Consider the following 72,089-nt stretch of genomic DNA (forward strand, 5'->3'; position numbering starts at 1 on the left):
CTTCTGTCCAGGTCTTTATATGGTCACTTGATTTTAGACAAAGAAGCCAAATCTACTCAATGAGAAAAGGATAGCATTTTCAACAAATGATGCTGGTATAACTGGATGCCGACATGTAGAAAAAGCAATAGGACCCATTTTTGTCACCATGCACAAAACTCAAGTCCAGGTGGATTAAAGACCTCAACATAAAACCAGAGACACTAAATCAATTAGAAGAAAAATTGAGGAAGAGCCTGGAACACATTGGCACAGGAGACAACTTCCTGAACAGAACACAAACAGCCCAGGCCTTAAGGTCAACAACTAATAAATGGGACCTCATGAGGCTGAGAAGCTTCTGTAAGGCAGGAGACACTGCCAACAGATCAAAGTGATGGCGTACAGACCGGGAAAAGTTCTTCACCAACCCTACATCTGACAAAGGTCTAATATCCAAAATATATAAAGAACTCAAGAAATTAAACACCACCAAACCAAATAACCCTGTTGAGAAATGGGGCTCAGAACTAAACAGAATTCTCAACAGAAGAATATCAAATGGCTAAGAAACACTTAAAGAAATGCTCAACACCTTTAGTCATCAGAGAAATGCAAATCAAAACGACTCTGAGATTCCATCTTACACCCATCAGAATGGCTAAAATCAAAAACTCAAGTGACATCACATGCTGGTGAGGATGTGGAGAAAGAGAAACACTCTTTCATTGCTGGTGGGAATGCAAACTAGTACAACCACTTTGGAAATCTATCTGGTGCTATCTCAGAAAACTGGAAATAAGGCTTTCTCAAGACCCACTTATTCCACTCCTTGGCGTATACCCAGAAGATGCTCCAGCACACAACAAGGACATATGCTCAACCATGTTCATAGCAGCCTTATTCATAATAGCCAGAACATGGAAACAGACTAAATGTCCTTCAGTAGAAGAATGGATAAAGAAACTATGGTACATTTACACTCTGGAATACTACTCAGCTATTATAAAGAAGGAATTCCTGAAATTTGTGACAAATAGATTGAACTAGAAATGATGATAATGAGTGAGTTAACCCAGAAGCAGAAAGACTCAAATGGTATATACTCACTTGTAACTGGACACTAGCCCAAGGGGCAGGTCCCATGAAAGTATTCACCTACCATGAAAGTGGGATAGATGTGAGGACGTCCTATTGGGACTCTGGGTGAGAGAAGTGGGAAAATGGGGAAATAGAAGGATCCAGAGGGTCCTAGAAACTACAAGAAGAACATTATGATATGCAGACTGGGCCCAGGGGTTCTTCTCAAACTATAGCACCAACCAAGCACAATCTGTGCAGTAAACATGGAACCCCTACCCAGACCTAGCCAATGGGCAAGACATTCTCCACAGTTGAGTGAAGAGTGGGAACTGACTTTCACACGAACTTTGATGCCCCCTATTTGACCACGTCCCCTTGATGGGGAGGCCTGATGGCACTCAGAGGAAAAATAGCAGGCTACCCAGAAGAGACTTGATACCCTATGATCATATACAGGAGGAGGAGGTCCCCCTCAGTCACAGTCATAAGTGAGGAGAATAGGGTGGAAGCAGGAGGGAGCGAGGAATGGGAAGATACAAGGTATGGGATAACAACTTAGATGTAATATGAATGAATTAATAAAAAAGAAAAACACACACAAAAAAAGAGAAGTGCTCATTGCTGGAAACCAGTATTAGGATGGTGTGAGCCTGCTGACCTCCCAGAAAATATGATGTTGCAGAGGCTTGCCTGAGTGGTAAACTAAGCCAGAGGGAATCTGGCAAAGGAAAACAAGAGAGATAAAGGATAGAAAAACAGAGAAAGGTGGTAATTCCGTGATAGCATTGAGATCAACTCTTACCCTAAACCTTTAAGGCTTGTTGATTAGCTTGTTGGAGTTTGTTTAAGCCGATTGGAGCCAAAAGAATAAAGTAAGCATGGTAAAGGAAAATTGGTATCAAGAGTGAAGCACACTTAAGGAACTGATCATCTTAGACTCATTGAAAAATGGCACAAAATATGTATACTTAATACTTATGACTCATATATTTAAAATGTTTAGTATAGAAAAATTTGTCTTATATGCAACTGATCACACTTTTTTAATTTTTAATTTTTAGAAGAGGGAAGAGAATGTTGATATTGGCCAACCATGAGGAAACTTTGGTGAACATTCTTCTCACTTTTAAGTTCAAAAGTATTTTTTTCCAGTTCTTCTGTTTGGAGCATTTCCCATAATCTGAGATCATGCAAGAGACTCATTTTTCCAGCATCTCTCACAGTCAGAGTACAAGCATGTATATGACTTTACTCTGACACATAAATGAACTCTGAAAATCTTGAGTCCAAGTCAAGAAGCCAGTATCTCCTAGGATTTGTTTTATTAAGGGAAAGGACCCAAACACAGAATATCATCCTTAAACTTTATTCTACCTAGATGGGGAGTCACCTTGGGATAACTAAAAGAGCAGTGAGGTATTATGATATGCCAGCTGACCCTTTTTGCTCAGTACCCATATCTGCATCTCTGATGCTTCAAGACTTTAATATATAACATTTCATAGATTAGGAAAAAGATATTAAGAAGCATGCTTAATATCACATTATTAAGGCATCATAGAGAGCGAGGAGTAGCTGTTCAGTACTTGAATCTCAGTACTGAAGACACAGAGGTAGGTGGATCTTTTTAAGTCTGAGACCAGCCTAGTCTACATAGGAAGGGTATGTCTCATAAAAAGCTTCTGGAGACATGCCAATAAATATGTTTGATGCCAAATCTTATCTTCCCATTATTCTTACCTTATCTGCCAAATCAGTCTTCCCATTATTCTAGGGATTTCAATTCACTAAGTTCCTACTTCCAAACTCTTGACTTCAAGAGTCAGCACTGTATAAGTCAGGTGTGATGGCATGTGCCTGGAATATGAGCATTTTGTAGATACAGGCAGAGTCTGTATCAACATTCAAAGTCATCCTTGGCTACATTGGAAGCTCCCTATGTTATCAGTAAAAGTGTTTCATATTTCACCATGTCCCCTGGAGGGGGAGACCTGGTGGCACTCAGAGGAAGGACAGCAGGCTACCAAGAAGAGACTTGATACCCTATGAGCATATACAGGGGGAGGAGGTCCCCTTCATTCAGAGTCATAGGGGAGGGGAATAAGGGGAAAATGGGAGAGAGGGAGGAATGGGAGGATACAAGGAATGGGATAACCATTGAGATGTAACAAGTAAGTTTATGGCAATTCTTGCTGTTTTGCCAAGTATTTTAATGACCTCGTTTTTTTCCTCCTTTGAATTTTAAATACTTATTTACTCTCTTCATTCAGCCAATTCTACTAAGAGAAAAACAAAGAAATGGGTCCTAATTTTCACCAGAGTGTATCATTATAGATTTGTTCATTAGAAGTTTCATCTTGTTTTATGATGAATAAACATTGTGATTTCAATAAAAGTGTATAATTGAAACTACTATCAAAAATTGATTGCCTTTTTATGAAGCAGAGTTTTTACTAGAGCAATATTTTTTAAGTTTCATTTCTATTATTGTGTGTGTGTGTGTGTGTGTGTGTGTGTGTGTGTGTGTGTGTGTGTGTGCATGCGCTCGTGCACATATGCGTGCCACACAGCACATGTTTGTGAGTACCTGTGAAAGCGAGAAGACAACTTCAAAGTCACTGGAGCTAGAGTTACAAGTGGTTGTGAGATGGCCAACATGGGTGCTTAGAACTGAACTCTCCCTCTCTGGAAGAACAGCAAGCACTCCTAAACACAGAGGAAATATCCTCTTTGTCCAGATAAATTTTAAGATACAATTTAAGCATGAATTTTAAGAGAATGATGGACACTCTGGAAGCAATAAAATATACTGGTAACCTGCATGTGGATTCCCTTCCCCCACCCCCAAGCAATGCAAGATTAAACATGATTTGCTTTTTTCTTTGTTTGTTTGTTTGTTTTCCACAAAAAGTATTACACATATCTATAGCTGTGCCTTTCAGTCAGTCCAAAGAACGAATGCCACTTGCCCTAGAGGGAGAACTCTTGCAGCAGCAGTCCCTAACACAGGATGTCTCAGAGAATAACATGTATCTTGCCTTTATATTTAATTTCTTAACCACAAAAACATTTGTCCATGCTATGTATTCACAAGCCTGTTATCCCAGACTTGTTAACAAACAGTCCCAATGACAACCAGAGGAAAGGAAAGCAATTTATGGTTAAGCCTTCCCTGGGAATGTTCCACAACCTTGAAGTGTTCCCCATTTGCGTATTAAGAAGTGACTTTTTCTTTGAAGACTTCTTAGGTTTTCTTTCTTCTTTTTAACTTTCGTTTACTCTTAAGTCAAAGGCAAACTACTCTTTGGGGTTGAATAGTCACTTGGCTTCTCCACGAAACTAATCTGTGTTCTCCCACCCAGTGTTTCATCTCTTCTTTCTTGGTGTATGAATGGTAAATGGCTTCATCAGGGGACACAGGAAGGAAATCCACAGTAGGCTATTTCAAAATAGGAAAGATGTCTTTTTCAAGGCTGTCAAATACAAATAGCCAAAACACGAAGAAAGTAACATGTGTAGAATTCCTGAATATGTCACTGTTCTTCTTACCATAGGTAATCTATTGTATATATGTGTAATAATATAAATGTGTATGTACAAAAATAAAATAACTTTTAAAAAAGAAAAAATAAATAAAAATTTATTGGGGTCTGCTTATTGGGGTCTGAGTCTCTTGTCTGTGTGAGCACATCCCATTTCATAATATCACACCCCACATATACTCCATTAATTTTCTTTAAGCGTCTGGGCTCAAAACTCAGAAACCATGAGAAGTAAAGGCAACCGATAATTACAATGTAATCCATACTTCACTTGGACCAATTATAGAGTCATCTATTTTTGTGCTTATATTTGTAATAATAGTTTACAAAATCCCGAAATCTCTTGAATAAATATTCTTATATAATATTGCTTCTAGTTGTCAAGTGAATAACACCATTTATTACTATGTGCCTTTAGGCAGACAGCTCTATCTGAAATATCTTTTTTCAGTTGGCAAATTCTTGTGGGACCTTAACCTCAAAACAATTCAAATCTGGTGTTTGCTCTTTTTCTTTCTCCCTTCCTTCCTTCCTTCCTTGTTTCCTTCCTCTTTCTCTCTTTCTTTCCCTCTTTCTTTGTCTTTCTTTCTTTCTTTCTTTCTTTCTGTCTCTCTCTCTTTCTTTCTTTCTTTCTCAAGTCAGGGTTTCTCTGCGTTCCCTGGCTACCATGGAACTCACATTGTAGATCAAGCTAGCCTCAAACTCAGACACCATTTGCCTCTGCCTCCTCAGTGCTGGGATTAAAGACTGGGGACAGCACCTCCCAACTCCGGTGCTCTTTTTCAAGAAAACATTACTTATTGACTCCTCACACTCATTCCTAACTCTGAATTTTCTCCAAATTCCTCCTCTAGTAACACCTATTAGAACATCTAACATGACATTTTAATTGCTGGTTCCTATCACAAAAGCATGAGCTCATTGAAACAGTAACTAACGTCTAATACACTGTGAGTTGATAAACAGTTGAGACATGAGTGCATTAGCACAGAAAATATTAATGTGGGAGTACACTAATGGAGGAAGTTGTTACTTCTGGCACGGTCCATATTGCAATACTCACTCATGGCCTGCTTCCCTAGTGTGAATGAAAATGCCTAGGGGAATATAAGGGCATATCAATATTAAAGATTCTACAAAGCTCACTAATTTTCTAGAACTTCATATCTGTTGATCCTTGGAATGTTGCTGATCCAGAGACAATATTTCTTGAAACATCTGTAGCTCATTAAGAGCTATTCACTGCCCATCTCCATGTTTAATTGACATCCTTGTCACTATCCAGAGGAAACTTTTGGGGTATAATAACTTAGCAGGCAATTAGCTTTCACCAACCCCAAAATGTAAAAATGTCATCCGATGACATCTAAAATCTATAGCAGAGACTCCTCAACTTTGCTTTAATCCATTTTCTTCCTCACGTCCACAACCATCTATTCGAACCTCTACCCAGATCTAAGCAATGAACAGGACATTCTCCACTGTTGAGTGGAGAGTGGGGTCTCACTTTCACACAAACTCTTTTGCCCCATATTTGACTATATTACCTGGATTGGGGGTCTGGCGGAACTAAGGAAGGATATCAGGCTACCAAGAAGAGACTTGATACCCTATGAGCATATACAGGGGGAGGAGGTCCTCCTCAATCACAGTCATAGGGGAGGTGAGTAAAGGGAAAATGGGAGAGAGGGAGGAATGGGAGGATACAAGTATGGGATAACAATTGAGATGTAATATGAATAAATTAATAAAATTATATTTTTAAAAAAATGACGTGTGTGTGTGAATCTTTTGTTCTGTAACTATAAAATCTTTTTCAAACTGCTTCCATATTGGAACATGTTATTTCGACCACCTAGTTAAATTGTTGTTTCTGTGCCACTCATTTAGCTACGGAATAAAATTTCTCTCATTCTAATCAAGGTAAGAACATTTTATTAATTATTTAAACAAAATCACTTTCTTCCAGTTAGCTCACAAATATGAACGTCACACAAATTATTTAAATAATCCACTCAAACATCAATCGAGTGCCAAACCCTATACCCGTCAGTGAACTTGGTACAGTTAGAATGCCCACAGGACCTGCAGAGGGAGAAACTCCCTTTCTTCCTGTAGGTTTGCAGAAGATGTTATTCTTGTTCCTTCAAGGAAAGTTATAACTAACCCAGGGGTTTTCAACCATCTTTTTTGCATTAATTTATTTATTTATTCAGTTAATATCCCATGCATAGCCCCCTCTCTCTTCTGCTCCCAGTCCCATTCTCCCTCCCTCTTCCACATATTCCCCTCCTCTATCCCTCAGAAAAGGGAAGCCCCCATCACCTACCCATCCTAGAGGACTGAGTCACATCAGGACTGAAAGCATCCTCTAACACTGTGGCCTGGCAAGGGAGCCCCACCAGGGGAAAATGATCAAAAAGCGTGCAAGAAATTCCATGTCAGAGACAGCCCCAATCCTCTTACCAGAGGATCCACACATGAAGACCAAGTTGCCCAGAGGATGGATATGTTTAGTGGGCCTAGATCAGGTCCGTGCTTGGTCCTTGGTTGGTATTTCAGTCTCTGCACATACCCCTGGGCCCAGGTTAGTTGTCTTTGTTGGTCTTCTTGGGGAGCTACTGTTCCCTCTGGGTTTTTCTATCCTTCCTCCCACTCTTCCACAAGGCTGTGTTCTGCCCAATGTTTGGCTGTGAGACTCAGCATCTGTTACAATCCACTGATGGCTGGGGCCTATCAGAAGAGAGCTATGCTAGGCCCACATCTGCCAGCATAGCAGAGTATCGTTAATAGTGTCAAGGGTTGGCTCTCTTGAATGGTGTGATCCAGCATTCATTGAATATTCCTTCAATCTCTGCACTTTCTTTATCCCTGCACATCTTTTAGGCAGAGTAACCATCTTAATGCTATGGCCCTTTAGCACAATTCCTCCTGTTGTGGTGATCTCAACCATAAAATTATTTCATTGCTAAATCATAACTGCAATTTTGCTGCTGTTATGAATCTTAATGTAACTATCTGGTATGCAGGATTTCTGATATGACCCCAAAAAGGGTCATATGCACAGGTTGACAATCCTTTTTATAGCCCATCCTTCCGCCTTGTTCTTAGCTTAAGCAGCTGCTTCAAAAATATGCACACAATCAAAGCATAGCTAGTGTGAAAGAGACAGCTCATGAAGAAGGGGTTTTCCTGTGTGGTCTGTAAAAAGGACAGTCTCTGTTCGGATTCACATAAAGCATGGCTTCCAAGCCTGCTGGAGGCCATCTTGTTGGAAGAGAAGAAAGGATACAAGGAGAAAATGGAGCCAAGGAGTGGTAAGAGCTTCTGCCTTGCTCACATGACCTAAATCCAGGGAAGGAGTCCTTGGAATTGTGCTCTGGGTTATTCAATTAGAAAATCTAAATTTATTTGTGTGTAATTTGAATTATTTCTGCCTCTGGATCATTGTTATTTTTAAATGGCTTACCTTTCTGTAGAAATATGAATTATTGTTTCTATATTAAAAATGCAATAAATTACTACAACAATACTTTTGTTTGGTTGGTTATTGGTTTGGTTTGTTTCTAACCAGCTAATTCCCCAAAGACTGACACAAAGAGACTATGATTTCTTTTTAAGATGTAGGCACTATGCTGGGCATATTCTGAGATACTCTAATCCTAGTACCTTTAAGACCCACATAAAAACCAATCACTAGTCAATCTGATGACTCCCGGGGCAGTTTCTGCTCCATCAGTCTGTTCATAGGCTACATGCTATGCCTTATCATGACTCCTTTTTTGTTCTTCTTTCCTCCTCTTCCTCTTCTGTTTTTTTTTTCCTCCCTCAAACCCAAGCCCAGGAACCTAAAAGTCCATCTCCCTGTCTTTAATCCAGTCATAAGCTTCAGCATCTTTATTTAGCCAATCAGGTATAACTGAGGATCATTCCTTATCATCACATGGTTACAGGAGATAATCCAACATTCATAACAATGCTCATGGTAAGGCAATAACCAGATCTCAAGACACTGAAATTAGCATTTGAAAACACAGTTGGACCTCCCTCCGGTATCTCTCTCTTCCTGTCTAATTAAAAGGGTCAAATTTAGACTATATACAGTAAGAATAATTATGAAACAATCATAAAAACAAATAGATAAGACTTACATACATAATGTCTACTTGAAAGGTATTTGGCAACCTTAAAAGAAAATATTATTTATCCTATATCGGTGAGTGTAAGTTTTGCACCTAAATTATTCTTTATCATATCTTATACCTATCAATCCAAAGACAGCTATCCATACCTTAAAACATCCTCTTAACTCCTAAGCAACTAAGCATAGTAAAACTATAACTGTCTAGTCTTCAACTCCGTCAGAGAAGTGAGAAGAAATAAAATTAATTACCTGAGTAAACAAGAAGTACAGGTTAGCACCTTCCAAAACTCAAAAGAAAAGAAAAGAAAGAAAGAAAGAAAGAAAGAAAGAAAGAAAGAAAGGACAGAGACAGTTCACTGCCTAGACAGCCACCCAAAACTCTCTGTAATGTTGTATACCTTCAGCCTTCTGGCCCAGTATATCTGACATACATATTTGTGAAGCAGGAACTATTAAGGAATCTCATACCCTGTATTTCCAGAGTACGGCAGTCAACTCAGCACCCATCCAAGCTTGCCCATTTCAGGCATAATTCTGTCTGTGGTACCAACAAGGATATTTCTTTGACCAGGTAGCTTGCTTACCATATTTGAAACCCCTTCATATGAAAGTTCCTCAATGCTCATCATCTTCTTTGAAGTAGACAGGGGTGCTGCCAGGAGCTGCCAGTAGTTATTGTATAAGAATCCTTAAATTAATAAATTATCTTTAAATGTCATTTTCTGTAGGTCTCTGAGGTTTTGAAGTTCACCTATTTATTCAATTTATATAATCTATTTGTCTATAGAATCATATCTATCTGTTAAGCCTAGGATGTATATTTCTGTGCTAAATTAGACTAGTATCTGATAGATATGACCATGAGTTGATCAACTAACAATTATCTTGCATTATTTAATTATTATTAAAAACTAAACAGTTTATAATAGCAGCTTTAAAGGTACTGGAAGAAAACTTTGTATAATTGAATTGTATGGGTATAACATCTCATACCAGTGTGTATGTGTTTGTGTGAGTGTGTGTGTGTGAGTGTGTGTGTGTATGTGTGTATGTGTGTGAGTGTGTGTGTGTGTGTGTGTGTGTGTGTGTGTGTGTGTGTGTGTAACAGAATATCTCTATTAAGCCAAATGCCATTTAACACCAGTTTCTCCTATGGGAGCACCACTTTGTACAGATACTGGCTGACCTTTGAGGGCAGTGTGACATCATCTTTGTCTTACATAAATCCAAGATTGATGTGCATCATTCCCCTAGCTCAGGAAAGACACTATTTTCGAATATTAACAGAAAACTTACATAGTAACTATAAGAAAAATATCATTTTAAGTAAAAGACTGTCATTGTAAGTAATATCTTACTATCATGGGGACCAGCCCTGACTTATTGTGTAAACCAGAGTGGACTAGAATTTACAGAGATCTGCCTGTCTCTGCTTCCTTTGTGTTGGGAGTGAGGGCGTGCACCACCACCACCACTCTTCTCAAATCCTTCAGATCAATTAGATACCACTGTAACTCAAAGCTTTCAAACAAAAATCAAACAAAGAAACAAGAAATTTCTAAGTTGTCAGTCAGTTGTGCCATCTCATACTGCAACGTTGAAGTCATGTCCATATTATTATGGAATTTAGTTGTTGCTAGAATGTGTCAGTGGGCCCTTTCCAGAAATAACCGACAGGCATCTTTTAAATAGAGAGCCCTGAGCTCCAGCTGCTATCAAACTATTATTTCTATCAGTAAGAGTTCTTTTTTTCTCCTCCATTTTCATTGTTTGCAATTTAGTATTACAACCTTCAATTTCATCCTGACATAAATTCATTTCATCTTGAACTTTTGTTGAAAGGGTACAGAAAACCATGATCAGCACTGAACATATTGTAACCAGGCCCACGACAACAACAACCAAAACAAGGTCAAAAAAGACTCAAGCTCTATCTGCCATGGCACTTTCCAGTTTAGCTCTTGTTCTAGGCCCAGCTCTTTCTAGCACACATTCAAGCCTGTAGCTATGCCTTCAGGCTTTGGTTCAAGAGAGACAATAGCAGCCTCCATTGCCTACCCTCTGCGGCTTCACTGGAAGGCAGCAGCTTCTCTTAAGAGAATAGAGCCTTAGAAAGGCATTCCGCTTTGGTTTCCTGCTCTTTGACTAAGAAACCATCTTTCACCCAAGATTTCTCAGACTGTAAACTTAGATTCAAGCCCGACATTGGTTACCATTTGAAGAAAAATGAATTATTCTTTCTTTATTAATCAATGCAGTAAATTGTTACAGAAGTATTTTTTAACCAACTACTTCTGCAATGACGTAAGCTGTTTAGCTAAAGTTCTTAGGCTGTAAGAACAATATTTGGAAAAGTCTGAGATTCTCTAATAGTTGTACTTTTAAAACCCACATAAAAGCCAATCACTTGGCAATCTGATGACTTCTGAGGAGGCTTCTGCTCCGTCAGTCTGTTCCTACAGCCATGTGCTCAACACCATCTTGCCTTATGGTGGCGCCTTTCTTTCTCCTTCTCTCCAAATGGCAGTCATTGTGTACTAATACTTCTTACAGAGTTCTTACATCCATAAACAGAGATTGGTTCAAAATTAGATGAATTCAAAAGACAGAAATTATGAAAGAGAGAAAGAGATAGAGAGAGAGAGAGAGAGAGAGAGAGAGAGAGAGAGAGAGAGAGAGAGAGAGAATAGGAAAACCCTAGGTTAACCCTGGAATGGAAACCTATAAAAGGATACAGCTGAGTTATAGAGTTATAATAATTAAATAAGATATGATATATACTGTTCAAAGACAGTACTAATGAAATGGTAGGAACTGACAAAGTACGAATACATTTTCTAATGTAAACTAGGAGGTTGTGCTAGTAAATTCAATAAAGAATATAAAAAAGCAAAGCAGACTCACAGACAGCTACATGCACTGGAATAAAGCAGCTAAAAAGTTAAAAAAAAGTCCTAGGACTTGGATCTGGCTTCCACCCTATGAAGCCTGTGGACACAGGTACATGTGTGGAGATTAACTAGAGTAACATCTATAAAATATATATTATTAATAATAGAAATATCTATTTACATTATTTCCATAATTTAACAGTGAAAGCTACTTCTTTATATAATAAATGATTCCATACCCTCCTTTAACATTTCAGGTCACACTGATCTAACCCAAAAGATATGTAAGGACAGCTGTAGAAATCTTAGACTTTACCTTGAACTTTATTGAAATACATAAATATAATCAGAAAAAAAGTCCTTGGGATCAAATGAGTTTACCAGGAAAGTAAACACAAATTGCAACAGTAACCCCTGGAGACTAGCCATGAGAAGAAGCCAAGCTGATAAAATACCAGCAAAAGGGCAATAGACCAATAGGATGATGGAACATGGCAAAGTGAGGTGTGTCCTTATCGTTGTCCTTAATACCGTATTGTCATCATGATCAAATGATGCTAATCACCATGAGGAATTACTTATTATAATCTACATAGCAGTTGAGTAAAATAGGTAATAGAAAAGTCAAGATGTGAAGATGTTCTTGAATAATGGAGCTTCTTCACTCCTCTAAGAAGAAATCAAAACTTAGGGGAGGGGTCAATATGAAACTGGACTAATATTAGAAACACGATCTTCATACAGTTTTAGTCATTTGCATTACAACATACCCAAAACACCATAATTAATCACTACAAGACCTTTCAGGGGTGTTTAGCTATGTGTGCTCTCTCCTGGCAGTACTCCATGCTATGTATACAAGCTGAGAAGAGAAAACGCCCTTGGTCTTACTCCAAACAACTGAATCTGGGTGCCATGTGTGATACACATGGCTGTATTGAAAGCATATGGACATACAAAAAGAACAAAACAAACAAACAAAAAAACCAAAAAAACAAAAAAATGATCAGAATCTCAGCAGGGAGACCCAGCAATGACACCTTGGCCAAGTTATTGGCCTATGGCAACCTCCTTTTCTGAATCTGTAAGAGAAAATCACACTGTGATGTTACCTCTAAAATGCTGTCTGTATTTGTATATACCTAAACAGTTATGTATTTGAATACAAAAAATCATATCTTATATTAAAAATTATTTTATTAAGTCCAATTATAAAATGTATCTTAAGTAATAATTTCTTCACAGCTATATACAAGAACATGAAGGCAATGCATATAGTTACATAGAATATGATTTTTAGAGCTGCCATGAATAAAAGTACAATATTGTCTTTCTAAGACATTATTAAAATACGTAATTATGAATATAATGTTAAGGGAAGTATTGACACTTCACATTTTTAACAAGATCTTCTGTTTTTGCTTAATTAGTCAAACAATGTCTATTAATGCCATAATCATCTTATCATTCAAACTTTCATAATATAGTAAATGATTTGTAACTAGGACTTCAGATCACTAAGATATTGTCATAATATTAACAGTACTTTGTGAGGTTGCTTCTATTCATATAATTGTGTTTGTGAAAATTTAGTAAATACAACAGAAAGAATGCACATCATTGTCATATAGTTATTTATTTCATTATTATTAAAGCATGTGTTTAAATGTAGCTTATTAAAAACATATCTCTGCTTGTCATGGATAATATAAATCTTTGTAATTTAGCCAGAAATAAAATTATTGAGACAAGCTTCCAAGTGACAGCAATTGTTATGGGATCTCTAAGGATTGATTCAGTAGCTAGAACTCAATATTTTTTCATTAACTTCATACTATTAGAATAATTGTATAATTTCTTTTAAAATAATATTTATTCACAAAAGAATTAAAGAAATTCCTCCAGTTAGCCAATCCCTTATCAAAAATAACGATGAAGTAATGCCTTAAAAGATGCGGTAGGATGATCTCAGGTCTTCTGAGTTATTATGGGCTGGTCCACGAATGTTCATCAATAAACTTTCTCTTCCATTCTGCAGTCAAAGTGGCAAGCATCCGGCTCCACACCAGACTTCCTCTACTCACAAAGACGAAGAACGTTTTTTTTTTAATGCATTCTCTTTGCCAACCCATTGTCTATTTTTAAGAGTCTCTAAGTACATCTTTTAAGCATTCTTTCACAACTTCATCACACTTTACCAAATGACTCATGTGCACAATGGGCAGTTCCCACAGGGAAGGATCATAAAGCAGTAAGAGAGAGGTAAGGAGACTAGATGCTGACAGCATCTCCGGGAGCTGTGCCAAAGTGGTCCTGCTGGAACCAACACAGTGTCCCTGGTCATACGCTGGCATGAACTTGACATGACTGGATTAGACTCTGAGGAAGCACAGAAAGAAACCATGTGGGTAGAAGAGAAAAATGTTTAGAACCAAGGACCAAACGCACTCTATCAGGCCATAGAAAATGCATGTTGTCAGATGAGCCACGTTACTTTTCATTCTGTTATCAAAACTATCAGGAAGCCTCTCTCTAACAGCCACAAAAAATGATTAACAGGTAATGAGAGGCATGGAAGAACTTACCCCCTTCTTTCTCATAAGTAAGGAACACTGACACTCAGGGGGAAGGGGAGTATATCAGAAGAAACAAAAAGAAAGTAGCAGCACTACCTGGAACACCTGGCACAGTTTTAGAATAAAGTAGATGAATATCATATTTATGGTGCATGGGAAAGTGATCCTTTGGCTTTATTGAAATTAAAATCTTCTGCGGAAGAAGGGAATGAGTGAAAATGCTCCACACGTATGTTGTAAAGGGTTTGTATTAACTGAGGTGATACAGACCTATAAGATAAAGACAAAACAGTTATGTTCCCTCTCATAGGCAGATCTTAACTTTTAATGTGTCTAATAGAGTGCAAACGGGAGTGTAGTTTATGAAATAATAAGGAGACAGTGACAACGAGGAGGTGATGTGAAGGAAGAATAAGTGCTCAAAAGTGACTATGACTAGCAGGGCACAAAGTGCAAGGCCACAGGGAGAACAGAGGGCAAATAACTAACAAACACAAGGGCTACTTGAAAATAATTATAGTGAAACTTATTGCTTTTTGTAGTTATACAAAATAAAAATTGATGATAATAAATTTATGCCAAGTGTGCAAATAAATCATAAAACTAGACTCCAAGAAAACTTCCAACTAAAAATAAATGAGGCTCTTTACCAAGAAACACTATCAATAACCTATCTCAAGATGTCTAGGTTGCATTGCAAGGATGCAAATAGAAATAACGAGGACAATAGATCTATGTCAAAAATAGTAACTCTGTGATAATATTTCCTGATAAAAACAGACTTAAATATACAAAACAATAGTTTCAAAATACCAATAGTAAACATCATCAAGAGGCCCAAAGGGGACATGAATCAATGTCAGAATGACGAGCACAACAACATGGGCAGTTGAATGAAATAGTAAAAACAATTCAAGGTATTAAAATAGAACTTATTATAGTGAAAGAATCTTGGAAGAAAAGCCAAAATAAAACTCAAAATAAAAATTTCATAAACTTAGTCTTTTAAAAACTCATAAGAAAGACACATGAACAGATTCGATTACACAACAGAGAGAATATTAGGTCTCAAAGACAAGGTGTAGGACTTGACTCAAAGAAAATGTAAACCCTAAAGCCAAGGATGAGACATGCAGGAACTCTGTGACATTATAAAAAGACTAAACCTATGAGGTATATATATATATAAAGATGCCAAGGTCACAAGCAACAGGTCACAGGTCAACAAATCATAGAAGAAAATGTCCACAAACTAAGAAAATCACACTTATCAAGGTCCACGTGGTATACAGAATATGAAACAGATAGGACCATAAAAGAAACTCTCCATCATACGGACTAGTCAAAACATTAATTTCAGACCATCTTACCTTAGTCTCCCTAGTGCTGGCATTATGGGTACCCTATCTTATCCACTTACTTTGCTGTTTGAAGACATTTGTCCCAACTGGCTTTTATACGGCAATATCTGGTTAAAACAGACAGCTGAAGTTCTCCAATCTCCCTCTGGTTCAGCTCTGAGAAGCAGTGGTAAGTGAAAATCTCGATAGCTGCTATAAATTTGGTCAGTGTGCTTGGTTGTGCATTTGACTTTTGAAATAAATATGATTGAAGAATTGATAATAAGTATATTGAAAGAAGATGTATGTGATGGCTATTCTCGGTTGTCAACTTACTGTATCTGGAATGAACAAATCTAGTCTCTTCCTGCCACCTTTGGATCAAGATGTAGAACTCCCAGCTCCTCTAGCACCGAGTCTGCCTGCAAGCTGTCATGCTTCCTAACGTGATTATAATGGACTAATTTCTGAAACTGTATGCCAGTCCCAAATAAATGTTAGCCTTGTTAAGAGTTGCCTTGGCCATGGTGTCTCCTCAGAGCAATGAAACCCTAAGACAAGAAACATGAACAGAGTCCTCTATACAAATTAATTAATTAATTAAAATGTGAATAGATGTCTCATGTGAAATATTAGCAAAAGATCTACACAACCTGCCACCTACTTTGAGGCCAAAGGCCACCAAAGGAATGACTGTGTTAAGTTCAGGTTGATTCTGACTACTCAGGGGAGATCAGAGTACATGTCAATGGCAGTAAGGAAGAGAAAGCCTGGAATACAGGATGTCTGTCTGTGACAATGTCTCTTAGAAACTCCATATCCTGTGAGTATGATGGGACTTCAAAGCTTTGTGGCCCATGGACACATGAGAAGTTCACTGAAGACAGGAGGAATACAAGATGCATAAAAGTAGTTATCCATGCAAGTTAGCACCACATAACTAATTGCAGAAGTGAGAAAGCTCCCTGTCAAATGTATCTATTCATTAGTCCAATATATTTTTGAATAAACATGTTTATAGTAAATAAACACCAGGTTCACCTTACATAAGCATCTAAATATTAATTTACATTAAAACATTTAATTTATGGGATATCAGAAATGTAAATGTTGCCTGACTTTCCCTTCTCCTTAGCCAAAGAGACTGGTGTGCTTTCAGTTCTATACAAAATAGGAGTCTCCTGTTTGGCAGAATCATAACTCGTATTTTTATTTGGAGACTGTGTTTAAAGTGGTACACTGCTGTCAAAGGAATATTTTAATGCTTAATATTATAAGTCAACCTAATAGTCTAAAGGATGCAAATACAGCTTGTAATACTCTATTTTCTGAGAGATTATTAGTTAAATTGATAAAATACAGAAAATGAAATCCATCGTGTGATAGAACGTAAAATTCACAAGATATGCGAAGTCATAAAGAGATTTATTATCAAACTATTTTGAAAACTGAAAGTCCAAAGGACATGACACAGGTTCTCAAACACCTGAGTGGGGCCAACCTCAGCCTTTTAAACAAACCTTTCTGAGGACTACCGAGGTGTTACGAGAGCTGCATTAATCTCTTCTGAAGGCACAGTCCCAATGAGGACTATACCATTACATCTACTCAATTTAGATCTAAGTTAGAGATAGAATCTATCACCACCACTTTAATTTTCCGGTTACAAAAGATATATCCCGCCTTTCTCAAATTTCATCATGACATGACTCAACTCCAACAATAAATCCCTTTAGATACACACATAGGTGAGAGATAGGTAGATAGATGACAGATAGATAGGTAGGTAGGTAGATAGATAGATAGATAGATAGATAGATAGATAGATAGATAGATAGATAGACAGACAGACAGACAGACAGACAGACAGATAGGCCAATATGGTTGTATGTAGCTATAAACATAACTCATTACTCTAAAAAAAAAAAAAAGAGAAAACCCTACAGTAATTCAGTGTCATTGTGCAAAATGCTTTGCTGGTTTTGAAGCTAAAGTCTTATCTGGTTGATGCTTCAAAACTGACTAATGGCAGAAAAGTCACTGCCTTAGAGTTTTAATGTTATGAAGAGATCCCTTGAGCAAGGCTACTCTTAGAAAGGACAACATCTAGTTGGGGCTGACTTACAGTTTCAGAGAATCAGTCCATTATCATCATGGCAGGAATCATGGCCTTATACAGGCAGGCATGGGTGCTGGAGGAGCCAAGAGTTGTACATTTTGAGACTGGCTTCTGCAGGCAGCCAGAAGGAGGCTATGATTCCACACTAGCAAGAGCCTAATCATAGGAAACCTCAAAACTCATGCCTACAGTGTCATACATCTTCCAGAAAGGCCACACTTATTCCAACAAGGCCATGACTCCTAGTACATTCCCTGTGGGCCAAGCACTGACACACATGATACTATGGGGGCCAAAAGCTATTCAAACCACGCCAGCATCCTTTTTCATCAGATGATTGTATACAGACCTGCCGAACTTGTGGCCTGTGGGCCGCCTGTGGAACAGGATAGATCTGAATGCAAGCTAACAATGTCAATAGGTCAGACACTTCTAATCTAAAACCCTTCATTATTTGGAACAACTTTATCTCTTCTGATTGACATTGAGATGGGTGTGAGAATAAGTTGTTCATCCCTTTTTAGCTCTTTCTTCAAAAGTTTGTTTCACCCTATAGGGAATTATCCAAGCACACTTTGCCTAACTCTATTTATCATGAAAGCAAAGGCAGGATTCTATTAGGGTATTTCTAAACTGCATGGGTATAGTCTGCTCATAACACCTAAGAGTTAAAATAGCAAATATTCTATATTTTAGTTTAATAGATATTCACAAAACAGTAATGCTTGATTAAGTCACACGGCTGGCAGGCTCTGAGCCAGCTGCACTGCACTCAAGCTGTGTTTGTTCCACTCCACTGAAGGGAGTATTACAAACCAGAAAACACATATGATTTCTGCCAACCAAAATAAACAAACAATCAAAAAAGTACCATCACAGAGTACAAATAAAAAAGAAGGAATTAATTAATCCAGGTCAGGTTAGGAGCAGTCTTGCGGGAACCCAAGGGCAAGGTCCACAAACACCTATTGGCAGGTCAAGACTTTAGTTCTTCTAAGTGCCAATTGTTGTATGTGAGCACACATCTCCTTAGGAACAAGACCAGAAAACAGGAAATACTTTTTATATACATGGAAGACTGATATGAGACTTGGAGGAAGGGAAAAAAAAAACAAAACTCTGGAGATTATCAGAGATGCAAAGATCAGAAATGGGGCATGAGTACCCGGACCTGTCTGTTCCCAGCGGTGTCTGCTCATCTACTGATGCTGGTCTCATGATAAATTCAGAGTGACAACCTCAACCCTCCAAGCAGCTCTGGCCTCAGTAGTTCACAGGCACATTAACTATCTGATCTTCAACCCCATCAGAGACTGGAGAAGGAATAAAAGTAATTACCTGAATATACAGGAAGTGCAGGTTAGCAACTTCCAAAGTGAAAAAAAAAATGACAAAGATAGTTTGCTGCCTGAACAATCTCCCAAAACTCTATAACACTGGAGTATCATCTTCAGCCTTGTCTTGGGTTGAGATCTTTTTAGGTCTAGAGAGATGTTTTAAGTTGATAGAGATGATAACTGATGGATATTGATTTACATTCAAAATTTTAGACTCACCAAGATAGGAAATATGTTTTCATCAAGGTTGCCAAATACAAATAGCCAAAACACTATGAATGTCACATTAATATAATTCCTGATTGTTTTGTAGTTCTTCTTGCTGTCTATAGCTTATTTTTATATGCATAATAATATAAATGTATGCGTAAAAAAATTAAAATATGTTTTAAAAACAACTGAGTTCTTGTAACTGCCACTCTATGTGAGCATCTTAAGGTAGTAAAATTAATGAAAATAAAAGAAAGAAAACAAAAAGAAAATTACAGAAAAAAAAGAAAGAAAGATCAAAATATGGAGCATTTTTAAAATTTATTATTACTAAAAGTAATAACAACGTGTCAAACATGCAATGTGTTCCTCATGCTGCAGCTCACTAATGACTTCAGAATTTAACCTAACCTATCCAAATGCTCCTTCACCAAAACATAGTTATTAAAATTGCATAATGTTGAATTAATAAGCTACAGACAAATTTCCACTAGAGTTGTTATTTGCATGATAGACTGTCAAATATGCTTATAGAAGAAAAAGGGGGAAAAAAGAAGGAAAAAGGATGAATGGAGAAAGCATGATCTATTGTCTGAGTAATTAAATAATCTTACACCAGCACAGGTTCAGGGCATTTGATGACTGTTTATAGTGTTTTATTTTATTCTTTGACAATTTTAGCTGATTTTTATTATTTCACTTATTTTGAGATTATAGTACAATTGCATTATTTTTTCCCTTCTATTTTCTCTCTCAAAACTTCTCATATGGCCTCTTGGCTCTCTTATAAATCCATGACCATTTTTCCTTATGTGTGTGTGTGTGTGTGTGTGTGTGTGTGTGTGTGTGTGTGTATACATATATAGGGTCATACACACACACACACACACACACACACACACACATATATATATATATATATGTTCTTAAATACAATCTTGTCAGTCTATAAGTGTACTTGAGTTTATGTTTTTAGGATTTAGATTTCCATTCATGTGCTCTTCTTTGAAGAAGACTATTTCTCTCAATCTCAGATTTCCTTTGCTGTCTGTATATGTTTTTAAATGGCTTTGAATGGTGTTGGTTACTTGGTCTTACAGGGGCTTGAGAGACAGCTTAGTGGCTACAAGCACTAACTGCTCTTTCAGAGGACCTGAATTTAGTTACCAGCACCCACATTAGGTACCTGTAACTCTACTGCCTTCTGGACTCTGAGGGCACTTGCACACATAGGAATATACACACAGAGAGACACACACATACACATAATAAAAATAACAATAAATTGATTTCACAACAATGACTTATTCGTGGCAATACGTGTTCAACTTATTCGTGGCAATACGTGTACTTCGAATACTTAAGAAAGTTAACTTGAATGAAGCTTCAGATTCTACTGTTCTTAACAAACTGTTCACACATGCATTCACCTCCCCCCTCTATCTATCTATCTATCTATCTATCTATCTATCTATCTATCTCTCAGATTTTTCTGAAAGAAGGGCAAATGTTTCACCCTTGAGGGCAAACACGTTAAGTTCCTAAGTTGTAGTGTCCAATAGGTAAAAACCAAGACATTAAATAACCAAGATGGAACCAACTGTACTTGGAACTAATGGTAGGGGCCACAGAGACTAGGCATGCTGCCTGCTCATCTCTTGTACACAATATAGTGCTAGTACTGTTAGCCTCTTAGTTTTCTTTTCACAAGAAGAAAAAATAAATCTGAATTTGCAAATAACTTCAACTTCACATGTTAGCTCAAATTCATAAAACACACTGGGTGGGCTTTATAAAACACATAGAGTGCATGACTTCTCCAAATAATTGACTATATAGTGGAGCATTTTATGTCTGTATTTACATAGAAATATTTGAAATAATATTATTTTTGGTATAACATTCAAAGGAAAAATATAAAATTATATCAATATTACTAGTCTAAACTTTTTATTATAAAGCCATTAGGAATAGGATTACTACTTTCAAGTGCTTTCTACATGCGTATAAAACATAGAAAGGATTTTATTCTTCATTGAAAGGAGTCTATTCACTCTATGACATTTTTATTTTAATATTTTTATACAGAGCACAACAAGAATGAAGGACCTATCATGTGTACCCAATGCTCAAATTCATAGAATCCTAATTCTTGGTATATCCGCCCTAATGTGTCTCATGAAATTAAACACTGCACCAAGTCGGAGTTTTCTGGATGCACTTTGTCTCCTATTTTCTTTCCATGCTTCCAGTAGGAATAACTATCTAAAGGTGGCATTTGCCTTTTAATACAGAGATGTGTATGTACATATAAGACATTGCTGTTTATCAATTTAAAATTTTCTAAGTCCATCCTACAAGCTGCTTTGGTCATACAGTAGTTTATTTTATAATACGACTACAATAACACATATAACTTTCATATACTTCCTGTAATCCTAGATATTTTACTTTATTCCTGAAATTTTTATACATGTATATAGTGAAATGTGATCATATCTCCTTCCTATCTCTCCCATCAACTCTCACACTAATGTCTTTTTTGTTTACATAAGACTTTATAATACCTTTACTAAACATGTTAAGAAATTTTGTATGCATAAAAGGCTAAAAAGGAAAAAATAAAACAATCTGAGTATACCTTTTATCCATATTTCTCAATACTAAAGATTTCAAACCAGAATATGAAGCATTAGCATTGGTAAAATAATAAACCATAAATCTTTATTTAATTATTCTTCCAATATATGAATGTCTCCAAATTCTTCTTTCCTTTTTTGTGACCTTAACACTTTGAGTGGTAGACAATTATTTTGAAGAATGTCTTTCCATTTTTATTCATCCAATAACTTTGTAAACATTTATTTATTGGGAATCTGATGTGCAAACACTTGTATGTGCTACAGTGCTTGTATGGAGCTCAGAAGACAGCCTGTCAGAGTTAGCTATCTCTTTCCACTAAGTGAACCCAGGGAATGACCTTGGCAGCAAGTACCCTTACTCATTGAGGTATCTTTCTAGCCCTCTTCCAGCATTTATTTATTGTTTTGTTTTGTTTTCTTTTGTTTTATTCTTACAATGAGATTTTCTCCTGGGTTGTCATATCTTTAGAACCTTTTATCATTGTTTCTTAAGTTGTCAAATTTGCCAGTCTTTTAATAATGGATTTTATATCTTGAGATATGTAGAAAGTATTTGTATAGTGTATAGAGAAATTCCCTCAGTGGTTTCATCTTATACTGTAGGAATTAATCTTGTACATGATTTATATTTTTGAGTCAATACGAGAGGTGGCTCAAATTTTATCTTCTTATGAATAGATTCCCAATTGTCCAGCATCATGCAGTGAGAGATTTTCAGTCTTCACACCTACATTGTATGGGATTTTTATTCCAGTTTCTGATATCCCAGAATCATATTGTTTATTTTTTGAAGACTTTATGATTGGTTTACAATATGCAGGAATTGGCTCCCTCATGCTGATATTCTTGATTGTATGAATTTAGTATTGTTTTTAACTTCATCAAGTAACTTGCTTGCATTTGGTTGAAATTATAATTTAAACCTGGAAGAACTACCATATATAAGATGAAGTCACCACTCATTATCGTATCAAATAAAAATCAAGGAGGGACTTTCTCATCATCTGAATATAATTTGTACTTATCAGAAAAAATTTTTAAATTTCCCCATATAATTTTTATACACTCATATTATTCAGGTAACACTTCCAAGTACAGAGCCAACAGTGGGAAAGCAGAGAGTTGTCAGGGAATACCAACTTCAGGAAATTTCAATCCTGCGGGCAGGCATTAATGGAGAACTCAACCCAATAATTTGAGGCTGATTACAGATGTTAAAAAATATGAAATGTATAGAAATGGATATGGTATAATTGCCCTCTTCCATAATCTTTGCAAATGAGAGACACAATCAAAGTCAAAGATAATCACAGTTCTAGATTACTATGGAATCCTTGGTGTGATTAAAATAAAAATAGAAGAAGAGATGTAGGAGTACTGAAATGGAAAGGTTTGTTAAAATCATACAGTGAATATAAAAGGCTGTCTCCTTGCAGGGAAAACCATGTGGGGAGAGCTTGAGAAGGACCCCCACCCCCGAAAAATCAAACAAACAAACAAACAAAAATACCAGACATGCATGGGTCATCATTCCTTGCTTGCCTACTAAACCCTAAGAAATGACATGCTGAGACACAACATGCTCCATTTATCCCTGACAATGACACCAGCAGGACATTTCCTGCTCTGAAACAGGACACAGCATGGGCTTTTCTCATTATTAGATTGTGCCTGGAAAAGCCTCATATCTATTTTAATCACTGTATATAACATAAAAATCTTAAGTGTGTTTTAATGTAGTGTGTGTCATAAATTATGTAATTAACAATGTGGTACTCATAAAGCAATGGTGGTTTTCCTATTGAGTTATCTTTCCTAAGCAGTAGTAAAATTGTTTAAAAAGTTCACTTTCACATAAAGACAGAGTTTATACTATTGAAACTGCTGACTTATAACTTTGTGGGTTCTTCTTTTCCCCACCCTGGGTGCACCTCCCTCCCCCATTTTACCTCCTATCACTAGAAAGGAGATAAAGGGTAGAGGAGAGAGAAAGAGATAGAGATCCTTGAGTCTAATTTCTTTCTTCTTTGTCCATGACTACAAACAAATTGCAACCAATCCCCCTAAGGACTAAAATCTACCCACCCCACCTATCAGAGCTCTAGCATGTATATACCCTTTGAAAAGTTCCAAATATCACACAATTGCAGAAACTTTCTGCAGCTTGCAAAATCATGCCTCAAGGCAAATCATAGAGCACAAGGCAAATCATAGTCAGCTTCTGCAAAGCAGCCCCATGTCCCAACACCTGGGATTAAAATAAAATTATATTCCTATAATTTTCTGTGTTTTAAAAAAAACCAAAATTCTATAATTCTCACTAGAGATTTACATTGAATCTATTCTATAATAAATTCCATTTTAGTAGCATATCCTGTTTTCTGTAAACCCATTCACTTCTATGAAAAGCTATGTCTTTAAAACCATGATACCACCAAAAAGAAACATTTAATAAATATCTGTTGAATAGAATTTCACCCATCACTATAATTCCAATTTGGTGGTTTCATTCCATTTTGGCAAGAATCATAGTCTGGGTTAACCACTGCTCAGAAATTGTCACCATCATCAAGCCAAGAAGTACAGAATAATAGTTTTCTAAATATTGATTAATAAAAAAGGGCCTTTCAAATATATTTCAAGGTTATGTGAGCTTAAACCACTGTTTTTTATATTGATATTGTAAATATACAATATGGTGGAGACTGTGGGAATATATTTGATAATACATTGTTGTTATTTTGAAGGAGTTATAATTTTCTTTAGGAATTATATGTGTCATGTGCTTCATAGATACTGTCTGCAAGCATAAATCATGTGCATACTCTATATTTTCACTTGCATAATATCACAAATAAATGTTAAATTACATAAATTATATAACTAGAAAAATGAATTAAAAACTAAGGACAAGTTAATATAGTATACATAAAAAACTAAAAAATAATTTCCTGGGTTTTATTTTTATTAAATTTTCTCAACTGTGTTTCCAATATAAGACAAATATGCCAGCAAGTAGAAATGAGAACTTAATAATATATTTTGATCTCCATGCTCATTGCTTTTAAGTAAATTAAAGCCATCATTGAAATAACATAATTCCTAATATTTTCTCAATTAAATCGACATATACTTCATATTTCAGTGGATAGTTTTAAATCTTTATCAATAATTTCTCTAAGAATTTATTTTTCAAGATTCATAAAATTCTATTTCATGTGTTATTTATGTTAGCAACTCAAACTTCCTAGTCACATGGCAACCTTCCTGGCATTGTTAGCTTTAGCACTATTCCTTTGGTATAAAATTACAAACAGAAGCCACGGCATCTGAGAGAGCCCACAAAATGAACATCATTAGTATTGTTTTGTAGAGCAGCAAGGAGACCCAGTATATTGCACTCCTATTCAAGTTCGGAATGATTAGGAGTTAAAACAACTTAGAAAAGCACATGAGAGTTGACGCATCACCATCGTGAAGTGTCCAGTCCCACAGGGCAAGTCGAGCAGGTTCTCTGGAATAGGGAGTGGGTATGAAAGGGGGTCAGAGACAGGAAGAAATGGAGCCGAGACAAGAAATCCTGATCAAGGCTCTACTTTATTTTAGCAGGCAGGGCTTATATAGCAGAAACACCACAAGCATCTGTACAGACTCACTTCCTCCCTAGCCCCTCGGGCAGGATGAGAAGAATATACTCTACCAGAACTCCCTTGTTTCTTCAAGCGGTAGACAGTCCAAAGATCAGCAATTCAAAGTTCACATCATGGATCCTAAGCACGGCGACCTAGTTCAGCAGAGGTCAACAACTCAAAGATCACAGCATGTAGCTTAAGCACAGATCTCCACAGTGAACTGTGTACAAGAGAGGGCCAGGTATTCCCAAGGACAAATGTAGTTCCTAATACTGAGTGTCAAAATCAAGTCCGTCCAGCCTCGTATTCCTGGAAGTACTAATGAGGAGCAGGCAGAGTTATAGTCATGAAGGAGTCAAGATGTCCTCTGTGGCAAAGTCCAGAGAAAAAAGTTTCGACTTCCAAACTCAACAACCGTTACCTGCCTTCACTCCTATCTGTGCGTGCATGAAGATGAGAAAGGTGGAACTCTGTGCAAATTGCTCACTCTAGGTCACCACAGGACAATACACCTTTCAGTCCCCTGTAATATATTCTACTTTTAGAATTCGAAGTTCAGATGAACGAAACAAACAACTCAACCTCTAGCTTTCCTCAGAACTTATAGCTTTACTGCATCAAAATAAAGATGAAAATGATAAAGAAATTACACCGAAAAGATAAGAAAAACTGAACACTGAAGAAATAAGAAATTATGACATGTTATTAATTGTGGCAGAGTCAAGAATATGGCACTGTAAATGGAGAAATGATAATTGAGCTTTCATTGAATAATGGTTATCCATACAGTGGCAGGAGTAAAACTAACATATTGAATATCCATATTTTAATGGCATCTTTTTATACAGGGACATTTTCAGTAATAAAGCTTGACCTTAAAATTTAAAAATGGAAAGAAAATGACAGGCTCTCTATTTTTTTTGTTAAATTTAACTTTGAAAATTATATCATAAATATACGTGCCATAATATACACATATACAGAAGATCATTTTAGATAAGAAGTACAATTTTATAGTAAAATGTACTGAATTTTTTAAGTTCAGGTATTTTACCACCTATACGTTGATAAATGTCTTGTGTTTAGCTACAGTAAAATATCTGAGGATGAGGGCTGCAGAGACAGCTCAGTGTTTCAGAGCACTTGCTTCTCTTGCAGAGCCTAAGGATTTGTTAGTGGCCGTAACCATCTGTGACTCCATTTCCAGGATATCTAAAGCCCTTCACAGGCACCAGATGTATTCACGGAAGGGAAAAGAAAAGAGGCAGGAGAGACCAGAAGGGAAAGGAGGGGAACTAAAATTCAGAAGAACAAGGCAGCAACCCAAATCCCATGAAGCATCCGTTAGAAGGGCTTCTATCCACTGGCCAGGGTGGCTCTATTGCTCACCCTCTCATAAAGGCTGTGTGTGCTAAGACAGTGCTACTAAGGCTCAGCACATAGAGAGGACACAGCCAAATAACTACTCTCTGTCACAGCAATTAAGAGTAACATTTTGTTTGATATGTAAACTATGTCATGAATAAACTATGATGATGTGTAAACTATGTCATCTTCTGCACACACTGTATAGTCAGACTTCTGTTAATCTACCTCTACCCCTATTCCTTGCCAGTTAAGGAAAAACCTTCTTCTATTGCTAATCACTTGTGTTGTCTCAATGAAGCAACAAGTGCATAAATATTTCAGAAAAGAGATGAGGGACTTATGTGAAAATTCATCAAAACTCCCATTTCCCACCATATTTTAGGGTGTGTGTTATTATTGGAGGCCTTCTCTTTCAATTGAGATAAATGTAGAAGCCTGAAAAATGCCTTCACACTAGAAAAAAAAAACTTCCTATAACACCTTTGTCAGACAGTGCCTAATTCTTCAATGTAGTCTTCCAAAATTTTCTTCCTTCTGTAAAAGGCAGAGCAGAAGCCTATGTGGTGGCACATGTGGGCTTCATGGACCCACTGCACTAAGTATACACTTGGTTTTACTGAAAACAAGGCTGTACTCAATATTGTTTCTTTGGCAACACAAGAACATCCTCTGTCATTTTTTTTTTTTGCATTTAAAACTATGTACTGTATTCTGCATAAATATCCATTACTTTGCATTTACTTTTGTGTTTGAATAATATTTTTCATGGTTTTGGTGTGCTGCCAATCATCAAGAGGCAATTTTAGAGTTTGGTTTTCATTCTTCAAGGTTAATTCTGTTGTCTTGAGCACCAATAGGCATCAGACAGGAGTAATTAAGCTTCTCTTCTTCATGTTTATAATCAGCATGTCATATTTTTACAAATATTTATCCCTGAGAATGTGCAGCACTATCAGATTGGGCATACTGCCAGAAGCTGAAGGTAAAAGTTTGCAAAGCATTGGACTTCAGTGTGCAACCACTACAAGCAGTGAATTCCTCTTACACTGGAAGCCTGTTATGCCATTTTTATGCAAGTTGTAATGCTGCCAAAGCTATCAATATCAATAATAGTGATGTACTTCTTTCATACTTAAATATTATTTGTTTATATGTTTATGTATATGAACATTTTATATATGTATACATACATACATATATACATGCATACATACATATGCATTTATACATACATACAAGTAGGGATGTGAAAGGATGTAGTAAATGCCATGAATTTAAACAAAAATATGAATTACAACAATTGTTTATAATCAGGGTTAATAAGCTATTTCTTTAAGGAAATTGAAACTAAATATTTTAGACTTTTGTGACCCTACCAGAAAATCAAATTAGTCATTATTTATACGATTAAAGAAAATGCCATATCAAAATTTATTTTCATTATGTTATTATATGTGGGGCTTAACTCACAACTGCTTTTTGCAAGATTTTCTGATTTGGAGTTAAGATGAAAAAAAAAAAGAGGAATTTGAGAGGGATTATTATTTTAATCATTGGCATGCCTTAGTATCATCAATATGGTAGATTTTCTTTTAACATAGATATACTTTAATTTGTATTGTATATAATTCACTAATAAAGCATTCTCCCTTATGATTGAAAAGAAACACCTCAACACTCATTTGGCTGCCATTGACTATGAACAGAATATACATCAGATGATATGGTATTCTGTGATAAGGAATACTACACAGAGTACAAGCATCATCAACACCTCTGTATATTGGTGGGCCACTATTTTTTTAGCTTTCATTTCATGAATATACATAAATTTTAAGCCACATATTATAAAGGGGAGATTTGCAATTATGTCTATAATTTTATTTTCCACTAAGCCAAAATTGTAAATGTTTGTCAGGAAAACAACTTTCCTTCTGTGTTTTCAGAAGAAAATATAAACTTTATTTTTAAATATTTCACCATAAAATTCAGTAAGTGATAGATTTCTTACTTGCCAGTTGCATACTTACTGTGAAATGTCCATCAGAGTAAACAAAAACTAGTGTAAATTAGGAAAATATCCACGACATTATATGAAATGAGAAAAAAAAAACATGGTTTCTAAGTCCTGTTAGCTCAGAGATTCCATGATATTTCCATATAGTAACATTAATTGGCAAGATAAGGAGACAATCAGTATAATGTCTGTCATAATATAAATACAAAGTACATAATAATTATGAATGTCAGAGTAGGGCCATGAAGGTCAATGATCTTCAAAGTAAATGGACTTATTTACTCTGTAAATAGCATCCTAACCACAAAACATTTAAGAACAGACTTGAGGTGGGTGGCCCAAGCTGTTGTCATCTCGTAGAATCCCTTTTGGCCTATAAAGATGCCCAATTTTGTATTGTCCAAGAACTTTGTCATTATGAATCATGGCCTTAGATTTTGCCAATAATTCGGGACATGGTGTGATTATTCACTAAGCCCTGCCTCAAAATATAGTAACATAATGAAAATACATTTTGAAGCCATAAGGCTATGTGTTGTAAGGCCTTGGTGACATGCCAGCCAAAAATAAAGACACTAAAGACACTGAGAGCTTTTAATATCTTAAAGCTTAGGCCTTAGCTGGGCAGACTCTCAACTAGCTCATCTAAGTTAACCCAACCTCCTAGCTCCATCTTGCCACATAACTAACTATAACTACCTTCCAGGCATGGAGTCACATCTTTCTCTTTTTGTGTCTCCTGATAAAAAGACTTTCTTCTTTCTTTTTCCCAGAGTCCCTTTCTCTGCCTGGAAGACTCACTTTTCACTTCCTGCCCTACCTATTGGCTGTCAGACCTTTACAATAGCCAATCAACAGTGCAGTGAATCTGATACAATTCTTCAACAGCCTAGAGGTAGAGGAGGGTGCCCTTTCCTGTTTGCAAAACAGGAGGCCAGTAATGAGTCATAGTAATGACAACACCAGAATCTGTTAGTATTAATCTCACTGCTGGTTAAACAATTAATAATTGAATATACATAGAGAGACATACCTTAATACAATGTGAATGAAAAGCTCCTCGACAGCTCCATACACTGGGACATGCAGGCCCAGGGCAGGGAGGGACTGGTCTGAATCCTGCCAGTCTCATGACTTTTGAGATCTGGAGATGCCTCAGCCTCATTATTGCTCCAGGTCTGCTCCTACATTACATCTAGAGCAAGATCTATTTGTCCTTATTGTCTTCGGTTGCTTTGGGATAAAACAGTCACACTGAGTTGTTGCAACAGATCTTATGGTTCAAAAGTTCCAAAATACTTACTACCTGGCCTTCTACAGACAAAAAGCCCACTAGCCTAACTAATAAAGCCAACTTAAGAAATAAATGAATGCATAATGACGACAAAAGTGAAACTGTGAAAGGATTACATCCTATGACATATAATCTTCATAAATATAATACGTCTGTACCATATAGATTAAATGTAGAAGTGATATTTGTATCCTCTGATCTAAATTCTGCAGTGTCTACTTTTCTCTACTCTTCCATGTCATCCAGTACATAATAGTCTAAGATTCAACTTTCCCACCAATGTTTCAAACCCAACTCTCTATCCTAAATTTTTGGCTTCCTGGTGAAAATCGTTACGACACAGTTTCAAAGTTTTCCATTCCCTACAACATGGGGAATTTTCTAAACCTGAAGTTTCCTCTGTGGTGAATCATAGTAATAATAATAAGCTGTGAATAATTTGTTTGCTGCAGTATAGCAATGTGGTAGCCAGGGTCTGAACTGTTCCAACCAGTTGAGAAAATATAACCCAAGTCTGAGAGTACCCAAAGGGATAGATACACTAGCTGCAGCTGTCTTCAAAACAATTGAGCGATATAATTTTGGTTTTATAAGGTAAGTAAATATGACTAATACAGCTTAGTCCATTGCGTAAGATCCTACTTTATGCTCCTAAGCACTCTCCAGGGGTGACTAGAGGTGAACTCTTGCCAGACCTGTAGGACATTAAGAAACTTTACTCATAACATATTTGCTATCCTCATCTGCTCTGGCTCCCACCAAGAGCTTTTGCCACCAGTTGGAAATTCAGACGGGATTTCTTCTTGTCCGTATGCACGATGGAATTTGGCACAGGAACTGATGTAGCTAGGTTAAGAGGCAGCTGTGGTTCTCCAATTTTGGATTCTTTGGCTGGGATATGATAAGTAACTGGAAAGCAGGGTCCACTAGAGTAACGCCGTAACAATCAATTCCTTACTCAATGCCCTAAACGTACCAGGTCCAATAAATCAGAAGCATCAACAAAAAGACTCCAAGGGGGGAATATTGACAGATATTAGAGTATGAGTGGGTGTCATACTAATAATTTAGCCAAGTAGGGCACTAGATGTTAGCATTAATTATTGAAATAATGATAGAACTCTTACGAGTAAAGTGGACCATTACTCCATAAGTGTTTCCTAAGCTATCACAATTTAAGTCATGAGTGAAATTACAGTGGGCTTTAATAACCACATGCCGTTGTATGTGTTTTTTTTGTTTTTTTTGCTGTGCTTATTTATTTCATTTTCTTTCTTTGCTGGTACCTAGATTGAAGTATCTTTAAAGAAGAGCTAGGAAATTTTACCAAGAAAACTGTCACAATAGGACACATAATCCTTTCAATATCCACTTAAGCACACTGGGAATATACATACCTAAATTATTATTTTATAACCTAAAAATCTATATTGTAAGATAGTTCAGTAATATATTGTCAGTATTACATTTTATATGATCATTCAAAGGGTACACAGTAATCTATCATATTTGTTACTTGTGTTTTCCAAGATTTGTTATATCAATATTATGAAGACAATCTATTGCTTTACCCTAAATAACTAGAAATAAGAATTTTCTATTATGGTTCATGGGGAATATTCCCTATGTTGAGACAAATTATAATAACGAATTACACTACCCAATTATGACCTACTAAGGATGTGCCAGTCTTTCATCCTTTCCACAGCACATCCATGAAAGATGGACATGGAAGGTGTGGACATCCACTATTACAATGACCATGTACTAATGACACATCTAAGTCAAATTATCCTTTAGCTTACAATGATGAGATTGACTTTCACCCAGAACAAAATTAATTATAATGCAAAACGAGACAAAAGAGTATCAGCTGACACAGACTAATAGGAGGAGAGGGATGGTGACAGGAGACAGCCCTGAGACTCTTGCCTCTTTTCTGCTTGGTCACTGAGCCTTACTACTTGATTGTCTTAGTGGATACTCTTTCTGCAGATACCGATATTACTCAGTGTCCTGGGTGCCCCCAGCTGCCCATGAGGATCTGAACCCAAAGTTAAGTCTGCATTCTTCATCTTCCCAATGCTGTTTAATCCACTACTGGAATCTAAATATAAATTAGAAGACATGCTATTTTTGTTGTTGTTGTTGCTGCTGTTGCTGCTGCTGCTGCTGTAACACTGGAAGCAGACCCTGTTGTGTTGCACATGATCAGAAAGCAATGTAACACTGAATAATAATCCCAGCCATTTTTCACTTTGAGACATGGTCTCACTAAATCCCTAGGCGGGCCTTATACTTGCAACCCACTTGCTTCAGAAGCTGAGATTACAGGCCTGTGCCCCAAGGCTAAGTCCTAAACCCATTTCTTGACTTTGGAGGTAACTGATGTGTGTTTCCTCTTTAACTAGGGAGGCAGAGGCACGCAGATCACTGTGAGTTTGAGGCCAGCCTGGTCTACAAAGCTAGTCCAGGACAGTCAAGGCTACACAGAGAAACATTCTCTCGAAAAAATCAAAAAAACAAAAAAACAAAACAAAACAAAACCACTAGGGCTAAGGCTGAGAAGGTGTATTAACCTACCACAAAGTCTACACCCTTTACAATTTGAATTTCTGTGACTATTTCAAAAAAGCGCATATAACCCACTGCATTAGTTCACAAATTATCTATTTTCTTTTCTCTAATAATAGAGTTTCTAGAAAAATTAGAAATGTATTAAAACTCTAGCATATGAAGAATTTTAAAGTGCCATAAAAGTTGAAGTCTGAATTTAAATTCCTCCACAATCAAAACAGGCAAATAATATATATTGAAATTAAAAATCACTTCTGAAAGATAATTTACCTAGGTTTTTGAGTTCTTCCATATCATTTTGCTACCTTCAAAATCTTTAGAAAATAACCTGCAAAATATATCAATTAAGTTAATATGAAAAGTATTATTTACACACAGAGGTAAAGGTATGAGCATATTCAGGGGGAGGAGGTCCCCCTCAGACACAGACTTAGGGGAGGGGAGGGGAGTAGGGGGGAAGTGGGAGGAAGGGAGGAATGGGAGGATACATGGGATGGGCTAACAACTGAGATGTAATATGTATAAATTAATAAAAATGTATTTAAAAAAATAAATAAATAAAAATAAAGATGTGCTGAGTAGGCTTTTTAAATTTCTTTTTGTTTTTGAAATTATCATTCTCCTTTTTTTCCTTTTGCTCTCTTCTAGCCCTGCCATTTACCCCTCACTTCGTTCTTTCAAATTAATTGCATTTTTCACATATATGTGGGTATGTATTTACATATATATCTAAATAAAATTTAACTATTCTATATAATGTTACTCGTATGTATGTTTTCAGGAGTGACCATTTGATATTGGATAATCAATTAATCTGTTATTCTGCTCTCAGCAGGTTCTTAGTGTCTTGTAGATCTCTGTGTGTGTTTAAGACCTCATGGGCATCTCCCTTATCCACTTTAGCATATCTGTTGTTGTGCGCAGTTGATGAAAATGCTACCATTCAAAGTCATGTTCACCAGACAAAGGTAGGACACAAAATAATCCCAGCATTTGAGGGGACTTAGGTAAGAGATTCACAAGTTCCAGGCCAGCTAGCGATACACAGTGAGATCCTATATTAAGGGGAATGCATAATAAAAACCATCTGGGCTGTTTCAGATTGATGCCTGATCTCAAACACATCTTTCACTCTGTGATAAATCTTGGTTTTCATTTTCTCACAAGGAAAGAGAAGAATCACTATAATAAGCATAATAATTCATTTTAGTGTCTAAACATACTAAAAAGCCTTTTTAAAGAAATATGGACAGAGTTATCTTACTCATCTACATGTTGCATTCTACATTTTACCTTTCTCCATGTTAACCCAGAACCAGCATTTTATATCATTTCTACCAGTTTATTTCCCTTAACTAGTAAATATAAATAATGACGTCAATATTTTACTATAATTAACAAAGTTTAAGCTACTATTTCTGAATTAAATTGATCTGTAGTCTTTACAACATCGCAGAAGTTTTCTATCTAATGTTTTCCTAGAAAAAGAGTAAATGTATTTATCTTAAGAGAGCCCTGAATATAGGATATTGGGAAGCTATTTATTGCAACTCCATATTTACCATTCTATATTTTTAGAATTGAAACAAATAAGAATATAGACTTATGTGGTATTTTTTTTTACATATATGGTTTTAATTTTCTAGTAATAGCTTTAAAAAAAAGTAGAGACAAAACAAGTAAGATTAACTTTGACATCTCACTTAATCCACAGAGTGAGTTAACCCAGAAGCAGAAAGACTCAAATGGTATATACTCACTTATATCTGCATATTAGCCCAAGGGGCATGTCCCACGAAAGCCTTCACTTACCAGGAAACTGAGACAGAGGAGAGGACATTCTATTGGGACTCTAGATGAGAGAAGCATGGGAGAATGGCAAAGTAGAAGGATCCAGAGGGTCCTAGAAGCCTACAAGTAGAACATTATGATAGGCAGATTTGGGCCCAGGGGTCCCGCTCAAACTAAGGCACCAGCCAAGGACAATACAGGCGGTAAACCTTAAACCCCTACCCAGATCTAGCCAATGGACAGAACATTCTCCACAGTAGAGTGGAGAGTGGGATATGACTTTCTCACGTACTCTGGTGCCTCACCTATTATGTGGTATTTATAAAAATTGAAATTAAAATGTATTTAAAGTATTTAAAGAGTGGTTAACACATATAATAAAGAAGGTATATTATCACAGCAATAAAAAGGTAACAGTCACCTAAAAGGAATATCTAGACATGACAGTATAAAAGATAAATGAATCACATTAAGAAAACTTTCTACTTTTGTTGTAATCAGAGGTGTGTCACACCATTCTTACTTGGAAACTGAACTGTTCAACAATTATTTTTAATGAAAAAAAAAGACTAAAAGTTAATCATAGTAATGTCTTAAGGCTAAACAGTCTTCACTCACTAGAAAAAAAAGATCACCAGCAAAAACAATTAAATTTTGACACATCAGCTGTACTTTAAAATATTTTAGTATTGTTCCTGGGAGTAAATAAATGAATGATTTTTTATTGTTATACATGTTGGCCATTAAACATAGAGGAGTTCTATTAGTAATTGAGAGCACACTAATTGATAGTACTTTACATGTCATAATTACCATGCTTCTACATCAAATTTTTGGAAAGTCATGTGATATTCTTATAGAATGAGAAAAACATATTAAGGTATAAAAACACTGCAACTTACAGGATTTGGGGAGATTGATTTTAAATGTTGCAGGCAAATAATATACTAACTACTTTTAAAATAAAACAACATAATGTTAAGTCTTGAAAATATCCAATTCAATGTAGGGTTGCTTTTAACTGTGAATAATTATTGATGTTGATTTTATGAGGATATTTGTCATTGGTCGATGGTAGTTATCTATTCACAAAATAAGAACTCCATATGACATATTGAGTTTGGATGGCATCTCATTTTGGATTACTATTACAAAGTGCCAAACACTTCATAACTTAGAAAGATGGAGAATTACCTTCCACAATTTCAGATTATAAGTCCAAGAGCAGCGACATGATAGACTTTGGTGAGGTCCTTCTGCAATGCAGAAAATGAGCTTCTCTTTGTACTCTCACTATGCAAAAAGAAAGGGTGGTCCTGTTCTCCTCCTCGTTAGTACATTTATTCATGTGGCTTCATGTGACATACCTGAATTTTTCATAACCAGAATGCATCAGGTTTTCAAAGACACAGATGATAGAGGATTCTTCTAAAATTTTTGAGTGGTTTTGATGTTTGATAGAGTTATTAATTCAGAACACAAATATCTATTTCTAAATGTTTGGTGGGAGATGACTTAGGAAGCAATCTTGCAAACGTTATTTTGTTGTGCGTAACTTCCAAAACAATTTTAACCTGAAAAGATTTGCTCATGCTGAGTCTAATTTACTGAGTGAAATACATGCTGCGTTATTTTTTAAATGGTCATTGCTGTTCCTTTCATTTCACTGTTATTGGCTAGTAGTACTTATCAATTTCAATCATAATTTGAAACTGTGATAACATCATAGAGCTATGTTCATTTTTATACCTTAAGTTAAACAGTTAATAACTTATTACAGATATGAACACCTTTACATATTTTATATGGATTCATATGATAAAGTATATGCATCCCATAATACTCCAGACAAATGTTTGCCCTATTCAAAAGTAAGAATAGTGTAAGCTGTATTTATTTGAATAATAATGCTTTTTATCACACTTATATAGGTATGCTTATTTATTTATTTACTTTACTTTTTGGTTTTTATGAGACAGGGTCTCTCTGTGTAGCTTAGCCTGTCCTAGAGTCACATTTTCATGTCAATATCTCACTTTTTAATATATTTCAATAGTTGTCACTCATTATTAGAATAAGTCGCAAAGGCTTTCAACTCTGTGTCACAATACATTAAACTGAGTATTTTTTCTTTTTTAAATATTATTTATTTATGTTTACATACACATTTATATTATTACACATATATATATAATAAGTAAGAAGTACCACAAAGCAATCAGAAATTATATAAATGCTACATTCATAATATTTTAGCTATTTGTATTTGGCACCCTTAAAGAAAACATCTAACCTATCCTGGTGAGTCTAAAATTCTGAATGTAAACCAATATCTATCTGTATATTTTTATCATAAGATATACATCCTTGGTTTAACAGATAGATATGATCCTATAGATAGATAAGATAAAATAGTAAGGTCTCCAAAAGCCCCAGAGACTTACAGAACATGCATTTGAAGATGCTTTTAATAGTTTAAAGATTATATGACAACAAGACAGATTAACTCCTGGCAACACCCAGCCTACATCAAGAACATGATGAGCATCAAAGAACCTCCTTCTGCAGATGGCTTCAAATTTGGCAAATATGCCACTGGGCAAAAGGCCTCATTTCTGCCACAGACAGAATGCTGCCTAAAAAAGGGCAATCTTGGATGCAGGCAAAGAGGACAGCCAAGCTCAGCCAAGACAGGGTAAGCAAACCCTCATTAGTTTCTGCCTCACAAATATGTCTGTCAGATATACTGGGCCAGAAAGTTGAAGAAGATGCTCCAATATTATAGAAAGTTTTGCATGACTGTTCAGGCAGCACACTATGTCTGTCAATTTTTTCCACTGTGGAAGCTGCTAACCTGCATTTCCATTGACTTAAGTTTTATTCCTTCTCAAGTCTCTGATGGGGTTGAAGACGAGATAGTTTAGTCTTACAATTAAGCTTAATTGTTTAAGGGTTAATATGTTTTTATATCTAGATAGCTATTTTAAGTTGATAGAGATGAGATATGATAGATATTGATTTTCACCCAGAATTTTAAACTCACCAAGATAGGAAAAGATATATTCTTCAAGGTTGCCAAATACAAATAGCCAAAACACCATGAGTAACATTTATATAATTCCTGAATGTTTCATGGTTCTTCTTGCTGTATATAGCTTTTATCTATGTGTAATAATATTAATATATGACAAAAAATAAAATAAAATCTTTAGAAAAAAATATGTTTTTAGGTCTTGATAGACATTTTAAGTTCATAAACTGAGTATTATTAAAGTCATAGTTGAATTAACTTCAAACACTTGGATAGTTTATTTTAATATTTGGTTAGTTGATGTTTTTCCTCATAATTAAAATTACTTTACACTACTCTGTGTTTTAACAGCTTAAATATATCATTTATGAATCAGATTATAAAGGAGAAGTAGTTTAGAAAGAGTAACAGCCCAGGGTCACATGATTTGAGTGAAAGGGTTTGTATTCTCTGAGTATCTGTTAGCACATCAGTTACATCAGCGTTTTTGTTCTATTTCAAGAATGAAATAAAGCAAGGCAGATTTGTTTTATTAGTATTCTTGCTCAATTGTAGTTACTCCCAAACTAAGAAGATATATTAGATTACTTAAAATATGTGAGTTTTTTTTTATTTATTTTTTCTAATGTCTCATGGGATTCTTGCTCTGTTTTTTTTTTCCCTATTTCAGAGATGTTTCATTGACTTCCTTCCACAATAAGATAAACAATGATAAAAAAAATTGTCAGTAGGAATGTAAAAGGAAAGGAAGCCTGTGCTGGATCACACACATCAGGCTCAGCAGTGACATTCATGAAAACAAGACCTGGAGTCTAGACATTACTGTAAGCCCATCATTGTTTCTGGGTCTACAAGATCAAAGTAACTGAAACAAAAGTAAATAAGGTGGAGTAGTAATTCTGTACACATGAGTTAAAGGAAATGGTATTCCCCTGAATGACAAACAAGGCAGAGTTACATGTTTTCTCATTGTTCTAAAATATGGGTGAACATTGGGAGAAGTTAAATTTATTTACTACCTGATGTTTGTATCTAGCTGGATTAGGTAAAGTAAAGAGGAATACATATTAGAGTGAATGCATGATTATACAATATCCTTGGCTGAGCAGCAGAACAAAGTACAAAAGAAACCAATTATACCTCATGCTGTGAAATTGCTTTAAATTTCTACTCTTAATCCTTGTTGGCTAAACTCCTGATTAACTGTTCAAAATATGTTATTACAAAGCAGAGAGAGCTCCTGGGGTCACTAAATCCCCGTGGATTACCTTAATGGGCAAAACACCGTGTTTGTGCAGAGCCCAGAGGGTGAGTGAGGAGAATAAAGGAGAACATTCTATCATTGTACTGGGCCGTATTCCTCTGTGTCATTCCACTCTAGCCATTTCCAGACAATATCAAGTAAGGATTGAAAATTAGTTACTAAATAAAGTTAACTGAATAACTTTCAGACCAGAGACTCCTTTATAGAGGGGACAGACAACTTTCAGATCACTGGAAAGCTTTGGAATAAAGACCCAAAGAGGCCATGAGTTTAAGTCAGGGAGATGGGCTAGGGAACTATCCAAGGTACTAAACAGTCCCAGTTTAAACCCCACTCTCCTGACTGTTCTTGGGAAAAGGATGAAAGCTGGGAGAGAACTGGAAGAGACATTCTCCTGTCTCCTTGATGAATCTTCACCATAAAATATTTCTGAAAGAAACAAAGACTGCAGGTAGGTTGAGATAAACACTTCAATTTCACCGGATTCCAAAGCAAGAAAGCAAGCTTGATGGGTATGGAATTCACAAAATCTATTCTTACCTATTTTCTGATAGCCACCTGGCTTGTGTATGGTTCTGTAAATCTCACTATGTACAAAATACCACACATTAAGAACAATAAGACACACACACACACACCACTATTTATTTCTAATCAAAATGTTTCTTGTACTATGTCATGAGTCTTTTCCTGCCCCAAACTGGAAGGGGATAATTAGTGTAAAATCAGGCATATTGAATAAAGAATTATCCTATATGATAAGAGTGATGAACAGAACTATCTCTTAGTCTCACTATGGGTTTTGAGCTTCTAGAAGATTTCATAAGCCACATGCACATTTTCTCTCCTGCACATAACATTTTTTTTCTGGAGGATGTCTTTCAAAACAGACCACAGCTTATTTAAAATAACCAATACAAAGAATCCAGTAGGGACTAGATACATTGAAGCTTTATTGACTTTTCAGTCTTGTCTAGGCCACATGCTTTCTTGTTAATGACAATTAGTTATGCAGATTCAGAATAAATGGGCTAAAGAATTCTCCTTACACATAAATTAATTGTACAATGGTGGCAATCTTCATGTTAGCATCATTAAAAGGAAATTTAAGTTTTTAAAAAATGTGTTTTAAAGTTAATTGGACTAGTTATAGGAACCAATCAGGAGGCAGTATGGATTTTATAAATCGTCATCAAAGCCATTAAGCAGAAATTTTTAAATGGGTTTATGCAAATAGAAACTTACAGTGAAACTATAAGAATATCATAAACCACATTCATGTTCTGTTCATTGCCTTTGCTTCATCATGCCTGTTAATATTATTAATACAAAAGGAAATGGCCCCCTTTCAAATATTTATTTAGAATTATGCTCAGCTCATTAACTTCACAGTGATTGCGGAGTTACAGCCTCTTAAGATCCTAAGTAAAGATAGTCCACACTTTGCAGTAGTGAGGGGGAGTTAATGTGATTCCCCAATATTATGAATCTGAATATTGAATCAATTATATAAGATGAATTCGATAAAAAATCAGCATAAACATATGGGTGGTTTTCTTTCATAATGAAAAAGTTCCCGTTCGGATGTTTTGAGGAAATACATATCTCAAAATTTGGAAATCAATTTAAACACAGTGTGTGTGTGTGTGTGTGTGTGTGTGTGTGTGTGTGTGTGTGTAACAACATTCTTGCCTCTCACCTAGTTCTGTGTGCTTTTAAATCAATAATTATACTCAACTCCCTGTCCTGTGATAGAATAAATGCTTCTTATTAGAATGGATACCTTATCATAGTCTACCTTAGTTACCCAATTAAATTGATTGGCCAACTCTCAAATTCATGCTGACCAACCTCACTTCTTTCTTATATTTATATTTGTAGTTTTATGAATTAAAACTGTACTTTGGGAATGCTAGGCAGACACTCTACCATGGCGTTATATCTTCAGCCTGTCAGTAGAGACGGCAGTACAGAGAATACATGCAGAACAGGTGGCCTATCTCAGCTGATTCAGACATGTCAATTTCAGAGCGGCTTTTGCCTAGGAATCAGAGAGAGCTGTAGATAGATCAGAACTTCTGTCCTGTGGGAAAGGACACAAAGTAACCATATTTTTGTGTTTTTATTGATTACCAAATTTTGAGATGCATATGTCCTCAAAATATCTCAAATGATAGTTTTGTAATTTTTTAAAAATCTACTTTGACAGCCCAGCTGCAGAAACCAGGCCGTCCCCTTCTGACCTCCACTGCTGTAAATGAGTCACTCAAGAAAACCCAGATTCTTTACTTTTTACTATTTTTCCTCCACAGTACATATTTTCCTATTATGTAATTTTTATTGTATGCATTACTGCCCTAAAATATAAGCTTTTGTGTGACCAGGGATTTTATTTTGTTTATTTGCTGGCATTTTTTTCAGTACTAACCTCTACGCTGGCACATATTGCACAAACTGGCACAAATAGATCTTTCCCAGATGTGTTGATGAATGTTTATGTTTTCATATTTCCCATAATAAGTATGATGGAACCATGGTTGTCATAAAACGGAAATGCTGAATATTTAAAAGTGAAAATCATAATCAAAACCTAGTGAGCAGAGTATGTTTTTCGCTATATCCTATCTACCATCCATTGTATGAAGTGGTCTCCTGCACCTGTACTTGAGAAATTTTGAGTAGCTGTTGACGCCCCCAAACTACTCATAGCTAATATATTAAACATATTCACATCTCCTTGAAATTTAAAACCAAACTCTACTCATTTAATTCACTTTCCCCAAGTTAATAATGAAGTAGTTGTGAGCCTCCTATTAAACTATTTTTTACAAAAGAAACTTGAGTCTAGCTCTCATCCTGCTGTAGGCTTGGTTTCTTAGTATGTAAGCGCTCCAAGTCTATGAAGAAGGCCCACTCTGGCCCATCACAGCATGACAAGCAGACTATGAGCATTAATCAAGCTGCTGAAATCACCCACAAAGAATAGTTACTGAAAAGATGAAAGCTAAGATTTGTTCTCTTTTTCTGTTTTGAAATGTTTCTTTCACAACACCACTTGCCTCTCAGATTCACAGACTCAGCCCTACCTCAAAGTCATCCTGTACAGATGGCTCTTCTCCTAAAACCCCACAAGGGATACAATTTGCAATTGCTCAGTAGCCTGCCCCCTGATGTATCAAGCAAAACTAAGATTAAGACGCAGAGTAATTCCATTTCGTGGGGGAAAGCACTTTCTTTGTCTAGCTTTAAAATGTTCTATTAAAGAAATAATAATTTATGATAAATTCACGAGTACAATTTGCACTTGTGCCTTGGCCAGTGGGATGGTGGAGCTTGGAGCGTTCACTCAGTCCTTGGCTTGAGGCCCCAGTTTAATGATAGTCTGAGTCCTCACACTCAGGCCCCGCCCAGCAAGGCTGCCAAGTGTTCGTCATAGTCATGCACATCAGTCAGTCAGTCACAGGAACGGAATGTGAAATGGTCCAGAGTGCAGCAGACCCTAAGGCAAAGGGTACTCAGCTCCAAAATGCAGAGTCTTGAAAATGTCATCTCTGCACGAGCCAGTGAAATAGTAAAACACGGACATCATCTGATTGTTAAATAGTCAATGTTTGCTTTTATATTTCCTCAAAAGATTTTAGTATATCCCCCTATGGTCAGCTGTTAAGCACTTTCTGTAGGTGAACAGTCATTCCACTGCACAGTATAATAAGCATAAACAGAGGCTGTGAGAAGCTGAGGAGGGTGAGGAGGGATAAAATGTTTACTGTGTTAAAGGTTATATAGGATGTGTACATGTATCAAAATATGACATGAGAGTCCACTACTATGTGAAATTGTGTCTTTCATATGTCAGTTTAAAATAAGCTAAATGAAGCCTAACTCGCACCCTTCACAAAGCAAGATGGTATTTATGCACTTCACCTGTTCTGTATAAGAATTTGCAGATTTCTTCACAAAGGTGAGATGAAAAAAGGAGGTCCAGTCTCACTCTGTTTTATGAAAGTTTTTTTAAATGCGCTTGTAGGAAAAAATTCAGTGCATATGGTGAAAAAATACAGTAAGCTTTTAATAAACATTCTCTGCTGTCTCTTACATAAAAAATAAAACTTAAGTTCACTTGATGCCTTATTAAAAATTCTGACTTGCTTATTTACCATAATGATCTTCATGCTGCTGCAAATGACAGCAACTCAGTTTCATTGTGCAGACATTCCATTGCACATGCATACCAAATTTCATTATGTGTTTATCAGTTAATAGACACAGGTTGTTTCCACTTTTTCATCCATTATATAGTGTTTAACACTGCAATTTTGTATCACACCAAATAAATGCATATTCATGACCTATACATTAGTTCCAAATTAGCCAGACCAAAAAAAAACAAAAAACAAAAAACAAAAAACAAAAAAACAAAACAACAAAAAAAACCTAAGTACCACGTTATCTCACTTATCTACAGACTCTAACAAGTCTGACCCATGGCAGCTGAGTGGTCACCAGTGTCCATGGAGGGAGACTGATGGACAGTCCATCCGTGTCCTAAGTTGCAGTTAGCCAGGAGTGGGAAGCTCAAGTGTGCTGTCATATAGTAGCTGAGGTGATACTTTATTTCATCTGAGACAAATGTCATATAATACGTGGATATGTAACCAAGCTGGTGTCTAGATAGTTATGTTTATACCACAAAATAGTTGTGCAGCTCTCAACCCTCATGTGAGAAGCTTCTTTTTCATTGTGTGGCAGCTAATATAGAGACTCCACAAGTGGTCAAAGTGCTGAAAATAAATGACTATTCCCCTCCCCTACGACTGTTCCTGAGGGGAATTACCTCCCCCTGTATATGCTCATAGGGTATCAAGTCTCTTCTTGGTAGCCTGCAATCCTTCCTCTGAGTGCCACCAGGTCTCCCCCTCCAGGGGACATGGTCAAAGGTGAGGCACCAGAGTATGTGAGAAAGTCATATCACACTCTCCACTCAGCTGTGGAAAATGTTCTGTCCATTAGCTAGATCTGGGTAGGGGTTTAAAGTTTACCACCTATATTGTCAGATAAAAAAATAAATAAATGACTATTGAATGTTCAGCCCTTCGTGAAACACCTAAGTCACCTCCTTCATGGCTAATGAAAGATCTAGAAAGAAGAGACAAAAAAAAATTACGGTAACTGGAGGATGAGGAAGAGTGCCATGGAATGTCATCTTCGGAATATGACATAGACATTGAAATCAGGAAACCACAGTAACTGTGGTGCTCTGCACATGACTATGCAAAAAGAGGAATGAAAGTAGGACAAGGGCTACCTGGGACAGCAAGAAGTAAGGGTGGACAAAGTCTATGGGGAATAAATAGGATTTAATACCTTGTACACATGCATGAAACTGTTTTTTAAAATGGAGGGCATTGTAAAAGGAATACAGAAAGCAACCAACGATGTCATATATGCACAGTCAAGTAAAAATTGTAAAGCCAGTTGACTGAGTTTTTAAATAGTTACGCTACAGTTCCAGTCTTATTCCAGTGTGGCTTGTTTACCATTAAAACTTCAGCCTTTCAAGCACAGGCATAAGACCAATCACCTAAGGAAAGAGAAACTATCTCTTGGATAAAAATAGACTAGATCAATTCCATCTCTAAAACTAAGCTGCTGCATCTTGTTCTTGTTCTTGTTCTTCTTCTTGTTCTTGTTCTTCTTCTTGTTCTTGTTCTTGTTCTTCTTTTTCTTGTTCTTGTTCTTGTTCTTCTTCTTGTTCTTGTTCTTCTTCTTGTTCTTGTTCTCCTTCTTGTTCTTGTTCTTGTTCTTCTTTTTCTTGTTCTTGTTCTTGTTCTTGTTCTTCTCCTCCTCCTCCTCCTCTGCCTCCTCCTTCTTGTTCTTCTTGTTCTTGTTCTTGTTCTTGTTCTTGTTCTTCTTCTTCTTCTTCTTCTTCTTCTTCTTCTTCTCCTCCTCCTCCTCCTCCTCCTCCTCTTCCTCCTCCTCCTCCTTCTTCTTCTCCTTCTCCTTCTCCTTCTTTTTCTTCTTCTTCTTCTTCTTCTTCTTCTTCTTCTTCTTCTTCTTCTTCTTCTTCTTTGTCTTCCTTCATTGGGCCATTTTATTCTCCTCTTGAGATGGGTGTCACTTTTAAGCTACTTGAGTTAGGATCCAAGAACGTGCCACTAGGTTTTCACAAGTATCTAAGGAACCATTCATGCATGTACATTGGGCCTTTCATCTACAGATACCATGATCAATCGGAGACCGCTCAGTGATGATAAATGCCATGTTTTTCCTTTTCGTTCCCTTCTTTTCTTTTCCAGCCCCAACCATCTAGAGTGGCTAGTTTCCATGATGCTGATATTTCACTGTTGTTGTTCAGGAAGCCACAGGCAAAGCCCATAGAAATATGATGTCGCCAATAGGCAATCGAATAACAATGTGCCTGTTTACTTTATGTTCAACCTCAATAACCTAAAGGCATGGAAATTTCTCTAAGTAAAGTGGCATTTAGGCCTGGCAAAGACTATAAAATGCAGGCAATGGTTGAAGTTTTACATTTCAATTCATTTTCCATAAACTCATATAAGCATTACAAGGCTAAGCTTGAAGTTCACTTACATCTCAAGGCAATGGAATAGCCTTATATATAATGCCAACCAAATCTGAAAGCTGTTCACATGTACAGAAATAAAATAGATTTAGCACCTAAAGTATACTTCTGAGTGTGTCAAAATAAAATTAATCGCCAGAACAATTTATCCTGAAAGTAAATGAGAGTAGTTATTACCCAACTTTAAGAGAGTAAATTTTAAAAACAAAAATTCACGTCAACATAATGTCAGCAGGTACACACTTAGTCTTCTAATCATTCAATTGCAATTAAGTCAGACCTCAGCTGTAGCTGGACTATTTCAGGAAAATAATAGTTTTATTTTATAGTTGCCTGAATTTAACTCCCCTTATTCCATGAATCCATTGGCTCCTACTGGTAGGAGATTTTTCCACTACACAGTGATCCAGTAGGCCCAAGCAATGCGAAGAGAGTGACTGTCAAATATGCTTACTATGAAGCTATGGGTAGTATTGTTCTGAGTAGGGATAGCTCAAGTGGTTGATAAAAGAACGTATGTCAATGTGTTAACTGAGTGTGGCTAGGAAACATTGAAAACATCCAAATGAATTCCTGAACTAGGTCATTTTAAAATGACTATGGAGACTGACACAGGCCTAAATGCCAATGTTAAGGAGTATGGGGGAGGAGTTCCCAGGAAGCCTGAGCTACATACCAAGGCCTACTCTCTCATGAGTATATAAATAAAATCATACTTCGTTTCTTATTAGTGCTTCATTTTATACATATTGTTTTTGAATATATATTGTTCCCTTACACAATACATCCCAAGCACAGTTTCCCCTCCCTCTACTTCTCCTAGGTCCCTCCACCTCCTGTCTCCCCACAGATCTACTCCTCAATTAAAATTTATGAGACAATACCAAAGGCAAAGCTCATGGGGAGTCCTGGTGGCACTCAGAGGAAGGATAGCAGGCTACCAAGCAGAGACTTGATACCCTATGAGCATATACAGTGGAAGTCCCCCTCAGGCACAGTCATAGGGGAGGGGAGCAAGGGGAAAATGGGAGGGAAGGAGGAATGGGAGGATACAAGGGAGGAGATAACCATTGAAATGTAATATGAATAAATTAATAAAAAAAATTTTAAAAAGCTCAGTGGCTCCAAAGAAACATAAAATTTCTCAAGGCCCAGCACTGTCTTTGCTGATTCTTAACCCAAATCACATCTATTATGAGTAACTAAAGGAGAACTGTGTTTCAGAGACCAGTGGGAAGATGCGTGCAACACAGGGTGAACGGCTTCTGTTGGATCTTACCAGGCAGTGCAAGGAAACAAAGACTGAGAGGCGGCTTTGGATTTGACATCATGGAACTCAGTGGTGTTTGTACAAGAACTCTACTAGAGGTGGATGGGGATGCACAGCCGACCTCTGGAAAGTAAAGGGGAAGCTGGAAAGAAGAGACTGGGGAGGAAAGGACATCCAGAGGAAATGGAATCTTTGCTCTCTGTTTTCCTTTACTAAGGATAAGGTTGAAACATGATAGACTATGGTAGCCAACTTGACAGAGGAGGCCTGTGGCTTTTACTGGAACATACTGAGTTTTGTTTGAGTCTTTGAAATAAGAATCATACAAGAGGAGAAAAGAGAATCAGTATAAAATTATACAAGTTAGCTAGTGGGATCTGTTTTTCTTGTGGAGACCATATATAGCATGAGTAAAGCAAAAGGAACAGAAATGGATCATAAGCAAAACATTTCACTCCTGGTTAAAGAGTTCCCCACTGCTCTGTGATGTCTGGGATCCTCTTTCATAGTCTACCCATTTATCACTGTCCCCCAGAATCAGTGCTCTATGAATGGGGAACACCACGCCTGTGCCTCCCTCTCTGTGGGTGTAGCCTTACCAATTTCTTAATCTACCCATCTGTATCTCATTGTCAAAGTCAATGTCAAATGTTTAGACTTGTGCCATCCACAAACTGTAAGCCCCTTTTCTACTAAAACTCAGATCAAAATTCTTTAATTTACTTTGAATTTTTTTGTCTTTTGCTTACATACCCCTTAAAGGGCATTTGCCTTTGGAAGCTGTCTTAGCCCTTGGTCTTAGTGTCTGTCCCAAAAACACTGCCCTACTATTGTTTGGATACCCTTTGCTGGACACCCCTCTCTCCATGAATATATTACAGGACTTCCTCTTAACCAAATGGTTTAAGAACAAAAATGTGAGAAAACTTTGCAAACTCACTGAACTAGGCAGATTTAGAAGGATAATCAAACTGAAGAATGCAATAAAAGTAATTCTGTTACCTAATTATAGAGAAAAATTAGATTTTTTGTCATAAAACCCTACCACATGGTCTTGAAATAGAGAAATAAGTTCATCCTGTACATGTGCACTAGGCTGGACATGTGAGAGGTAACCCAACATTTACAGATATTTTCAAAATTCAAAATAATTTTCAGCCAATTGCCCAACTCCTGGCCCTGCAGAAAGCAGTTCTGATGATTTTCAGAAGCAATCACCATATATGACATAGTAATGTGTGTGTTCTTGTTACATTGATTTAATCAAACTGTAAAAATACATAATTTTTAATAAACTGAATTCTCTTCCATAGAGTCCTTACTAAAATCACACACACATATCTATTTATAAAATTTAAATATTATAATCCTATTTCATATTTCAGACTGAACAATATAAAACAACAGAGAAGGTCTATTTCTAAATCTTGACTTTATGCAAGACAGACAATGTGTTCAGTACAGAAGCTAAGAGAGCATTGGTTATTTTGATGGTGCTCGATTTAATAAAGGTATTTAAATGAGCTCCTCTTGTCATTTATCCCTCTGAAAGTCTATGTCTCATCTATCCTCATGGCATCAATGTTAATACAAAGCTAGTATTAAATGTATTTAAGCTTAATATTATATTTGCAGGACATATTGACATTTGATTCAAATCTTAAATAATATAGATCTGGTCTGAAATCAAAATCACAATGTCTTCGTGGCTTAATTGTAAAATATTTAACTTTCACCCTTATGATGTGTAAATCAAAGAAAATCAGCCATTTTCTTATAGGGTATGAAGAGACTGAGGGTGTGTGCCATTTATGAATAGCCCAGTTCCTAGCACATACTAGCATTTACCAGTAAATGTTGGTTCCTTCCCTTCCATCCATATTAGGAAGGCAGGGACCACGATGATTCAGAGAATCACTCAGCATCCCACAAACAATTCAATGAGGCAAAAGCATCCAAATCAAGCTTCTTTGTCTTCACTCACAATAACAGCCAACTAATCAGTTAAAATATAAAAGGTCTATTCAACTAATGTGTTCTGTCTCTAAATATTAGCAGAGTCAGTTACATACAATAAGGGATCCTTGTTAAAGACTTCACCCCACCCAAAACCCCAATTAGTGATCCAGAAATAGAAGCTATCTGGGGACCAGACAGGGACAGACTAGTTTTTATCCACAGCCAGTGAAAACTCCAAGTGTCAAGGATGATAGGTCAGTAGCGCCATCTATGTGTGACATCTTGGTAACATCTCCAGGTGTTTCTATGTGGGAATACTATGGTCAGGCAGGGACCCTGGCCAGCTTCTACCTTCAGTTTATAAAGCCAGCAGTTTCTTTGTAGAGATAGAGACACTCCAACTGAAAAATGGGAGAAATTGTTGAAAAGACCTACTACACCCTAACTGACATTTTACCATATACTGGATGGCACAAGAAGCCTAACCACTGCTTTTTTTTTTCATTTTGTTTTTTTTTTTTACTTTATTTTTTTACTTTATTTTACTTTATTAAATTAAATTTTATTTTTAATTTATTCTTGTTACATCTCAATGGTTATCCCATCCCTTGTATCCTCCCATTCTTCCCTCCCTCCCATTTTCCCCTTATTCCCCTCCCCTATGACTGTTCCTAACCACTGCTTTTACTGAAACTTTATGCCCCTGCACTCTGGCCCCTGCATCTGGTAACCACTATTCCCCCTTTGGATTCTATAAATCTGTATAGTTAAGGTGCCACACATCAGTGGAATCTCAGAGCATTTGTTGTGTCTTAGCTACTTTCATTCAGCATAGTGTATTTAGAGTCCATTCGAATTGACACGTGTTACAGAATTCCTTTTTGCTTCTCTCTCTCTCTCTCTCTCTCTCTCTCTCTCTCTCTCTCTCTCTCTCTCTCTCTCTCTCTGTGTGTGTGTGTGTGTGTGTGTTTGTGTGTGTGTGTGAGTGTGTGTGTGTGTGTGTGTGTGTTGCTCTTTATCTACTCTGTATGGACAGTTGGGTCATTCCCACACACTGGCTGCTGTGAACGAAGCTGAGGATCATACCAATTCTCTGCCTTACCTCTTTGAAATCCTGGTTTCAATTCTTTGGGAAAATACACATGAATGAGATGATTGGATCATGTCAAGCTCCACATTTAGTTTTTGGGCTGCTCTCCCACTGTTTGCCGTTGTGTCTATTGTTCATACTCACTGTCACTGTGTTCTGGCTCCAGGTTTTACACATCCTTAACTGCCATATCTTTGCACAGCCCCAGGGACTTAGACCTGACTGGTAACAATGAAGGAATGAAGAAATTACAAACAGACACAGAAGAGCTGGGATGGGTTAGACTGTGCTCTTCATTGGAGAAACCACATCACCCCCACCAAGGTCATTGTGTTTATAGAGAGAGATGAGCAGGGAGGTAGGGGTCACTGTGTACATTACAAAAAGAAGCAAGGGTTGTGGTATACAACTGAATTGAAGGGACAGTTTCAGCTAGTTTTTTGTAGGACCAGGCTCTCTACACATCCCTCTTCAGGCTGCAAATGTTTGGGAAGCAAGCTATGGTGTATATTTTCTATACACACTGTTCACACTTGGTCTCCTTAGGATGGCTTTGCCATTCCCCACTGTTCTAAGGCATGGCATCCTTGACATGACCAAGTTCATATCAACGGTACACATTCACCTGGGACCTCACACACTCTGAGTTTCCTCTGCTCCCTATACTTGTTAATGCTTGTGTTCCTTTATAATTATCACCTAACAGGTGCCAATTGATACTGTCGTTTCTGTCATCATTTCCCTGATGACTGAGTGTGCTGAGGGTGATTTTATATGCCTCTTGGATGCTAGTATGTCCTCTTTTGTAAACTTCCTATCCTCTGTGGAGGTTCAAAATATCAAAAATGACTACCAAAGATATCTCTTATCTCCAGAGTAAGAGTCTTGCCTCAGATTGTAATTTTAACATCAAAATAAACCAAAACAAATATAATTTTCATCCAATAATGGAAATGATTAAATACCACTGGCAATTACATTATATCACCAGTGGTGCTTCCTATCTTACATTTGTCATTTTCATTTGTAAGAAAAAGTAACATTTGTACTCTGCTAAAGATAATTTCTCTTATTTGCTATTTGTAATTGAATTCAGTGTCTTTCTGTAAGAAATGCTTTTCAAGTAACTATAACAAATGAATAAGTAATTCATTAAAATTTTTTCTTCATAGTAATATTACCATAGGCAGATAACAATAAACACATCAACATTGAGTATTACTATATTCTCATCTTTAAGCATTAATATACCAAATGGTAACCACTGTTTAATTAAATCTGTCTAAAAGAGTGTCTAAGAATCTCTCCTTAGTCTATTACAAAAGGGGTGAAGAAGCCACTAGGGCTGACAAGACTTCACATCCAGACTGCTGACTTAGTAATCCTGGCAATATATATGTCAGAGATCCCTTGACATTTCTTGTAGTATTTGATAAAATCCAGTCTCCTAACATTATATTAGTCAGTTTGCAATGTAGTGAGTCTGTCACAATTGTAAGGGAAAAATTAAATTGTGTGTCTTTAAATATTATAATAAAGCTCTTGTGTTCCTTAAAACAATACATAGATCTCCATTGATAAAAATAATTTAGCTTGCATCAGGAATAACTTTTTCTAGCTAGCTTATTCACCTCAAAAAGGTTTCAAGGCAAGAGACTAACAATTACTGAATTTCAACATCATCTAGGTATTTTATATGTGCACTTCCTAGAAGTCACTTGAGCATTCTGATATTGCCATTTAACCGGTGAAGACGTGAAGCTGTGAGTTGTTAAATAATTTATTTAAAAAAAGCCATGACAAAAAAATTAAAAAATAAAACATAAAAAATAAAAAACCAATGACATTGGAAATGGCAGAGTCAAGAGCTGTGTTATAGATAACCCAACTTCAGTACATATGTTTGCTCTATTACCCTATGCAACACATGTAAAGAAATCATAGGAAGTAGGCATGGGAGTAGCCATGAGTAATCCTGGTACTCTTGAGGCAGAGATGAAAAGACTGTGAATTAGGCAAGCTTGGGCTACACAGTAATACTTTGTATCAACAAAGATAAAAACAAAAAGATAATGTTAAACTTTTTATGATGATTTTTTCAAAATCCGAGCACATAGGAATGAATTTTTGTTTGAGTCTTTTAATAAAGCAATCAAAAATAAGGACAATGAACTTGTGTTAGAACATAGGACGATATTTAATATCTTAGGTGGTACTGGTGACTGGAAAGGGTCCCAGACACAGATTATGCTGTTTCTAATCTACATGCTAACAATTCACAATTGTTTATTTTGTGACAATTAATCAATTTATACACTGATGGTTCCTATGCTTTCTATATTGTGCTTGTAAAGATATTCATTTTAGAAATAAATGATGCATAATACATGGTATTCAATCTTGAATTCATTTCACAAAATATCTCTCTTTAGCTTGTATAAAGCCTAATGTCTTAGATTTGAAAAGCTAAGCGGAATATCTTTCCAGATCAGGTTTCATTTAAGACATCTGTGATTCTATTTCTGAGCCCATCAGATCCCTAGAGGTCAGAGGTAAATATTTAAAAACAAACAAATAATAATAATAATATGAACCATTTGTACACTGCCAGCCACATCACAGATGACTTGGATGGAGAACTGGCTTATCTTCCCAATGATGGTTTTTACTCTTTCTCACTATATCAGGTTGTTTGGCCTGGTGCTGCCTGGAGAACACAGCATAGTCCTGATTTATACTGACTCCCTTAATGTAGCAGTATAATTACAACAAAAGAAAAACTTTGCAGTATACATCTGGAGCCAAGAAATATCCCTGATTTTTCCCTTCCCCATTCTCTCAACAGATTTTTCATTCTGCAGCCTTTGACAGAGGTGCTTTGAGGTAGCAGACAACATAAAATATCCAAACTGAAAATAGTACTGAAGAAAGTAAGAAAAGAAAGACAGCAGGAAAGCAGTGGGTAAGTTGTGGCTTTAGAACTAGATTCTGAAATTTCTTGATAAACTACTGGCCTATGTTTAGAGATAATAGCTGAAAACTGTCAAGTTTATAAAAGTTTAAGTCAGAGAACACTATAAGGTGTTTTTTCATATTATATAATTGTAAAATAAAATGCAAAGTAGACAGTGTTATCAAATCTCATGTTTCCTGATTGAGTAACTACAGCTCATGGAGAAGGAAGGAAAGTTAAGGTAGACAGAAAACCTCAAATCAAATGCACTTTCCAAATTATGGAAACTCCACATCCTGATCATCAGAAACACTGAGATGAAAGCAAGGTGGATAGAGCGCGTTATACAAAGGGTCAGATCAATCTTTCTATCAACTTCAATAGTGCCTTCAGGTGGGCACTATTGCCCACCTGATGTAGAGAATAAGGCTAACTTCAGTCCCACTAGGTCTCTTGGCCAAATAGACCCTTCAGATCCTCACCGAATTGCAGCAAGTTTCTTGAGGAAGCTTACATATCATATGACATCTCAAAATATTAATCCATGCAAATCAATGCTTCATACACCAAACTGAAAGGACATTTTAACAATATTCAAAATAATTTGTTAATCCTCGGCAATGAGAAGCTCAACTGTCATGGGTTATAAAAGAAGATAAATTGAACACTGACTGCGACCCTCGCAGGGAGGCCTCTTATAGAATGGATAAACATCAAGTAGCCAAATTTGTACTAAATAGTTACATATGTTTAACATAAATATCTTATGTGCAAGAAACTCCTAAACCTTAAAATAAACATCTTGGAGTCAAGGAAATGCATTACCTTTCTTACTGATTTTCGTGAAGAGAGAAAATGTGGAAATGGCACCATTGTTGGCACATAGAGTTCTTCAGTCACATCCAGGACATGCAGACAATAAGACTGAGCTAGTCCAACAGGGAAGAACAGGAGTCCACATGAAAAAGAATGGCCTTCCAGCCTTCACTAAAGCAAAGGTATCAAGTTTAGAGAATTTAGCTGTGAAGGGCTAAGGCAGCTAGATGTTGTAGGAAGAAAAGGCTTGGTTTCATACACTCTAAATATACCATAAAACTTGCTAAATTCTAAAGGTAAATTCTGATCCTCATTTAGTTATGTCCATGGGGAGTTAAAATACAGAGACTGTACATGACAGGACATGTAGAGGATAGCTTTCAAAATTAATGAGAACAAACTAACGCTGGTGAAAATGTACCAGACAGCCAGCATCATTCAAAAGACCTGCCCTGGAGAACCACTTCACATAGCTTCACTTAAGACTAAGCTGTGCTAACTTTCAGTAAATTCAATAAAGACTGTTACAATCTACATTCAGTTTACTTCCCATGTGAGACCTGAAAAATCATTAGATCAACAGTTCTTGTTTTACTGTAATGCACTTTGCAGAAGCATCACAAGTGGTTTGGGCAACCTTTGTCCAGGTTCTATCATAAACTATATTGACCCAGGGTAAGTACTTCAGAATAAATGTCAAGGTGTGGCTTTTGAGAGTTATATTATTTCCTAAAAATTAAAGTTTGCCATTTTAGAGTGTGAGCCAAAAGACGAAAACAAAGCTCAAAGAAGACATTAAAAGGAAAACAGTGTGTGCCTTATGGGTAGTGCAGGTGGCATTTCCATCTTACTGATTCACAAAGGTTAAAGAAACAGGACTTCCTTGTCCAGAATTGATATTTCTTTGTTGGTAAAGGAAAATTACAGGACCTGTTTCACCTGCTCTTGGGAATCTCTATGTGTTTAGTACAAGATAATTTGACTTACCTCCAAATTCATTTGAGAATTCCTTATGTGTTTAGTATCTTGGAAGCCCACTCTTTACATATTTTGGATATTAGCACTTTATCGGATGTAGGGTTGGTGAAGGCTCTTTCCCAGTTTGTAGGCTGTCATTTTGTTTTGTTGACAGTGTCCTTTGCCTTACAGAAGCTTTTCAGTTTCACGAGGTGCCGTTCATTAATTGTTGACCTTAGAGCCTGACCTACTGGGGTTCTATTCAAGAAATTGTCTCCTGTGCTAATAAGTTCAAGGCTCGTTCCCACTTCACTCAAGAAACTAAACACCACCAAACCAAATATTCCAATTAAAAATGGGGTACAAAGCTAAACAGAGAATTCACAACAGGAATATTGAATGGCTTAGAAACACTTAAAGAAATGCTCAGCATCCTTAGTGATCAGGGAAATGCAAATCAAAACGACTCTGAGATTCTATCTTGCACCTATCAGAATGGCTAAGATCAACAACTCAAGTGACAGCACATACTGGTGAGGGTGTGGAGAAAGGGGAAGTCTCCTCCATTGCTGGTGGGAGTGCAAACTTGTATAACCTAGCACTTTTTTCAGAAAATTTGGACTAGTTCTACCTCAGGACCCAGCTATACTACTCCTGGTCATATACCTGAAAGATGCTCCACCATACAACAAGGACATATGCTCAACTATGCTCAAAGCAACTTTGTTCCAGAACCTGGAAACAACCTAGATGTCCCCTGCCAAAGAAGGGATAAAGAAACTGTGCTACATTTACACAGTGGAATACTACTCAGCTATCAAAGACAAGGAAAACTTGACATTTGCAGGAAAATGGATGGAACTAGAAAAGATCGTCCTCAGTGAGGTAACCTAGACCCAGAAAGACATGCATAGTATATACTCAATTGTAAGTGGATATTAGCCCATCATTGAAGTCCTTTGAGAAACTCCACCCAGCGGGTTTCGGGACAGATACTGGAACTTGCAGCCAGACCTTGGAGAGCAGAGTTGGTAATTGTATGGAAGAGTGGGGGGGAGGACCCGAGGGGTCAGGAACTCCACAGAGAGACCACCAAGGCCATTGGATCTGAACCCAGGGGCCCACACAAACTGATGCACCAATCAAGGACAATGCATGCAGAGTACCTAGATCCCTATTCAGAAGTAGCTGGTGGGCAGCTCATGCCCCATGTGTATGGGGAGGGGGGAAGAGAGGGCACTGCCTCTGACATGAACTCTGGTGCCTGCAGTTTGGGATCACTGCCCCTTGGCAGGGTGGCCTTGGGGCCACACAGAGGAAGGGGGATGTAGGCTACCCTGATGAGTCCTGATAGACTGTGACCAAATGGTGGGGGAGAGGTCCCCGTCAGAGGTCTAGGGGAGGGGAATAAGGTGGAAGAGAGAGGGAGGGTGGGAACTAGAAGATAAAAGTGAGGGAGTAACAATTGAAATATAATATGAATAAATAATAAAAATCATCATCATCATCACCATCATCATCATCATCATCAAATGTTTTTTAAAAATGCACCTATCTCCATCTTCTGTCTTTGTTCATCCACCTGGAATTTTTTCTTCTAAATTCACAAATATTTTCAATCTTTCAAGCCCATTTAAAATGCTTCCCTCAATCAGATGTCATTCATTATTCCTCTAACGTTTCATGAAAGTTCTCTTACCTGATGCCCTCTAACACAGTCAGCCCACATCACCCTCACACACCCTAAGTAGCTTAAAAGTTCTCTTTTCCCATATAGCTTGGTACTTCTCTAAATATGAAAAGTTGTCAATAAAATACTTATTTCTTTGTTCATCGTATATGAGAAAGCAACTAAAATAAATGTTACAGTAGTCCAATAGAATTGAGTTATATATTGCACCCATTATGAAATATAAGGCTTACATTTCAAACTATACCTCTCCCTTTAAATTATGTATAGTCAGTAAGTCCTACAATCTTAAATTTTAGTGCTAATGGTTTTTTCTCCTCCATATATCCGTCTATTTCACATCCTTAAGCCATGTGATGAAAAATTTGAACACAAACATATAACAATCATATTCTTATTTTTGTCCCAAGTTTGTTTTGTGTTATTTGTGCTCACAAAAGTCCCTCAAATATGTTATTAAAAATGATTAGAACCATGTTTTTAAATTTCAGCTTAAACTAATTTTAAAACTGATACCAAATGTCAGCATACCGTAGGACTGACATACGAAGCACTTCACAAAAGGCCATAAAAATTCCTGAAGATGTTAGGAGATTTTTCTACAATTAAATCAATGAACTCGAAGGAAATTTTTTCCTCATCCCATATGGCTTGAGAGACATTTGTTTCTCAAAAAAAAAGTAACAATGAGCACTTTCTGTGACACTAAAAGAAAACAGTCTTTCTGTGCTTTTAAAAGCACAGATCTCTATGGTATTGAACACTGGCCTCGTATCCTTAATAATCATGAGTCCTGCCTTGACAGTATTTGGGGAAGTAAGTTAGTTGACACAACATTAACTTTTCTTGTTCTCAAGTATAGCATGTCAGAACAGTAGTGAGGTGTGCCAGACAACTCCCACTAATTTTGTCAGATTCTCCCAAACCTTACTTTACTGTATATGGAAAAATCAGGAAAACTATGTTTTTAAACCTTTAGAATTGTTTTTTCAATCAACACTCATGGTGCAATGACGAATCTGTAAAGCCCTCTCATAATGCTATCTGGAGTTTGCAAAAACACCTACTAGCCCGGAAATCTCATTTTGAGTAACAATGATAGCCATTCTTTGCATCCTTACATCTTTTTTTTCCAAAAAGAAGGAAATATGGCCCTATACAAAACTAATGCCAAGAAAACTGTAAGCTAGTGCTCATTAAGATACCCAGTCTTTGCCAAAGCTAAATTCTGCCTTGGAACTGTGAGGGCAATGCCCACCATGATGTCTTTGATACCACAGTAAACTGTTTCAATCATCTTCCTGTCATTTGGAGTGTGGAAAAGCACAGAAATTCTTCCGGAATGCACTCATTACCTTGAAAGAGATTGACATGCTGGTCATGCATAAATGAGTATGATTATAGCTTATATGATACAAAACACCTTTATCTCACTATGGTCTCAAGACAACTTATGTTATAATCCCATTTTCACTTACAATTGCTTTCAAAATTCTCCACTGAAAGAACTTTACCCTGTAGAAGCAGACTTAAACTTACTTTCTATATTTAAAAAAGTATAAATAAAGATAATCCATAGAAAAATCAGAAATTCAATACATGAAGAGTACAGAAAACTCTGGACATGTCTGTTATACTCATGCTTATAGGTAATAAGCTAAAAGGAAATAAATAATGAGTCAAGTATTCTTAAAACTTAATCAGCATTTGTTTTGGTAAATGAACATTTAAGAGTAATATGAAAGAAAGATATTTTCATATATATTACATATACATGATCTAAGGTTTTAGACTATATCCGTTGCCACAAATAATGCAATTTATGTTCTTTTTAAGGCCAATATTATTCATTAGCAAACAATATGTTTAGAGATAATGATTTTGAAAACTTAAAATGTATATTTATATAAATTCTTAAAATAACCTTTTGAAGCCAGCAGTATTCAAAACTGATTGTGTTTATGCTCATAGGGTATCAAGTCTCTTCTTGGTAACCTGCTATCCTCAGGAACAGTCATAGGGGAGGGGAAAATGGGAGGGAGGGAGGAATGGGAGGATACAAGGGATGGAATAACCATTAAGATGTAACAAGAATAAATAAATAAATAATTTTTAAAACCTGATTGTGTTACAACTAGTTGAGTTTGGTAAATATTTTTGCCACGAGAAAAATCTACTGGTCTTTCTCCACTCTATAATAATGGTGTCTTCTTCCAAGTGGGGAGCTTCCTCCCACAGGACCACACCTGAACTTCTTAGTCTCACACTCAGTATCAAAATGGAGAATCTTGGTGGTCAACTTACTGGACCTGGAATCCACTAAAAGACAATCTGTGCTCCTATCAAGAATGCCCTTTTTTCTGTTTACTTGAAGTGAGAAGACACACTCACTTGAGCAACCTTGAGCAACGCTTTCTATTAACATCCACATAAAAGGAAGTCCAAGGGGAAAATGCTTTTCCTTTTAGCTTGCTTGCCTCTGTGTTTCATTTCCTGTCTCGCTACCGAGTGCATTTACCCTGTTGCTCCTGTTGTCATAGCTGCTACCATTCTTCATGGATGTCTGAACCCAGTGTAGTAGACCATCCAAAGTGGACTGAAGACCAGCAGCTCTCCAGGAATCCTCCACGCCTTCAGCACTAAACTTGGACTTACCGAGGCATCCAGCCCCCGGAACTGAGCTGCTGCCAGGTTCTCAGTCTCTCCAGCACGAGACAGCCATTGTTGGACTACTCCAATGATGTTGCACAAGACAGTCTAATAAATATCCTCTTTAGCAACATTCATCCTACTAGCTCTCTTCCTGTTGGGATCCCTGACTAATACACCGGCCAAACAGCCTCTCCTCCTTGACCTCTCAGTACACTTGTTCCTGCCCGCTTCTCTTTCAGCCCCGCCCCCCTTTGCCTTCTTTCCCTCATGCACTGCCCAAACGCACAGCCTCTCACTGCCTGGGAACACAAACTCAGTTCAGAACATCTTCCTTCTATCAAGGCTTCTCTAGCACTGTTCACACTCTATGGTGGATTCCCCCCTTTTTTCCCCTCCATTTTGCTCATAAATGTACTAACACATGTAATACTTGACTGCATAGAGTAACGTGTATCCTTTCAATCAGCAGATTCCCCTGGTCCTACTTATAAAACGTGTGTCCCTTACCACTACTCATGTCAAGCCAGGCAGCACCATTCTGGTCTCCCTGGCTATCATTCTTCTACTTTGACTCCTTTCCAACCCACATTCCTTGCGTCTTCTAGAGAAATCTTTTGAAAGTGAAGTCTTTACAGATCAAGAATTTATTTTGGATCCTTTCCTGGGCTCACCTTGCTTGCGTTGCTGCCAGATGCACCTCTTCCCGGGTGCTCCCCCAGATTGCTCATACTGTCCTGTTTCTCTATGTATACCAAACACGGCATGCAGATCTGCTCACTTGCTTAGTCTGTCTTCTGTAGACCGTGAGGACTCATGAGGACGACTCTCCTGAGGGACAGGATGTCGCTCTCTCCTCCCATCGCGGCTTACAGCCTGTCACTTGGTGAATATGTTTAGTTCACTAAGTACTAGAGGAATTTAATTCCTGGTTGTAATATAAGTTCCGTGAATTTAAAGACCATTTTTCATTTATATTTCTACTACAGAATGTAGTACAAATTGTCTTAACTGTGGATGAAATAAATGAGTATCTTCTTCTATGTAAATATTTATTTATTCATTTCTCATATACTACACAGCAACCACAGTTTCCCCTCCCTCTACCTCCTCTTTCCCCTTGGATCAATTCCTCTGTTTCTCTTCAGAAAAGGGAAGGCCTCCCATGGATACTAACCAAACATATCAAGTTGCAGTAAGACTAGGCATCTTCTCTTATTATGGGGTGGATAAGACGACCATCTAGGAGGAGCAGGGTCCCAAAAGCAGGCAAAAGAGGCAGAGACAGCTCCTGTGTCCACTGTCAGGAGTCCCGCAAGGAGACCAAGCTACACAATTGTAACATATATGCAGAGCACCTAGGTCAGACCCATACATGCTTCCTAGTTCTAATTCAGGTTCTATGAGCTCCTATGAGACCACGCCAGTTGATTCTGTGTTTTTTCTCGTGGTATCATTGGCCTCTTTGGTTCCCACAGTCCTTCCTCCTCCTCTTCTGCAGGATTTCCCAAGCTATGCCTAATCTTTAGTTGGGGGGGGGGGGCTCTGCATCTGCTTCCATGGGATGCTGCATGAAGCCTTTCTAATGACAATTGAGCTAGGCACCATTCTATGAGTGTAGCAGAATATCATTAGCAATGATATTGGGTTAGGCTCCAATCTATGAGTATAACATAATATCATTAGAAGTTCTTTCTTGACTCCTTTTTTTTTTTTTTGAAAGTCATATTTGGTTTTAACCTAAGTCACAGGTCTACCCAGACTCTGAATCCTGGCCCTCCAGGCAGTGTCAGGGGTGGGTTCCCTCTTATGGCCTAGGTCTCAGCCATGTATAATATAAAATATTTTGGTATATCTCTAACCAAGCAAGTGAAAGACCTGTATGACAAGTCTTTGAAGAGAGAGTTGGAGAAGATATTAGAAGATGGAAAGATCTCCCATGCTCATAGGTCAGTAGGATTAACAAAGTAAAAGTGGCCATCTTACCAAAAGCAATGTACAGATTCAATGCAATTTGCATCAAAATTCTCATACAATTTTTTACAGACTTTGAAAGAACAATACTTAACTTCATATGGAAAAAAAAGCCCAGGATAGCTAAAACAATACTGTACAATAACAGAACTTACATAGGTATTACTATCTCTGATTTCAAGCTCTACCTCATAGCTATAGTAATAAAAAATCACATGATGTTGGCATAAAAATAAACAGATTTATCAATGTAGTCAAATGAAATACCCAGATCTAAATCCATACATGTATGGACACCTGATTTTGGACAAATAATCTAAAATTAATTATTTTGGTTTTTGTGTTTGTTGTTGTTGGTGGTGGTTTTCTGGTTTTTGTTTTTTGTTTATTTTGTTTTTAAGACAGGGTTCCTCTGTGTAGCCTTGGGTTTCCTGAACTCTCTTTTTAGATCAAAGTGGCTATGAATTCAAAGAGATCTGCCTGCTTCTGCTTCCTTGAATGCTGAGATTACAGGCATGTTCAACCTCACTGGATTATGAGTGTCTTCTTAATTGTGGTTTACACATACCACATACAAATCTAACTGTTGAACAGTACCCATGTCACAGAAATCAATCATTAAGAGACCATGGAATAATAGGCAAAATGTGTAAATATTTATCTCTTATGTTACACACACACACACACACACACACACACACACACACACACACATATATATATATATATATATATATATATATATATATATATATACACATATATATTCAACACTTAGGGCAAACAAAGATTCAAACATCAGTACTAAAACAAAGAAAATTTCAAGGCAAAGATTTTGTTCTAGGATGCTAGTTACAACCTCTAATTCAACATTCAATGTTTTGGGGAGGGATGTTCCTGTTTATTTTTCTTTCTTAACAAAGTCAGCATCCATTGGAAACTTGATATGATGAATACACTCAGTGACTTTTGAATCTATTACTGTCAGACAATCTGGCCCTAAAAATTCTCTTTAAAAAACTAAACTGCAGCAGACACTATTACTTATTTTAAATTTCATATTCTTTCATCATAGAAGCTTCTAAATTATTTTACTATCATCCAGAATAGTGGAATGGATGTCTTTGAACCATGTTTCTGATAGCCAGTTTGTATTGTAAGAGTAAAGTTTAGGGCTTGGAGAGATGTAAAGGCAAGAAAGGGCATCTTTGTAAATAGTTGTTTTAAATATATATATATATATTTCATTAGAAAAAGTCATCCCTTTGCATGCATATTTGAGAATGGAATCCTAAATAGAATTCATAAGACTAGAACCACTAAAAAGATTAAAAAATCAATTTATCATAATAGAACAACCACAACAAAATCCCGCAGTTATTTTCTATTTGTGGCTGGTGAAATGTTTCCATGGATAAATGTGCTTGTTGTTAACTATGAGGACCTGAGTTCAGAACCCAGAAACCCACATCATGGAGGGGGAAAATTGACTCAGGAAAAGTTATCCCTGATCACCATATTGTCAGGGTGGCATGCACGCACACATATATACCTTCCATATGCAAAAGAACAAAAAATAAAAATAAGACAAAGAGAAACAGATTCTCCTCTCATATACTTGAGGATAGGGCCAATGGTGGCCCGCCACGGCCTGGTTTTGACATCCTTTTTGTTATTGTATGATGAACTCTTCTTGAGGCCAAAAGGCACTCCTGGGATTTTACAAATATTTTCACAATACTTCATAACAGCACTAGATTGGAGATGCCAAAGCTAACTCTGTATCATCAATCTATGAACAAATCTCCATCAAATTAATGTCTAGGGCAATTAGTACCAAGAACAACATTGAAGTCTAGTTTTTATATAGTCTCTAGAGAAAGCAGGGATGGAATGCATAAAAACAGCTTAGCAGAAGCATCACCAATGCAAAACCCAGCAAATTTCATTTTTAATATGAGGCATGGCTCCTGCTAAGGGAATTCTAACTTTTCACAAAAGCTTAAAAAGAAGTCACCCCACATTTTACTTTAAAATATCTACAACTACTTGTCTCCTACTACAGAAGACTAATAAATGAGAATTAGAATTTCAGAAGGAAAAACATCAACTCCCAAAGTCAGCAAAATGAGTCATTATCTTTATATTAGCTAAAATTGTTTTATAGTGAATTTAAAATATATCTTGAAGCCAAATTTTATTTTATGTACTAATCACCTCTGTTTATACAAAATAATTATCATAACCAATCAAATAACATAATAGTTTAAAACGTTTTCATTGTTAAATTCTACCCAAAGGCTTGACACATTGAATGCTTTACTTAGATAAGTTAGAGCCATCACCAAAAGCATAAGTCCCACAAAATAAAGTTACTTTTCATTATTGTGTTTATTTTCTTCTTTATTTCTGTTGTCCTGTGGCATTCTGTTTTTAAGAAAGTATTTGTAATGCATCCAGCCATGAACTTCCTATGACATCATGACTCGTAACACAACCAACAGACAAAGTTCCAGTTATTTACATGATCAAACACAACAATCTATTGACTATTTAACATCTGGTTAAAATGTTAAATAAGAGCTAATCAAATTAATAGGACCATAAGCCGGGAGATCATTGCCTGCATTTTTAATGATATACTCAAAGCAAAGTCTCCCAAGACACAATAAACATTCTGTTTGTTAAGTAAGGAACAAAGCATACCTAACCAACTACCTTCTCTTGTAGTAGATGTAAACATGTTTTCTGTTTGGATCCCAAGTGTGGGATGTGAAACAGACATGGGTGAGGGTGTGCAGTGTTTTTCTGCTGGAAATAGACTTGTGAGAGAACAGGTGATGTTTGTGCACTAGAAGAGGAACAGCCTCTTGTGGAGGCACAGTCTTTGCCAACTTATAAATATCCTACTGTGGACTTAGAGAGAGAGAGAGAGAGAGAGAGAGAGAGAGAGAGAGAGAGAGAGTACTGTCCCAAACATATATATACTGTTACAAAACAAACGACAAGACACTTGGCTTTTTTTTCTTTTTCTTTTTAGTGTGGCTGTTCATCGCTTTGCTTCTAAGACGATCCAAAAAAGAACCTCTCCAGAGAATGCTTCAAGGTTCTGGGTTCCAGATGCTGCTCCAGATTCTGACTACTGCAGTTGCATTCATTTTTGCTGAATTGTTGGTTTGCTGTTTGACAGGTCAGCTGGAATCCTGCTGACTGCACCACTCCAAGGAACTGAGTCTAAACAGGTCTACTCCTGTTCCCACTAGCCTCTTCTCTTCTATCTAGGGTAGGTAGGTTGGAAGGGAGGCATAAGCATTAATGGACCCCAAATTATGTAGATTTGAAAAAGTTCAAAGTCTACATTCTTCCCTTTTAAAACTTCTACTACTTCATTTAATGAAAACTTTAGTTTAATTTTCAAGAGTTTGTCCCACTGTATTTTTATTTTAATAAAGTTAATGTATCATGCAACCATGCACACACATAGAAATTAATGTTTTCAACATTTCTATAACCCAAATATTCTCTTTCAATTCTAAAAAAAGTCTTATACAATATGAAATACACTATTTTTTAATAAATTAAATGTGTTTCTAAAGAGGTAAAATAATGTCTTTCTCTAAATTACTTAGTTATGAAGTGAAAAAAATTAGGCAATGACATAATTATCATACTGCCTTTTCTAATGCTTCCTTGAGTACGGAAATCATATTATTTTTCCTTACCAATATACACTTCTATATGCCATAAGTCTTTAGACTACAAGGTTCAAGCCTAGAACTGTGAGGAGGTGACTAAATTAGACTATGGGAAATTACCTAGAGTTCAGGCATTTCCAATTCTTCTTCCAGTTACTGATACAATGGACACAGACGACTTCCCAGAGACACTGGCTCCACTGTGAAGGAAGAGTCCAAATGGAGAATTGGTGCAGGTCCCAGCAATCATCTGTTTCTGATCTTTCGCTACACAGATTAAACTAAAAATGAAATCCAATGAGAATATAGTTGAGCAGCCATGAAATTGGTTTAAAAATCCAAATTTCTAAATAAGAGAATAGTGCACTGTGTGATCTCGATCTTAGGAAGTGTTTATAAAAGCCTGAGAGGATTGATTACAGTAACAAGAATAGGTTTGGGGAGAGAAGCTAGCCTACATGAACAACTGGAATGGGAAAGCATTTAATCTCAGCCCAAACAGCACTTATCTACCAGGCTTCTGGGTATGTTGTTATTGTTTATCACGTTTTTACATTTCATGATTATGTGAGCATCATCTCTGCCACTCTTGCCTCCCGTCTTTTCCTGCCTTAACAAGATTGCATTTGATTTCACATGTACGAGATGTTCATTTGTGCTGCCACAGCAGAACCTAAGCTCAGTGCAAGAATAGCAGATTGCTTCTTCTATGGACCTGAAATTTGCCAACTAGCTAACTTCACATGCTGCCAGAGAAAGAAGATTGAAGCCATGTGTCAAAGTCGTCTCCTCCAGAAGCTTTTGGAAGCCAAGCCTGCACATCTGAATAACTGTCTCACACACCCCAGATCAGTAGTATCAAGCACAACATAGAACAAGAGACGAGGAGCTGTGAGCATCACACTAACTTAAGAGTAACCTTCCTGCAAACAGGTGTTGAAAAAATGAGTAATGGGCATTCCTAGCAGGAGGAGGGCACCACACCAATGCCCATTAAAACTCACTAAATGAAGTCAAGAAGTTCCATTGTGTCATTGCTTGAAGAGTTCCTCATCCAGGGAAGGTTGATCCAAATGAGATTTGGGTGCATTAATCTACTAGCCTTCTCACATCTTTTCAGTCACTTGTCACAATCATGGGAACTCAGGCCACACACAAAGCCCCCTCTTTGTAATATCACCCCACGACTGCCCAAAGAAACAACTTCAGCATTGTTACTAAGACTCGGGCTCAAAACTTTTCACCCAAAATAGACACCTCATACTCCTCACAGAGTGCTTTTCGGGTGGCTGTAAGATTGTGGTTTCACACAACCTCAAGAACATTTCTATTTTTATAAAATTCTTATACTTTGGCTGAAAAATTTTTCATCTGCTCTGGGACTGAGTAGACTTCTGGGAAGTCTACATAGTCTGTGTCAATCATAAAACACACAGCAATTTTGCTGTAGACACTTGACATCCAGCTATGAGTTAGAGTGATTTTCATCTGAGTTTTACATTAAGATTGTCAAGTAGTCAGGATACAATTGCAAGCAATCTTACCAGGCATGTTTGCCTCTGATTTTTAAATGTGTTCTAGAAGATTGTTATATAATAATCATCTAATGTTTTTAAGGGATAATTTTTATACTCAAAAATCTTAGAGACACCTTATAGAACTTCTAAAATATATTCTTAAACTCTAAACACCGTCATGATACAAGATTAAATGAGTGTAAATACAACCCTCTATATCCAAAAATTTCAGGTGAATTCCATATTTACGGTACTGAATTACTTCTTATAGTGTATGTTCAGGTTTTCAGGTAATAAACAATTTACTGTATGGAGATTTTCTTCCAAAAAACAAAACTGAGATTTAATGTGGTATTATTCCATAATTTCAGACCAATATTTTTTTACTCAATACTATTTTTTGAAATTCAAATGTAGTATGTGATATCTGTAGTAAGTCAGAAAACCAAAGTATAGTCAGATAACATAATCACATGTGATAATGCTGCATAGATAATCAGCATTTACATCTTATTTCCTATCCTTCTGATTCTTCGATGAATATTTATGAATCTACTCTTTTTGAGAAATTGCAAAAAAAAAAAAACCTCAGGCATAATATTTTATAATTATTTTTGGACTGAATAATTCATTGTTAATATTATCTTGTCATTAACTATTCTACAGCACAATGTCAATGACAAAATAATATTCCATTACATGGAAATAAATATTATGTTATATGGAAAATAATATTCCATTTTATGGAAATATACACTATGTCTAATCTAATGTAAATTGACATTAGAAGGTCATATTTGATGCTTAATGATGCTGTCAGGAACACTTTTGCATAAATCTCTCTATATTTTATCAGGTAATGCTCCCAAGTATGTGTTTAAATGGAGATTTCTAGGTTACTAAACAGTATTTAGTCTGCTTAATTTATCAAAACGTCCTACAGGAAAACATTCATATATATGAAATTGTTCTTTCTCCATCTTCTTTAGCTATGTCAGACAATAAAATTACACTGTCACCATGGTGAGCTATTGTTGGTGGGGAAAGGACTGAAGCCTAGATTGTTGTAAGAGCTGACTTTTGTTCTTCTGCGAGTGACCATAGCTGCTCTTCTAATTACAGGAGTCTACCAAGTTACACTTTCATTCCGTCCTCCCAGGCTCTCTGGAATCTAATACAGTAATGCATTGTTGCTTTTCTTAATGCTGTATATAATTTTTTGCTAAGCATCAAAGATGCTTATGTCTTTGGTGTTTTTAGTGAAGTCACCTCATTCTCAGAATTCAGGTGCTTCCTACCTTCAACCATTGCTTATTTCCTCTGATGTAGTAAAAATGTAGAGAACTCCATGAGTTTGCGATTAGCAGGGGAGAGTATATCCAACAACACGTTCTGTCTGTGTTCCGTAAGTCTTAAAAGGGAATGACTCTTTTCTAAAGTGCCAATCAAACTACTAATAATCTTTATAAGATGATACTTCGGAAGGGGGAGTAGAATTGAGGAAGAGACCTTCTAATCATCATAGTCCCACTGCTCTTCTGCCATATTGCGCTCTCCTGAATCCTAATTCTCTTTCCTCCTGGCAAAACCATCTTCTTATGTGGCATTAACAGAAACTGTTGGTTTGTCCTTTAGTAACTACTGTCTATCTCAGTTCTATACCCTAAGTACTTTTTATACGTTTCTTCCTTTCTATACCTGTCTTGGTGGCTCTTGTGGCTTTAATTGCTTTCAGTTTTACTATGGGCTTTTAACCTGCCTATGAGGCCCCAGAAAAGACAAACTGGACTTGACGCCGCAACAGGAGAGCAAATGGTATACAGTATGGTTCTTCTCATTTCAGCCTGATGCAATCTGTGGTTATTGGGTTAGCACATTAAGCAAAGGAATATACAAGATACCAGTCAAATTTTAGTATCACTTAATCAATGATTATTTTAGCAAAAGTGTATATCAAATAGCCTATGGAACATTATATTATTAGAAATCTATCCACTGCTTATCTAGAATTCAATATAAACTGAGGTTTTAATTTGGGTGGCCTTGTGTGGTTGGGAAAACACTAGGCAGGTAGCACTGGTTGCCAGAGTCAAGACTTCAGCCTGTCTTGTCTGTGTTTCCCATACGCTGTCTGACCCAGAGCCTGGTTTCACATACCAGGGGAAGAATTTTTAACATTAGACTAGAGTGAAAGGCTCAAGATCTCTGAAAGTTTTCAGGTATTATCAGTTGTATTTCACGAGATACTGATAAACATTGAAACCAGGCTCTAGAAAGGATTTGGAAAGAATGTAGATCATCCCATCTGGTTATGTGGAATGGAACAGAATTAGGCTTTATTTTGTAAGGACAGCACAGGCTGACACCAGAGAAAGATTTTACAAACCAGATGTATTTCCATTGGATGAGGAACACAAACACACACACACACACACACACACACACACACACACACACACACTATTTCTTTATAGCACATGAACCATACCTGCAGTAATAACACATATATTGGTGAATATTGTCATACATACTTTATACAAATGAACACAACTACACACAGATACATAACTGCTCTAATAAAAAGTAAAATGATTGATTCTGCATATTTCCGGGTAGTAAGATTATAGTGGAATATTTTTAGACATTTGAAATTTTCTAATTTTTCAGCACAACCCTCCAAAAGTCTATTCCTAGCATTGCCCACTATCAATAAAGAAGTTTATTTGAACAGATAATATAACACTTGAAATAGTCTGTTTTTCCTAAACTCTAAAAACCATCCAACACATTTCCCAATGTGTTTCTTTTCAAACCATACTCAAAATACGCTCAAACTTGCCTCTATTAGTCAAAACACTTTCTGTTCCAAGCCTTAGATAGTCAACTCAAAATAGTTGCATTTGGGGAAAAAAAGAAATAAAATTATATTGGTTTAAGTAACTGAAAAACCCAAAGATGAATCTGACTACAGACATAATTGCATTGTCACTCTGAGTTTTTATCATGCCCTAGAGAATGAATTTGCAAGCCAGAATAATTGTCCATTGGTAATTTGGGGACATTAACATTCAGTTGTAAAATAGAGAGATGAACTAACGGAGAGATATTTCTTCCTTGAGTTTGAAATTAAATTTATAAGTCTTTGTATTCCTTTGCTCTATAGTTTTAAATTTATTCCCTTAAGTATTTTAAACAATGGTTTCAGATGGAGAAAATTTAATTTGCATTTAAAATATACTAAAATGACTAAAGAAGTCTCTATTACTTCAGTAATTGTCATAAAGCTCTAGATATGAGTGTGATATGAGGGTTGGGGTTTCCTACTTGTTCTAAAATTATTTTAAAATTCTATGAAATTAGAATGAAAATTCATGGCTTTAACCAATTTATTTATTTTGCAACTATTCTTATTACTCTGGTGGGATAAAATTGGCCTTAGCTTCCTTGAAAAGCTCAGATGTCTGAAATCTTAACAGATTGTTTTCATCACAAACCTAGTAGCACTGTTTTACTTATTTCATTATTTTATAATTAATCCTCAGGACGGAAATTTTTATTCTTCTTAGAGTGGAATGTGCATGGTGTCAAAGAGGCAGCTGACTTCCTAGCTGTGTTTGCTTCCACATTGGATTTGCTTGGGGATCCGAAGTCTTTGATGTGACATCTGAAAGTATAGACACCTGAAGCGGTAGCCTTGTTAGAGTTTCTATCCCTGTAATAAAACACCATGTGAAAGCAACTAGGGGAGCAGAGGATTTATTTACTTCATCTTACAATGCTCAGGGTATACTCTACCATTGAGAAAAATTGGTATAGGAACTCAGACAAGAATCTGGAGTCAGAAACTAAAGCTGAAATAGTGGAGGAACACTATTTACTGGCTTGCTCCTCATATGTTGCTCAGACTGCTTTCTTATACACTCAGGACCACTTGTCCAGGGGAGACATCACTCACAATGGACTAGCTCTACCACCATCAATAATTAATCAAGAATACACCCCTCAGGCTTGCCCATAGGCCAATGTTAAGGAGGCATTTTCTCAATTAAAGATTCCTATTTTTGAGATGACTCTAGGTTGTTTCAAGATGGCACAAAATAACAAGCATAGGTAGTATTTTTCATGTCACAGTGTTTTTGATGACTTTGAAAGTTCACATTTTTAATTAAGTTCTATAATTTCTATTGTGCTACCTTATCCCCGTATATAAAATTTTAAAGGTAAAATTCTATGTTTTAAGTTTAAAATGGAGCATACAGATAGATGGTTGTAGATACACACTATATATGTGTATATTGCACACAAAAGTACACACATCAATCTTGCATGTTGATGTCATCTGGGATGCCTCAGCTCTAGAGGACATTTGCAAGTCAACTGTGGGACGTCTAAAGATGAGCACCATGATGCATGCTCATAATCCAGGGCGCATCATTCCCACAGACTATTCTGTGAACTCTACCTTCTGAGACTTGAGACATAAGAGGACCTCTACAAAAATGCTGAGTTGATACATGAGACCTTCTCATTCTTTTGTTATGATGAAACCTCACCTTCTTTATATTCCCTCTCCTGCTAGGTTTAGAACTTTTAAAGGTAGTTTTTAAAAATCACTCTCGCGTGTGCCTCTGAAGCATTCAGTCTAAGCTCTAAGGTCATTTTATCCACAAAGCATAGAACAGATGAACAGCTAGAGATGCCGTTCTTCAGATGTAGATCCATCTGGCAGAGGCTGGGTTCTTCCCAGATGTTTTCTGCTTCCTTCCTCTGTCTTCCTCCTTCTATTGTCCCTTATCTTATCCCTCTCCCTTTTCAACTCCTAACTTGGTTGAAAGGTAACTTCTTCAGAACCAGAGCAGAGAGGAAACACAAAAAGGCTCTGGTTTAAAAATATTTTTTCCTTGGCATCACATTCACAGTTGGCATCCATTTTTCTCCCTAAACAACTGTGAGATTTGTAGTAGCATACTTAGCCTCCATGTGTGTTAGATTTCTTATTCATTAGTAAGAGCAATAAGAATTCTTCCAGCACACAGGTTTGTCAAGAAAACTGAAATATACAGAAACTTTGAACACAACACTTACTCCCACAAAAGAATGAATGCGAAGGACTTGGGCCTCGAATCTCTTTACTCTACAAATTTCTTCTTTTTTATTTTCACATAGAAATCCCTAATCTTTGATTCTTCTCTCCTTTCAAATTTTGTTCTTCAAGATTACGATTCAAGATTCCTTGAGACTTCTTAGGCACTTTCAGACATGTCAAATGTAACCCTTACAGTGAATCTTTTATGTTTTCCCCATTAAAAAAAATAGATTGAAAACTAACAAGATAAAAGAAAATAATTGCAAAAATAGTATATTTTCAATTTCATTTCCTTTGGTATAACTTCTCTAAAAGTGTGGGCTTTGCTGACTTGCATAATCATTAGGTCACTTTAGCCTTGTTCCATACCAAAAAAAAAAAAATTCTTTCTAAGTTGGTACAGTATTGTTTTGTTTTCCGGTGGACTATATGATCACTGAGAATTGGGTTTATTAGCCACGCTCCTCTAGAGGAACAGAATTTCTGTGTGTATGTATGTATGCATGTATGGGTGTGGTCCAGCTAGTCAACAATTGCTATCTACCAATGGAATGTACAAGAATAGAGTCTGTGAGGCTAGTTGAATCATCTGGCCTTCAGAATATGTTGGAGTCCCAAAGAGGTAGTCTCAAATGCCTGTGAAGGAATGGACTTGCCAGTAAGAGTAAGAGTAAGCAGACAAAGAAAGAACTTGCATATTCCATGTTCTTTATATAAGCTGCCACTAGAATATGTGGCCCTGATTAAGGTATAGCGTCCCATCTCAAATATACAGATTAAAAGTAGGTCTTCCCACTTCAAATTATTTATCTAAGAAAAAAATTCCTCACAAGTATATCTAGCCTCTTGGGTTTTACTTAAGTTCACATGTAGTCAAGTTGACAATAAAGCAGAGTTATCACAAGTCTATCCCTTGTCAGCCTGATATAAAATCCTATCTTCTTATGTCATGCTTAATTTACAAATGAAATCAATCAGGTCAAAATATGATATAAATATCCCATGTGTAA

Source organism: Acomys minous (genome assembly GCF_964271855.1).
Source record: "Acomys minous genome assembly, chromosome: 13".
NCBI lineage: Eukaryota > Metazoa > Chordata > Mammalia > Rodentia > Muridae > Acomys > Acomys minous.